General features: G+C 41.1%; 1 pseudogene across 1 annotated transcript; it reads right to left on the bottom strand.

The window, feature by feature from the left end:
* Window positions 1-34,479: 34,479 nt before the first annotated feature.
* Window positions 34,480-45,567, bottom strand: LOC147372603 (ubiquitin-conjugating enzyme E2 variant 1 pseudogene; annotated as a pseudogene). Its single transcript, XR_015164214.1, has one exon. The product of XR_015164214.1 is annotated as a ubiquitin-conjugating enzyme E2 variant 1 pseudogene (transcript).
* Between the last annotated feature and the right edge of the window lie 26,522 nt (window positions 45,568-72,089).

Raw genomic sequence — 72,089 nt, forward strand, 5'->3', positions numbered from 1 at the left:
ATCCGACTTCTGGGCATATATTCAGAGAAAAACATGGCCCCAAAAGATACATGCACCCCAATGTTCATTGCAGTGTTTACAATGTAACAGTATTACAACTGTTTACAATGGCCAAGACATAGAAGCAACCTAAATGTTCATCTAGAGCCAGACATCCTGGAATGTGAAGTCAAGTGGGCCTTAGAAAGCATCACTATGAACGAAGCTAGTGGAGGTGATGGAATTCCAGTTGAGCTATTTCAAATCCTGAAAGATGATGCTGTGAAAGTGCTGCACTCAATATGACAGCAAATTTGGAAAACTCAGCAGTGGCCACAGGACTGGAAAAGGTCAGTTTTCATTCCAATCCCAAAGAAAGGCAATGCCAAAGAATGCTCAAACTACCGCACAATTGCACTCATCTCACATGCTAGTAAAGTAATGCTCAAAATTCTCCAAGCCAGGCTTCAGCAATACATGAACCGTGAACTTCCAGATGTTCAAGCTGGTTTTAGAAAAGGCAGAGGAACCAGAGATCAAATTGCCAACATCTGCTGGATCATCGAAAAAGCAAGAGAGTTCCAGAAAAACATCTATTTCTGCTTTATTGACTATGCCAAAGCCTTTGACTGTGTGGATCACAATAAACTGTGGAAAATTCTGAAAGAGATGGGCATACCAGACCACCTGACCTGCCTCTTGAGAAACCTATATGCAGGTCAGGAAGCAACAGTTAGAACTGGACATAGAACAACAGACTGGTTCCAAATAGGAAAAGGAGTATGTCAAGGCTGTATATTGTCACCCTGCTTATTTAACTTCTATGCAGGGTACATCATGAGAAACACTGGGCTGAAAGAAGCACAAGCCAGAATGAAGATTGCTGGGAGAAATATCAATAACCTCAGATATGCAGATGACACCACCCTTATGGCAGAAAGTGAAGAGGAACTAAAAAGCGTCTTGATGAAAGTGAAAGAGGAGAGTGAAAAAGTTGGCTTAAAGCTCAACATTCAGAAAACGAAAATCATGGCATCTGGTCCCATCACTTCATGGGAAATAGATGGGGAAACAGTGGAAACAGTGGCAGACTTTATTTTTGGGGGCTCCAAAATCACTGCAGATGGTGATTGCAGCCATGAAATTAAAAGACACTTACTCCTTGGAAGGAAAGTTATGACCAACCTACATAGCATGTTCAAAAGCAGAGACATTACTTTGCCAACAAAGGTCCATCTAGTCAAGGCTATGGTTTTTCCAGTGGTCACGTATGGATGTGAGAGTTGGACTGTGAAGAAAGCTGAGTGCCGAAGAATTGATGCTTTTGAACTGTGGTGTTGGAGAAGACTCTTGAGAGTCCCTTGGTCTGCAAGGAGATCCAACTGGTCCATCCTAAAGGAGATCAGTCCTGGGTGTTCTTTGGAAGGACTGATGCTAAAGCTGTAACTCCAGTACTTTGGCCACCTCATGCGAAGGGTTGACTCTGATACTGGGAGGGATTGGGGGCAGGAGGAGAAGGGGATGACAGAGGATGAGATGTCTGGATGGCATCACCGACTCGATGGACGTGAGTTTGAGTGAACTCTGGGAGTTGGTGATGGACAGGGAGGCCTGGCGTGCTGCACTTCATGGGGTTGCAAAGAGTCGGACATGACTGAGTGACTGAACTGAAATGTTCATTGACAGACAAATGCATAAAGAAGATGTGGTACATATATGCAATGGGATATTACTCAGCCACTCAAAGAATGAAATAATGCCATTTGCAGAAACATGGATGGACCTAAAGAGTGTCATACTGAGTGAAATAAGTCAGAAAAGGAGAAGTATCATACGACATCCCTTATATGTGAAATCTAAAAATAAATAATACGAATGAACATACTTACAAAACAGAAAGAGGCTCACAGACTTAGGAAATGAATTTATGGCCACCAGGTGGAAGGCACAGTTAGGGACTTTGGGAAGGTAATGTACATACTGCTATATTAAAAAAGGAAAACCAACAAGCTCCTATGTTATAGCACATGGAACTCTGTTCAGTGCTATGTGCCAGCCTGGATGGGAGCGGGGTTTGGGGGAGAAATGGATCCATGTATGCATGGCTCAGTCCTTTTGCTCTTCACCTGAAACTACCACAACACTGTTAATCAGCTATACCCCAATACAAAACATTTTTGGTGTTAAAGGGGAAAAAAAAGGAATTTTAGGAGGTATAGGTAGCAGTTCAGAATACCGGGTCTTCTGGTTATTTTCTCATGGTTGACAAGATGCTCCACCAATGAGGAGCTCATGCCTGCAAGAGTTGGATGCAATGGTCCTTACCATTTGGAAGGCAGCCCACACTTCCCCTTCCTCCCAGAGCTTTGTTCAGAAGCAACAAAACAGACTACCTTTAGATACAGAAAATGCTCTCTGCCTTGTGCTGGGGCTCCCTATGCAGACTTTCCTTTCATCCGCCTTCAGAGCATTTTTCGGTCTGGCCTTAAAAATCCCTGGAGATACTTCATAAGACTCAACAGTCAGAGGCCAAAGGTGATACATTCCAACCTGACTGAAGGAAGAAACAGATGATGTGCACATTTCTTCAAGGCCACATGTGCTTTGCTTAAAGGATTCCCAATGAGGGAATGTTGGGCTTTTACTAAGAGTGGAGGGTTTCCATGAAGTCCTGCTAGGAGTCGTCTGATTCACTCCTACTTTAAAAGAAACTCAACACACTGCTACCTACATGATACTGACGCTCATTCTGTCATGAAGGGGGTGAGGGGGAGTAATCATTAAGGACAATTGTATTAGAGAAACACATTTCAAGGGATTATTCAGTAAAACCAAGAGATTTCTATACATTGAGTATGACATACAACATTTTACATTTTTGATCTGGGTCTATCATTTGCATATGAGGAAAATTCTCTCTGGTGCTCACAGTTGAGTAACTGAGTTCACCTCTTTCTCATGTCTACTGTAGGGTAAGGGAGTTAGAGAAGGCGAGGTTTGGAAAAAGAATGAGATTGCGCTTTACAGGAACAGATCACCTTTAATGAGACGAGAAGGGGCAGCAGTCAGATTAGTGAGCTGCTGCACTAACCCAAGAAAAGAGTAAGTATATATAGGTATATGTGGAAATCTACTGTCTTAAGGGGGCTTGTTATTCTCCAAGGTTGTTCGGAGTAGTTCTCTCTTAAACGGCTGGGGCAAGGAATTCTGGAGATGGGCCAGAGGCTGGGACTGACTGGGAGCTGGGCTAAATCAACCTTAATGTCCATTTTTTTTTCCTTCAGGTGAGAGAGTTCTTTGTTTTGCACAGAATGGTGGGGAGGACCCAGAGGGGAGTTTTAACTCCAGGCTATTTTGAGCCATGTAACTTTCCTTCATCTACCATCTCCTTAGGCAAGTGATACCTGATTGGGTACCAACTGCCCTGCAGATAGAAATTTGGGGTTGGGGAGGGTCTGGGAGGCCAGAAGGGAATTGGGCAGTTGGCTCCTTGCCGCGTTTTAAGAACTCAATAAACATTTTCTAAACCTATGTTCTGATACAGATTCAACAATATGATGGTAAGTGATCGTAATTATCATGGAATATCAAAGACCAGGACTTTTATTATTGTCAGATACTCATGCAGAATTTGATGTGACTATAAACATAAGATGTAAGATAACTTAATTACTGAGGCATCACCTTTTGACCTACATACTGCCCCAAGGTCCTGTGCCAAGGCTTTGGACACTGTCCTTTACAAGTCCCTGCTAATGTAGTCCAAATTACAAGTTGCAGCAAGACTGGCCCTTTATGCTAATTATCCAAACAAACAAACAAACAAAACACTACAGCCTCCTGGCTTAAACCTATAATTCAGAGATATTTATTTCTTCCTGTACTTCCCAAAACATAACAGGGCTATAGGGAGAAGAAAGGGTTATAGACCTCTGTACTGACCCTGTTACCTAGTATTCTACTCCAACAAGTATAGCAGAGAGACAGTTTCCACAAAGTACCCTTCTGCTGGTAAAGAGGGAAGTGCCTGAGGGTGTTATTTAGATGTTATTTACTCAAACTAGCAGTGATACATCACTAATCAAGGTGTGCTGACAACTCTCAAGTCCTCAGTTTTCTCTCTAGAGAAGTTCACCTAAGTTGCCTGAACTGCACCTCGTATAAAAGCTCAAACAGCCAGAAGAACTAAATGAAAGTGAACTTACCACTTGGATTTCCTTTCTTTCTCTAAGGCCACAAAGCATATCATCGAAGTTATTGATTCAGTACAATAACTTCAACGGACATCAGCTTTGCTTCTAACTGTTGGCAAAGTGATTTCTATTACAAATTCCATGGGGAGGTTAACTTGTCAAGGACTTTGATGAGCAAGGGACTCAAAGATGTTTCTGATGGTATATCAGTGTGATGTCACAGATCTATATTTAAAGATCATATAGACATCAATCTGCATGATGGGGAGGTGTATTTCCTATAAGGTTTTGGGGGAAGACCTAGAACATTCCATGCAGTGACTGTGAACAGAAACCCACCCCATGAACTGTAAACTAATGCCAGAGGAAACACAGAGGCAGAGATTTTTGAAACAAGTTTTCAGCAAGAAGCTCCATTTCCTCTTCCTTCCCCTCCTAGTAATTAAATATGGAGAAGAGAAGGATAAAGAGGGAGGGATGGAAGAAGGGAAGGGAGAGGAAAAAGAGGGGAGAGATGAGGAGAAGGGAAAAAGAAGGGAGAATGGAGGGAGAGGGCAAGAGAAAGAAAAAAAAAGAGGGAGGGTGGGAGAGAAGAGGAAAGAAAGGACAAGGGGAGAGAGGAAAGATAAACAGAAAGAGCAGAGGGAAAGAGTGGAACAGGAAGGAATCTCTACACTGCTAAAGAGCAGGGGAGCAGGCAGAATTCAGTGGCTATAGAACACCTTCCATGCTTGAAGGCTTGTTAGCAGAGGAGTAAACAGTGAAGTCTCCTTATGGAACTTGGTGGTAGAATTTGTATCCAGGGGGCTTCCCTGGTGGTCCAGTGGTTACCAATTCGCCTTGCAATGCAAGGGACACTGGTTTGATCCCTGGTCTGGGAAGATGCCATATGCCATGGAGCAACCAAGCCCATGAGCCACAGCTACTGAGCCAGTGCTCTAGAGCAGGCAAGCCGCAACTACTGAAGCCTGAACACCTAGAGCCTGTGCTCCACAACAAGAGAAGCCACTGCAACGAGAAGCCTGCACCCAACAACGAAGAATAGCCCCTGCTAGCCTCGGCCAGAGAAAGCCCGAGTGCAGCAACAACTGACCCCACCACACCAAAAATAAATAAATGAATCTTTAAAAAAAAAAAAGAGAGAGAGAGAGAGAAAGAAATTGTCTCTGGCACATACACGCCAGCACCACCACACTGGCTCCCCATCTTACTTAGCATGGTGTGCTCAACTGTGTGAATCTGTGATCTGGGAAACGAATGCAAGTGAGACACTTTACTTTCTCAACCAGCTGCCAGTGTCTCTGTGCAGAATGAGCTGGGGAGGCCTAGTTGTGCCATTGCTGCACTCTCGGAGCCCCTTTTTGACACGTGTGTATTATTTATTGCTACTGTTAATGGGCCTCTAGGCACTAGCTTAGGACCCTAATTTCTCATATCCATTCTATTTCTAAGAATATCTTCCTGCTTTATAATCTTAATACACAGTGTTTAAGGTTCCAAGTTCTCTTCAAAATAAAGAAGGACATTACACAGTTTGGTGGGTAGGAGAGAGAAGCCTGTAGTAAGTGTGCTTTTTCATTATTAGTACCAAAAAAGAGCTCCTTTATTGAGGACTTTGGGATAAATTCATTTATGCTCTTAAAAGCAAGAACATTTATATTTCTCTTGTAGGAACTAGATTGCTTTAATAGATATTTTCAATTGTTGATCAAATTTCCCTCTTCATTTTAATTTGATGAAAAGTGTAAAGTCTCAAGAGAATGAGAAGACAAATCACAGACTGGGAGAAAATCTTTATAGAAGACATATCTGATAAAGGATTGTTATCCAAAATATCCAAAGAAACTCTGAAAACTCAACCATAAATAAATGAACAATTCAATTTTAAAAAGAGCAAAAGACCTGAACAGACAACTCACCAAAGATAACAAACAGCAAATGAGCATCAGATGTCATTGCTGCTAAGTCACTTCAGTCATGTCTGACTCTGTGCGACCCCAGAGACGGCAGCCCACCAGGCTCCTCTGTCCCTGGGATTCTCCAGGCAAGAACACTGGAGTGGGTTGCCATTTCCTTCTCCAATGCAGGAAAGTGAAAAGTGAAAGTGAAGTCGCTCAGTCGCGTCCGACCCTCAGCGACTCCATGGACTGCAGCCTTCCAGGCTCCTCCATCCATGGGATTTTCCAGACAAGAGTACTAGGGAATTGAAATTTTAAACAATGAGATACCACCACACAACAACTAGAATGGTCAAACACTGAATTGACCTGAAACACTGAATTGTCTGAAACACTGACAACACCAAACACTGACAAGGATATAGAGGAATGCGGACTCTCATGGATTGCTGGTGGGAACACAAAATGGGACAGACACTTTGGAAGAGAGTTTGGCAGTTTCTTACAACACTAAACAGTCTTTTGACCTGATCCAGCAGTCATGCTCCTATTTACCCAAAGAAAGTGAAAACTTATATTCACCCAAACCTGCACATACATGTTTACAGCAGCTTTATTCATAACTGCCAAAACTGAGAAGCGATCAAGATACCCCTTAGTGACTGAGTGAATAAACCAACTGTGGTACATCCATATATCCATCCAAAAGAACATTATTCAGCATTAAAAAGCAGTGAGCAATCAGCCATGAAAAAGACTTGGAGGAAACTTGAATGCACATTGCTCAGTGCGTGCTCAGTCACTTCAGTCGTGTCTGACTCTTTGTGACCCTATGGACTGCAGCCCGCCAGGCTCCTCTGTCCATGGGATTCTCCAGGCAAGAATACTGGAGTGGGTTGCCATGCCCTCTTCCAGAGGATCTTCCTAACCCAGAGGTTGAACCTACATCTCTTATGTCTCCTGCATTGGCAGGGAGGTTCTTTACCACTAGCGCTACCTGAATGCACATTACTAGGGGTAAAAGCCAATCTGAAAAGGCCACAAAGTGTATGAATCCAACCATACAGTATCCAATGCTAGGAGACAATAAAAAGATCAGTGGTTGCCAGGGGTTAAGGGAGAAGCAAGGTCAATAAAGTTCAATTTATTAAATTAATTACAATTTTAGTTTAATGAACATTCTATTTATCATGAGAAAACCAAATACCAAGTAGAACACACCAGAAATTCCAAATTATACAGCAAGAAAACCCTTCCCTGGCTTTCTAAGATTTCTAACAGCTATTGACCTAGTACATCCTACTACATATCCTGTGGAGTGATCACTAAGCAATGTGATGGTCAGATCCTCCTACCTCAGTGTTTTCTGAAACAAGGGAGGATTTTACTTCCTCCTTGACTGACTACTGTCTTCTGCCCCAGGTTGCTGAGGGAGTAGTCCTCCACAACCATCCACTCTGCCCATCACCAGGGACAGCAAACGCCACAGGGCTCTTGTTACAAGCCTATCTACTGTCTTATGTACTCAGATCTGTGCCACAGTGTTTTTTGCTTTAATGTAATTTTTTTAAACTTCAACATACTGCAAGAAATTCCATATAAGGTTTGATCAGAGTCCACAGTTACTATAATTTGCTTCTTTGCTTTTCTCTCTATGTATGTATGTATGTATGTATACATTTCATAGATCATTTGAGAATAAGTTGAAACATCGTGCTCATTTACTCCTGAATACCTTATGATATTTCCTTAAAAATAGGAAAGTGATGAAAGTGAAAGAGGAGCGTGAAAAAGTTGGCTTAAAGCTCAACATTCAGAAAACTAAGATCATGACATCCAGTCCCATCATTTCATGGCAAATAGATGGGGAAACAATGTGAACAGTGAGAGACTTTATTTTGGGGGGCTCCAAAATCACTGCAGATGGTGATTGCAGCCATGAAATTTAAAGACGCTTGTTCCTTGGAAGAAAAGCTATGACCAACCTAGAAAGCATATTAAAAAGCAGAGACACTACTTTGCCAGCAAAGGTCTGTATAGTCAAAGCTATAGTTTTTCCAGTAGTCATGTATGGATGTGAGAGTCAGACTATAAAGAAAGCTGAGTGCCAAAGAATTGATGCTTTTGAATTGTGGTGCTGGAGAAGACTCTTGAGAGTCCCTTGGACTGCAAGGAGATCCAACCAGTCCATCCTAAAGGAAATCAGTCCTGAATATTCCTTGGAAGGACTGATGTTAAAGCTGAAAACTCCAATACTTTGGCCACCTGATGCAAAGAACTGATTCATTTGAAAAGACTCTGATGCTGGGAAAGATTGAAGGCAGGAGGAGAAGGGGATGACAGAAGATGAGATGGTTGGATGGCATCACTGACTCGATGGACATGAGTTTGAGCAAACTGGACAGCCAAGCCTGGCATGCTGCAATCCATGGTGTTGCAAAGAGTCAGACATGATTGGTTGACTGAACTGAACTCCTGAAAAAAAAAAAGACCCTGATGCTGGGAAAGACTGAGGACAGGAGGAGAAGGAGAAGGGGCTGACAGAAGATGAAACGGTTGGATGGCATCACCGACTCAAGGGACATGAGTTTGAGAAAACTCTGGGAGATAGTGAAGGACAGGAAGTACTGCAGTCCATGAGGTCACAAAGAGTCAGACACAACTTAGTGACTGAACAACAAAAATAAAGATTCTGTCTTTCATAACCTTGGTACAAACTTCAATGACTCAGTACTACTAATAGTAATATATGCTATGTGAATGATGTGAGCACAGGACAGAAAATGAGTGAGCCAGGATCAGAAACAGCCATCAGCTGTCATGACTCTAGTATTCTTTAATCTGGAGCAGATTATGTCTTTCATGAATTTCATACTATTGAAGAATACAGGCTACTTATTATGCAGAATGTCTGTTAATTTGGGTTTGTCTGGTGTTGCATTAATCATGGTATTTCTTCATGTTAGATTTGGGCTATGCAGTTCTCAAAGGAATATCACAGAGGTAATATTGGTCCTCCAAGGAGTATCATATCGGGAGCCACACATTATTTGTCCCAACACTGGGGATGTTAACTTTTATCAAGTTAATATAAGATGCTTCCCCAGTTTCTCCACTATAAGATTGCCACTTTGCCCTTTGTGATTAATTAGTAATTTTTAAGAACATACTTTGAGACTCCGTGAACAGGCAGTATCTCAAACTTTCAATGCATGCTGAAACCAATGATGATAGTTTTTACCTGAACCAATTATTACAGTGATGGTTATCATACTTCTTCATTTATTAATTGGCAAACTATTATGAGGAAAACATTTTCCTTCTTTTCCATTTAATTATACCAGTAGGACTTAGAGTTTTATCTCACTAATGGATTATATCTGACATTATCATTATTTTGATGCTCAAGATGTCCCAGCTTAGACCAGCGGGAGTCACTTAAGCTGGATTCTATGTCTTACTGACATGTATCCATCATTCTTGGAGTCCTTTGTTACTTTCTGGCATAAGCCAGACATCATAGAAGAAACGGATAAATTCCTAGAAGCATACAGGCTACCAAGACTGCATGAAGAAATAGAAAATCCAAACAGAACAATCACTAGTAAGGAGATTGAATCAGTAATCAAAAACCTCCCAACAAACTACAGTTCAAGACCAGATGATTTCACTGGTGAATTCTACCAAAAAGTTAAAGAAGAATTAATACCAATTCTTCTCAAACTCTCTTCCATTAAATGGAAGAGGGAGAAACATGTCCAAATTTATTTCCCAAAGCCAGCATTACCCTAATACCAAACTCAGACAATGACAAGAAGAGAAAATTACAGGCCAATATCCCTGATGAAAATAAATAAAAATCACCAAAAAAATTAGCCAATCAAATTCAACAATAGATTAAACAATCACACACCATCAAGTGAGATTAATTCCAGGGATGCAAGGATGCTTGAACATCTGCAAATCTATCAATGTGACACACCAAATTAACAAAATAAAGGATACAAATCCTATGATCAACTCAAAAGATGCTGAAAACCATTTGACAAAATTCAACATCCATTCATAATAAAAACTCTCAAAGTGTGTAGAAAGAGAAAGATACCTCAACATAATAAAGGCCATATATCATAAGCCTACAGCTAACATCATACTCAGCAGTGAAAAACTGAAAACTTTTCCTCTAAAATCATAAATATAACAGGATGCCCTCTCAACTTTCATTCATTGTATTGGAAGTCCTAGTCAGAGCAATTAGGAAAGAAAACAAAATAAAAGGCATCCAAATTGGAAAAGAAAAAGTAAAACTGGCATATCTTTCAGATGACATTATATATATATAAGACTCCACCAAAACACTGTTAGAACTGAAATAGATGAATTTAGTAAAGTTCCAGGATACAAAAACCAATATGCAAAAATCTGCTGCATTTCTATATACTAAAGAAATACCAGAAAGAGAAACTAAGAAAATGATTTCACTTACAATTTCATCAAAAATAATGAAATAACTAGGAACAAATTTAACCAAGGCAGTGAAAGATCTGTACACTGAAGACTGTAGGAAACTGATGAAAAAAAAACTGAAGATGATACAAATAAATGGAAAGATATTCCAAGCTCATGGATTAGAAGAATATTATCAAAATATCTATACAACCCAAAACAATCTACATATTCAATGCAATCTCTATCAAAATTCCAATGGCATTTTTCACAGAAATAAAACAAATGATCCTAAATTTTTTTTAGAATCACATAAGACCCTGAATAAATAAAATAATCTTAAGAAGACAAACCTTAGGAAGCATCATGCTTCCTAATTTCGAAGTATATTACAAAGCTATTATAATCAAAACAGACACATAGATCAATGGAACCATACAGAGAGCCCAGAAATAAACCCACATATATACAGTCAAATAATTTACAACAAAGGAGCAAAGAATGTGGGGGGCGGGGGACTCTCTCCATAAATGGGGAAAATGGCCAACTACCAGCAAAAGAATGAAACTGTATCTGTATCTCACATCATACACAAAGATCAACTCAAAATGGACTAAAAGCTTTAAGACCTGAAACCATAACACTCCTGGAAGAAAACATATGCAGTAAGTTCCTTGACATCTGTCTTGGTGATAATTTCTGGGATTTGACACCAAAAGCAAAAATTACGAAAGCAAAAATAAACAAGTGGGACTATATCCAACTAAAAATCTTCTGCACAGCAAAGGAAACCATCAACAAAATGAAGGCAACCTACCTAATGGGGAAAAAACTGCAAATCATGTATCTGATAAAAGGTTGGTATCTAAAACACAGAGAGAATTCATACAACTCAATAGCAAAATAACAAAAAACCAATAGGAAAGTGGCGAGAGGACCTGAATAGACACTTTCTCTAAGGAAGATATCCAGATGGCTAACAGGTACATGAAAAGGGAAAGGCAAATCAAAACCACAATGAGGTATCACCTCATACCTGTCAGAACGGCTGTCCAAAAGACAAGAAATAACAAATGCTAGCTAAAATGTGGAGAAAATGGAATGCTTGTACAGAGTTGGCAGGAGTGTAAACTGGTGCAGCCACTATGGAAAGCATTATGGAGGGTCCTGAAAAAATTAAAAGCATACCTACCATATGATCTTGCCATTCTGGGTATTTATCTGAACAGTGACTTCTCTGGGCAATAATTTGAAAAGATAATACACTCCCATGTTCACTGTAGCATTATTTTCAATAGCCAAAATACGGAAGCAATAAGTGTCCATCAATAAATGAATGGATAAAGAGGATACAGTATATATACACACAATGGAATATTACTCCGCCATAAAAAAGGAAATCTCACTATTCTGCAACAACATAAATGGAAACTGAGGGCATTATGCTAAGTAAAGTAAGTCACACAGAGAAAGATGAATATCATATGGTCTCACTTACATGTGGAATCTAAAAAAAAAATTAACTTTGCAAATACAGAGAACAGATTGATGATAGTGGTGGCGGGGGGACGGGGACAGTGTAACAAAATGGGTGAAAGAGGTCAAAAGTTAAAAACTTCCAGTGATAAAATAAGTAAGTCCTGGGGATGTAACATATAACATCGTGACCTTAGTTAATAATACTACACTGTATACTTGAACACTGAAGAGAGTAAATCCTAAAAATTCTCATGAGAAAAAAAAGCTTATACTCACATGTGATTGCGGATGTTAACTAGATGTACTGCAGTGATCATTTTGCAATACATAAAAATGTTGAATTACTATGTTCTATACCTGAAATAAATGTCATATGTCAATTCTATCTCAAAACTTAAATTAAAAATAATTTTTAAAGTAAAACTACAGTTTTGCTAAATAAAATCACTTCTTCAAAAGGAAGAATACCAGATACCACAGATTTCAATGTTGAGAGCAGCATTATTAACAATTGCCAAGTTACCGAAGCAACATAAGTGTCCATCAACAGAGGAACAGATAAATAATATGTGGCATATATATATATATATAAGGGAATACTACTTTGCCATAAAAAAGGATAAAATTTCACAATTTGCAACAACATGGGTGGACTTTGAGGGGAGTATTCTTCATGAAATAAGTCAGACAGAAATTTGCATGATATCACTTGTATGTGGAGATTAAAACACACACCTAGTGACTAGAACAAAGAAACAGACTCACACAGAACAAACTATTGGTTACTGGAGGGAGAGGGAGGGGGAGGGGCAAATAGGAGTAGGGGAGTAAGAGATATTAATACAAGTCATTGTGTATAAAATAGGCTATAAGGATATATATACAGCACAGGGAATATCTCTCGGTATTGTATAACAACAATAAATGGAGTATGACCTATAAAAATTGTGAGTCACTCTGTTGTACACCTGAAACTTAATATTTTAGTTCAACTATACCACAATAAAAAGTGCTTTTAATAAAATTTTTAAAAGGAAGGAACATCAGATGCAGTTGTATTCTTATTAGGCCAGTTTTGATTCTAACAAATGTATTTGTGTTTCATTTCGCTTCACTGTTGTCTCAATTTAAACTAGGTCTATGATTTTGCTATTCTTTGCCAGATCCTTAAAGATATAAAAAATCACTTTTAGAAACCACACAGAGCAAATGTTATTTTTTTAAAAGCTTTTTATTCTATATTGGAGTAAAGCTGATTAACTATGTTGTGATACTTTCAGGTGAACAGCAAAGGCACACAGCCATACACACACATACATGTATCCATTCTCCCCCAGACTCCCCTCCCATCCAGACTGCCTCATAACATTGAGCAGAGTTCCCTGTGCTATGCAATAGGTCCTTGTTGGTTATCCATTTTAAATATAGCAGTGTGTACATGTTGATCCCAAACTCCCTAACTATCCCTTCCCCCCAATCTCCCCATACCCTGTAGAACAAATTATAAGTAAAGTGGTATTGTTTTTATCTTTGTCCCATTTTTACTGTTATTTTTTTTAAATACCTTTTTTAAATTATTTATTTATTTATATTTTGTTGCACTGGGTCTTCATTGCTGTGCGTGGGCTTTCTCCAGGTCCCACACGTACTGTTACTTTTAAAAGAGTTTAATTCTTTGGTCCTTAGGACCACACTTTATGCTCTAGAACTAAAGGGACGCGCCATATTTGTCAACTAACTGGGGCATAGCATTCACTCCAGATTTTCAGCAAATCTTCACCCATCTTGCAAACCAGACGGCGAATTTAACTATTTTATAGCATCTAGCAGCTGTCTTCTTTTGGTCCATATGTCTAGAGCCAAACCTCACTGCCTGCTGTACGGCCATAGTGAAATAAGATGCTTAGAAATCATATTTTTCTGAGTTTTCATTTGTCTCCCTTCTAAGTAGTTAAAAAAAAAATTAACCATCTTGATAGTACATCAAATAAGTAAACAGAGGGAAATCCCATTCAAATGGTATCTAACACATGCTGCTGCTGCTGCTGCTGCTAAGTCGCTTCAGTCGTGTCCAACTCTGTGTGACCCCAGAGACGGCAGCCCATCAAGCTCCCCCGTCCCTGGGATTCTCCAGGCAAGAACACTGGAGTGGGTTGCCATTTCTCTCTCCAATGCATGAAAGTGAAAAGTGAAAGTGAAGTCACTCAGTCGTGTCCATCTTTTTGCGACCCCATGGACTGCAGCCTACCAGGCTACTCTGTCCATTGGATTTTCCAGGCAAGAGTACTGGAGTGGGTTGCCATTGTCTTCTCCGATCTACCACATAGGTAACTTCATTTTATCACATGGATATTCATAAATGTTTTACTATACAGTTTGTACACAAATTGGGACTAAAGACTGATGAATTGCCCCCCTACATAACTTACTGCTCAACAGAAGACCATCATAAGATATTTGGCAACTAAGCCAGAGAAAGACCTACATATGGTTTATCTCTTCCCTGCTCTCACTAAATCAGAGCCTTAAAGAGAATAGGAAAGCTCAATTTAACGTTCTCACTAGAGAAGACAAATAGTAAAACAGATGGTAGAATATAAAGCAGTTTCAGCTTTTTATCACTTGGGTTCTTCCAGAATTAAACATTTAGACCACGATAATTTAAAAACATATCCGTGAAAAAGCAGGAAAACAGAAAAGGCATGCAAATTTTCATGGCATGCAAGCCACAGTCATGGAAATGGAATTTTTATTTGGACCTCAATAAAATCAGAGTGTGTAAAGATTGATCTTTTAATACAAAATTGACACATGACCCAAAGCACTCTGGTGCCTTCTGGTACCCAAATGGAATATGTTTTCAAAACTATGGTATTTTTTTAAGGCTGACTGAACTCTCAGCTGGATGGCAATCTTAAAAAAATTAGTCATATAATTGACTACTTTTTTAATGTTCATTTGGATAGTAAGAGCCAAGGGCAGCTGTAAAATCAACACACTCCAAAACCCTCCAATTCAATTTCACTGTGAAATTTCACTGTGAAATGTAGTCAGAGATCCATTTGCAGCAAGTCATTAACCAGTGTGACTCCAGGCTCAGCCTAAAGACCCAACAAGGACAGTGGAGAGAACAATAGAGGATGAACGAGGGGAGACAGAGGAGCCAAGAAAAGCCTGGATCTTGGGTCCCCTAAATCATCCCTGGCTAACCTAAGGAGCCTGATAACACACTCATGGAGAAAAACAAACATTCTCTGAACACAAACTGTCCCAGACTGGCCTTCCCACATAATCACTGCTGCAATGTAACTAATAAAGTATAAAACTATTTCTTTTCTTAAGCAAGAGCAACACCAAGTGATTACAGTAGTGAACTGGTTTCAAATAAAATGGAAAATTCTGCCACAGTTCTGTTTTCAAGAAAATCAAACATAACTTGAAGGGCAAATTTAAGCCTTATGTACAAACACTGTCACTTGCAAGGGTGTCTCCTGCAGTGGCTTCAATCAGGAAAGAGCAGCAGCCCCACGTCTCTGCCAATGGCACAAATTTTGTTTCTTTTTATTGCTGAGTAATATTCCATTGTGTGTATATATATGTACCAGATCTTTTTCCTCCGTTCCTCTGTCGATGAACATTTAGGCTGCTTCCATATCCTGGTTATTATAAATAGTGCTGCAATACACATTGGGATTCATGAATCTTTTGGAATTGATTTTCACCAGGTATATTTAACACATATATGTGGAATCTAGAAAAATGGTACAGATGAACCTATTTGCAAAGTAGATATAGAGACACAGATGTAGAGAACAAATGTATGGACTCCAAGGGCGGGGGGGAGGTAGGGTGGGATGAATTGGGAGACTGAGAAGCGACCCCATGGACTGTAGCCTACCAGGCTCCTCTGTCCCTGGGATTTTCCAGGCAATAGTACTGGAGTGGATTGCCATTTCCTTCTCCAAGGGATCTTCCCAACCCAGGGATTGAACCCAGGTCTCCCACATCATAGACAGACGCTTTACCATCTGAGCCACCAGGGAAGTATGTATAGATTACTATATATAAAATAGGTAACTAATAAGAAGTTACTGAATAGCAGAGGGAACTCTGCTCAGCGCTCTGTGGTGACCTCAATGGGAAGGAAACCCAAAAGAGAGGGTATATATACACACACACACACACACACACACACACATATGGCTGATTCACTTTGTTGTACAGCAGAAACTAATACAACACTGTAAAGTAAATATATTTCAATTAAAAAAAAAACTTGAAAAAAAATAGCATTCCCTCTAGAGACTAAGCTGGACAGGAAGGTTCAGCCTGGCTGACCCTCTCCTATCTGATTCTACTAGTGTAAGGAGAGGAATACTCAATGAAACAAAGTTTTAGGCAATTGGAATGCTCTCCCTCCAGAGTTCCAGGGGAAAAAAATTAGATTCGAAGGAAATAAAAGTTTAGTTTTTATTACACACCGAGGGACAAGTTATGGAACAGGAAAAGCGTATCTCCTGGGCCCTGCCACTTTTGCTTCCTTCCTTTTAACAGGTTTGTTAAATCTGTTTTGTTAACCCTGCTCCGCAGTACTGAATACAGTGCTGGATTCAGAGACAGAAACACTAACCTCTGCCACTTCCTACCTGTGCATCATTCACAAAGTTACTCCATCTCCTTGCTAAGTCATCTCCAGAATTCAAGAAAGGACGTGAAAGTCTGAACCCGGACCTCTAAGCTGGGCCATAGTAGACACTGAGGTCCAAGAGACTGTCTCTGCTCTTGCGTTAGTGGTGGGATTTGGGATGAGTGCATGCAGGGGACCCAGGTTCAATCTCTAAACTGGGAAAATCCCCTGGAGAAGCAAATGGCAACCCCCTTCAGTATTCTTGCCTGGAAAATTCCCTGGACAGAGAAGCCTGGCTGGCTACAGTCCATGGGCTCACAAAGAGTCAGACGCGACTGAACGGGAATAACACTTTTTTTCCCTGCTTTGGGTTGAATACATACGTGCAAGTCTGAAACAAAAACATGTTTCTCTACAGAGCTAGGGAGCAATTATATGAAAATATGGAAACAGATGTGAAAAGAAAACAGCACATTTCCAAGTAAAATTTAAGAACGTTGGAGCTTGTGGAAGATACATTTAGGAGGTGTGAAGCCAAGGGTTTCAGGCTGGAAGGGGGTTATCCTCCATTCCAGAGAACCTTGCCTCTCTCCACGCTGCTTGGTCAGTCTCAGTCCTCAGGGAGTTGCTCTCAACCCACCAATTCAACACCCTCAGGGATCAGCAATGTCCTTAAGGTGTTCCTCTGGTTTTCACACACATGAGTCTTTACTTTTAATAGATCATTCATGAAGTCTAAAAAGCTATAACATCTCAAAGGAATGAATCTCTAACGGTAAAATTTCAGAAATGATAACAATGCTTTGAAATTTGGAGGGATGTGGTATCTGTGTGTTCAGAATACCTCTCATACCATACCCTGTAAACAATTACATTCTTTTACCAATCATAAGACCAGACCTGAAGGGACTGTTTTAGCCTGAAAATCTTCAAAGAAAGGGTGAATCTTCACCTAGGTAGGTATACATTTTTCATTCGCTCATGTCAAGTTGGCCTAAATTAAAAATTTTCTGTTTCCAAAAGGCTTGCACATAGCTATATGTTGGTAAAAAATTCATTAACGTGAGTTTTTAGCCCTGAGATTTTTAACTATTCAAGAAAACAATTTCTACTTCCAACTAATGAACTGAAAATGAAAGTGTTAATCACTCAGTTGTGTCTGACGTTTTGCGACCCCATGGACTGTAGCCCAACAGGCCCCTCTGTCCATGGGATTCTCCAAACCAGAATACCAGAGTGGGTTGCCATTTCCTTTTCCAGGAGATCTTCCTGACCCAGGGATTGAACCCAAGTCGCCTCCATTGCAGGCAGATTCTTGACTCTGACCCATCAGGGAACCCCAATGAACTGAGGGCTAAGGCATTAAGGATGTAGCTCTGAGCATCTGTGGAGTTCTCCCAAGTTTTGTGAAAGAAATATTTCCCCAAATATAGCTCAGTCCCTACCATTAATACTCTCAGCCCCACAGAACAGGAAGCAGTCTTAATGCACAAGGGCAGCAATTATACCATGGTGGTTTAAAATAAAGCTTTGAACTTGGAGTTGCATTCAAACCTTATCTCTCACTTAGCAGTCACATGATCTTGGTCAAGTTATCTAACTTTGCTAACATCTGTTCCTCTATCTATAAAACAGAATATCCACTCATTTTTATGTACACTAAGCTTATCCTTGTTTATCACACACAAACGTGCAGGTATTGGAGTTTCAGCTTCAGCATCAGTCCTTTCAATGAATAAATATTCAGGACTGATTTCCTTTAGGATTGACTGGTTTGATCTCCTTGCAGTCCAAGGGACTCTCAAGAGTCTTCTCCAACACCATAGTTCAAAAAGATCAATTCTTTGGTGCTCAGCTTTCTTTATAGTCCAATTCTCACATCCACACATGACTACTGGAAAAACCATAGCTTTAACTAGATGGACTTTTGTTGGCAAAGTAATGTCTCTGTTTTTTAATATGCTGTCTAGCTTGGTCATAACTTTTCTTCCAAGGAGCAAACGTCTTTTAATTTCATGGCTGCAGTCACCATCTGCAGTGATTTTGGAACCCGAAAACTGGGGATGGGGAAAAGCTTCTATGCATCCTTGGGATTCTCACCAACACTTTGCAACAAAGCCCAGACCCAATGGAGTCCTCTGCTATTTATAGCTTTCTTCCTCACCCCACTCTCTTACCAGCTCAAATTTCAAACTAATCCATTCATAATCAAACAGTCACCATTAGAGATTTTTTACTGAGGTCATCAAAAAGCTTATAAACAGTTACTTGAGATCAGTCTCTTGAAGAGTTTCCTAACTGGAGATGGAACATCTACAGGATTTTAAACTCATGGCAGATTAAGTAAAAATTCTGCATGAGTTTACATTTCCGCAACTGTGTACACTTTCTAAAATGATGGTGTGCTTCTAAAAGAACAGACTACATGTTACTGGGGCCTGAGCATCAGCAAATAAGGAGGGAAGGAACGAATAGAACCAATCTGACCAATGGAGCCATAATAAACAGCCCATATAGTTAGGCCTTCCTTTCATTTTTATTTCCTCTTATTTGAAAGGATATTTTCTAATAGAAGCAGAGTTTCTTTGTCTGAAAGATCTGAATGCTGGGACCATGGTCACTCAACCTGAAGTCATCAAGTGCCTGGGTATTCTTAAAAATTCTGAAACCCGAGACCTGGGACTCAAAGAGGATTTTGAAAGAAGTATAGTGAACAGTTCTTTGTCAATTTCCATTTACTGAAGAATTTCGTATTGAACAGGAATTGGGTTTCTATCTTTGTACTAACAGCTAACAGAGCTGAAAAAACCAAAAGCATTAAGGTAATTATTTTCCTTAAAAAGCAGAAGTGAAACACCAACCCTGGAACTTCAGAGCAAAAAGTCTGCTTACTATCAAAAAACAAAAGTTCACCCAAAGGTAAACCAGAATAGACTGCTGGTCTTTTCAGGCAAAAACAAAGAACAAATGCATAAGTCGCTGGCTTTGTTACAGCATAATGTTTATAAAACATTTAATGCAGTGTTCTTTGCCAATTAGGAGAGAGTACAGGATTTACCTTTCAGTTTTAATATCTTTGCCTGACTTTCAAACTAGTAACATGAGCCAAAAGGATTAAGGAAACCCTTTCATACATATTTCTACACAACTGTCTTCCTTGGAAATTATCTTCAGGGTAAAAGGGAATGATATTAGGCCCCTGTAGCAGGGACAAGCTAGATTTCCTTTAGATATAATTGGTACAATGTGAAATTTACTTGTATTTTCATGTCAAAGCCTGATTATCTGACCATCCCCAAGATTCGGTGAGCTACCTAATACTTTTTATATACCCTTTTTTATATACCTTTAATAAAGCCTTTTCTGTTAAAACTAGCAAGAGAGGATTCAAAGTTAAAATAAACCACAGAGTCAGTGGTGCCAAAGAGTTTACAGTCAACAGACCCCCAAAGAAACAGAAATCTGAATGATTTTCTCCCTGAACTGGGTTTGAAAGTAGCAAAGATCCTAAGACTTTTAAAGGACCAGTAGTTCATTTTACACTGGGCAAAAGTGTGACCTACATGACTACCTGTTGTGAGCCACAATGCGGCACCTACTATTAGCAAAAGACTACATGATCCCTGCTGCCTCCCAGGAAAGCTTAAAGAGAGAAAATGGCAAGCTCAGTATTTAAAATTCTTAGCTTGGGACTTCCCTGGGGGTCCAGGGGTCAAGACTCTATGCTTCCCGATGCATGGGCTATGGGTTTGATCCCTGGTTGGGGAACTAAGATCCCATATGCTGTTTGGCCAAAAAATAAATAAAATTCTTAGCTCTGGGTACAATCATCAAATAAGGGGTTTCTATGACTACCAGCCTAAGAACGAGTCTCTTCTATGTTGCAAGGCTGAGATCACTGAAGTCAGACACAGAAGATGACCTTAATTTGCACCACGGCAATGCAGGTTGATTTCACAGTCCTTCTCTTGAGTACAAGTGAGGGAACTGATCAAGAAAGAATGCGATCCTAAGAGCTCCAATGGAGTCCATTGGTATCCCAAAAATTAATTTAAAACCACTCATTTTCCCTTGCCAGATAAAGCTGTTCACTCTTCCATTAAGACCAGTCTGTTACTAACTTGGTATAGGAGTGCATGAGTGCTCAGTCCTGTCTGAATCTTTTGCGATCCCATGTACTGTAGCCCACCAGGCTCCTCTGTCCATGGGTATTTTCCAGGCAAGAATACTGGAGTGGACTGCCATTTCCTCCTCCAGGGGATCTTCCCAACCCAGGGATCAAACTCGCATCTCCTGCACTGGCAGGCAGGTTCTTTACCACTGAGCCACCATAGGTGGCTTGGTTGTAAACACCTCACCTAGGCAAGGTCCTTCTCAAGGGGTGCCAATTCTCTCTATGTCCCATTCTAAATTGCTTCTATACCTAAAACCGGATATATACTCCAGCATGTCCTTTGACGTACATTACAAAATCAAACCATGAGTATATAACAACAAAAAAGGAAAAATCACAAGAGTTGGTTAAATTCTATTACAAAAAACACCGAGAATAGATGTGAAAACAGATTCTGGGGATGATAGATTAGAGGGAGAAGAACATCATTTTAGATTTACTCAAGTCAAAAATACAGAGACAAATAGCAAAAATGCTGGTGCCAATATACTAATTCTGGGTGACCCAGGTTGCTTCTGTTTTCTTGGTGGTTTAACTCAAATCTGGACTCAATCATGGCCTCCTAAATGAGGCTGAGATACAAGATTATATGTAGTAGAAAAAACATAGCAATCTGGAGAGACAGCTATCACATGCACCATAATTATATCTGTTCCCAATTAGGTCTCCCAAGAAGGCCCCATGTCTTTACCACAGCACTGAGAAATAAATGTTGAGGTCTTCAGAAAGCAGTATAATGGTTGCACTCTGTGGATCAAGATAAATGTGAAAGCTGTCTGTGTAATGGGTCCTACTCTTTCAATAGCGATTATGGGATCCAGAGTGGAACAGGCCAACAGAGTCACTTTATCACAAGAGATAAGGCTGGCTTACTAACCATAATAAGCAGCAAGGCTAGAGTGGATACAAATTTAATTTGCTTAAAAGAGTTCACTCCAAAAACTACTTTATTGATGAAATTAGTGAAAGGTCATCGATATCTATACAAGACTCATTAAAATGCACATATTCATTTAAGCAAGGTCAAAACATCTACAGGGTGAAAACCGCTGTGGGATTAGAACACTGAGATCAAAGAGAAGTCAGTGGTCATGAACCTGGGAGACAATGCAAGGGATCATTTCTCCAAAGAAGGTCAGGGTTATGTCCACTGACCCAGAACAGGATTAGGGTTATGTCAAGTACTTTTAGTAAAGTATCATTATTATGAATTATCTTTAGAGGATCCTAGGGGAAAGTTTGATTCAAGAGTCGCAGGAAGGCCTATAAATACACCCAAATCTTTCTAAAGAAACTAAATGGTGCCACTGTTTGGGTCAGAAATTGTTAGAGGGACCTTGTTAATTTCAAAATTATAATTGCAAATTGTCTCAAAAGTAACAAAAAGGAGACTACTGATGCTAAAACCAATGGACCATAGGTAACACCATGACGCCAAATCAAAATTATACCATTATTTTAAGGTTTTAATTATTTTAATGTTTAATGCTTTAATGTTTCCTAATATTAATAAGCTCTAAATGTAAGAAACTTAAAATATAACATCAACTGCCAAGCTAAAATAAGGAAATCAGATAATTTTTTAGAAAGCAATAAGGAATATATAAAATATATAGAAATTGTTTCTCTGCAAGTATTTTTTAAATGCATATACCCCTGGCAAACTTGATTAATGGAAAAAGAAAAAGCAAAAATATACAATATTAAGATAAAAAAGGCAGGGGAAGGGGAGGTGGGAAGGGCTTACCAGGTGGTGCTAGTGGTAAAGAACCTGCCTATCAATGCTGGGGACCTAAGTGACTCAGGTTCGATCCCTGGATCAGGAAGATCCTCTGAAGGAGGAAATGGCAACCCACTCCAGTACCCTTGCCTGGAGAATCCCATGAACAGAGGAGCCTGGCAGACTACAGTTCATGGGGTCACAAAGAGTTGAACACGACTGAAGCAACTTAGCATACACACACAAAACAGAAAGTAATAACTGCAGGGTTTTATTTTTAATTATGATAAATCAGATTTTAATGATTTTAAAATCATATGAGTATAGATGCAAGTCTATGGAAATGTTGCAAATATAATTTGTGGGTCCCCTCAGATTCACAAGACTGAACCAGCCACTGCAGCTGTCACTGACACCACCCCATCAGCAGGCATCTCAGATCACTCCATCATCTCCTGAGGCCAGTGCCAGGCTCTGGAAATATGACCTTCCTCACATCTTCCCATCATGCCAGAAGCCCTGGAAGCTCTAGTCCTCTTAACACTACTCAATCAGACCCACGTAGGCTCTGATTCCTCCTACGACTGACTCCAATGAATATTCCCCAAAATTGCATCCCACACAGTGGGATCTGGCTTCTGCAGCAAGAGCCAAAGAGGCCAGGTGGTGCAATCTGGACAGCAGAGGGTGAGCTCCCCATATAGCAAATACTGACCAACAAGAGCAATGAGATGAGAAGGAATTGGCAGATAAATCCACCTCCCTTCCTCCCTGCAACAAACTATTCCTATACTTACTTTCTGGATAGCCTGTCTGGAGTTGCCCTGAGTGACACAGCCTTCATCTTTCAGGAGGCGGTGAGCACAAACCCGCATTTCCTAACTCACCTCTTTCACTGTCCCAGGATTGCACCTCCCAATAAACCATTAGCACTCAACCCTGGCTTCAGCCTCTATTTTCCAGGGACTTCAAGCTAAAAATGCAGAGAAAATGGTTGACTTTACCAAAATAAAAACTACTGTATTTGACCAAATAGGAAGTAGCAAGCTTGAAAGGATTAACAATCACAAAAGACGTTGGAAAGCCAAGGTCTACTACCACTTTTCAAAAAATACCAGGCCCAAATGATATAGCAGCTGGATTATCTCTACTTTTTAAAGTACAAATAATTCCTAATTTATGTTATTTATTCTCAACCGCAGAATTCATTTTATGCATTATCATGTTCTTATTAACATAACATAATGAAGAAAAAACTCTAGGCAAATTTCACTGATGAATAGGATGCCAACATTTTAAACGCTATCAGATAAATTTTGGCAGTGCAGTAAAAGAACAATTCATCATAAAGATTTTTTATAACAAGAGTTTTTTATTTTTTATTTATTATTTTGGTTGTGCTGGGTCTTTGTTGCTGCATAAGGGCTTTCTCTAGTTATGGCAAGCAGGGGCTACTCGTCATTGTGGTGCGTGGGCTTCTTATTGAGGTGACTTCTCTTATTCCAAAGCAAAAGCTCTGCATGCATGGGCTTCAGTAGTTGTCACTCAAAGGCTTAGTTGGTCCACAGCATGTGGAAGCTTCCTGGACCAGGGATCGAACTCATGTTCCTTGCATTAGTAGGTGGGTTCTTATCCAATGTACCACCAGGGAAGTCCAATCATAAGGATTTTTAAATCATTAGTGGGTCATATCCATATCAACATGTATGACAGAATTCAGTAATTTTCTCTGTATAGCACAAGATCCTTGAAGACAATCTCTAGATCCATCCATGATGCTACAAACGGCATTATTTCATTCTTTAATGGCTGAGTAATATAACACTATATATATATATATATATATACACACACCACACCTTCTTTATCCATTCATTTATCAATGGATATTTAGGTTGCTTAGGCACTAAATAGCACTGTTATAAACACTAGGGTGCGTGTATCTTTTCTCAAGATACATGCCCAGAAGTGGGTTTGCAGGATCATACAGTACTTATTTTTAGTTTTTAAAGGAAGCTCCATTCTGTTCTCTATAGTGGGTGATATTTTTCTATTGTTCTTATTCTTTAGGACAGCAATTTGCAATGTGGGTAGCACATACTCCAAGGAATAAGCCAACAGATGCACTGGAAGAAGAAATATGCCATTTATGGGGGATTTTGCCTTGTTCTTTGAAATTTCCATTTTGCGTGTAGCACTAATAAGGTACTACCATATATATTATTCAAAAACACCTAGAAACTGTTATGATTATTATTATAATCAATAGAGAAGAATCATTCCATTCAGTTAGCTGTGTTTTTCAGGACTGAAGTCATGATTTTCTTGACTTATTACAGTGGCCAGTATTTTCTATCAAGAGTCCTCCTTAAGAGAATAGTAAAGACAAATAAGATTTTTCAACCCACAAGTCAGAAGAATGCTTGTGAAACTGGAGTATAACACTGGGATTTTTTTTTTTGTGGCAAGTAGCATGCTCCTCTTGGAGATGAGCAAAACCACTTGACTAAAAGGTCCAGTGTCACTAAGAAGTAGAACTCTTAGGGTAACCTTGAGCCCCCATCTTCTCATTCCCAAATCTGTTGCATCATTTTCATTTATGCTATAGCTGTATCTTTCTGGGTCCCTTAAAACTCTGTTGCAGTGGAGGAGGCGGGGAAGAGTGGTTAGAGTTAATATGGTTTAACTTAAAATGCAAAGTACATCCTGTGAAATGCCAGACTAGGACGAATCACAAGCTGGAATCAAGACTGCCAGGAGAAATATCAACAATCTCAGATATGCAGATGATACCACTCCAATGGCAGAAAGCAAAAAGGAACTAAAGAGACTCTTGATGAGGGTGAAAGAGGAGAGTGAAAAGGCTGGCTTAAAACTCAACATTCAAAAAACTAAGATCATGGCATCCAGTTCCATCACTTCATGGCAAATACATGGGGAAAAAGTGGAAAAAGTGACAGACTATTTTCTTGGGTTCCAAAATTGCTACAGATGGTGACTGCAGTCACAAAATTAAAGAATGCTTGCTCCTTGGAAGGAAAGCTATGACAAACCTAGACTGCGTATTAAAAACATCATTTAAAAGAAACATCATTTTGCCAACAAAGGTCCATATAGTCAAAGCTATGGTTTTTCCAGTAAGTCATGTATGGATGTGAGAGTCAGACCATGAAGAAGACTGAGCACTGAAGAATTGATGCTTTCAAACTGTGGTGCTAGAGAAGATCCTGAGAGTCCCTTGGACAGCAAGGAGATCAAACCAGTCAATTCTAAAGGAAATCAACCCTGAATACTCATTGGAAAGAATGATGCTGAAGCTCCAATACTTTGGCCACCTGATACAAAGAGCCAACTCATTGGAAAAGATCCTGATGCTGGGAAAGATCAAAGAGGAAGAGAAGGGGCAACAGAGGATGAGATGGTTGGATGGCAACACAGACTCAATGGACATGAGTTTGAGCAAATCCTGGGAGACAGTGAAGGATAGGGAGGCCTGGTATGCTGCAGTCCATGGGGTCACAAAAGGTCAGACGTGACTTAGTAACTGAACAACAATGGGATGGGGGTACCTAGAACAGCTTCAGTAGCTTGAGTTTTAGATCTCCTGCTTCTACTACTTCCTGGATGAGTGACCTTAGGAATTATTTTCATCTCTCCAAACCTCAATTTCTTCTCTTCATAAAGAGAACACAGTAATCTCTACCATGCTTACCTCAAAGGGTTGTCAAGATGCAATTATATAAAGTATGTCACTATACCTTACAAGTTGTAAAGGCTTTACAAAGTCAGGCACTGTTTTTATCCTTAACATTCAGAGGAGGGGCCTTGGGCAGGCATGGAGCCCAATATAATCCTGGACCTTTTCTATTTATACAGTGAAGGCACTGATACTCAGCTTCTCCATTTACAGACTGTTTAATATGGAAAACCAAAGAAACTGCAGATTCCCTAGCCAGGAGCTGCAAACAGTGAATCCCTTTTCCAAAGCGGCTTAAAACTGAACCAAGGCAAGAACGTAAGGATACTAAAGAAAAGGAGACGGTTTTTACCCATCTGTGGTTATGGAAAGCAAATGATTGTATGCCCCCAAATCAGAAGGAAAATAAGGGGAAAAGATGTTCAGTTTGGGCATTCTTGGAGAAGCAACTGTGTACACAATTCCAAAGGAAAAATAAATGTCCCTGTTTCAAAAATCTTTTGGAAAGAAAAACAATCAGAGCCACACTGCTTCTTTCTAGCCAAGCTCAGAAACTCTTCCTTAAGTCTTCTTCCTGGGAAGTTAATGGAACAAAAGAACTCCTGGAGGAATATTAAGAACTAATACTTTCCTTAGACTCACTTAATTCTATAATATGCAGATAGAATTTTTATTTTAATAGCCATCTAGGGACTATTTAATACTTTAACATTTTCCCCTAACCATTTCTGCAGCTTATGGTTTGCTACTCAGAGGAGTGGGGGGAAAATATGACTGGTAATGCTGTCAGGCGAAAAAGGGAAACTTTTTCCATCACTCGTCTCCCACTACCTTGTTATATGGCTCCTGAAGGGTTGTTGCCTGAAGGGTTTAATAGCCAAGGAATTAATTAGGTCTGTTCTGGTAAAAACATTGCTGCTATGGCTGTGGTTAGTGATTTCTTTAGCATAATTTTTAAAAGCTAAATTATCACCAGGTAGTGAAATGTTCTCTGTTGGTTGAGTCCTCCTCTTCATTATTCTTGTAAGTTAATTGCAGTTTCAGGGTTTGGTGTCATGTTTCCATTATGTTGAGTAGGTAAGTGATCCAAAAGAGTTCTTAACATTTCTGAAAGTCCCACCAAGTCATCCGGTCCAAATCTGAGACCACCCACTAAGACAGATATAAAGATTGCTTGGTTTGAAGACTAAGATGATAAATAAGCCAAGTAAAATAAGATGAAGGGACCACTTCTAGGCTACTTCCATCCATAAAAGGCTTTCAGACAATCACTGTATTGTCTCATAGAGGTGTTTAATGCTCGCTCCCCAGACAGTGACCCTGCGTTTCTTAGAAGAAAACCACTTCAGGTTGATAGCTATAGGGGAAAGCATAGGTGGTCCAAGGAATCAATAAGCACAAAGAAAAAAGTCAACAACAATGAACATAGTGACTGAGGACACCAACCAAAATCAGAACTTTAATCAAGTGTCCCCAAAAGAGTCTATTGTGAGATTTTGCTTTTTCAGAAGATGAACGGCACAATTTAGGGACACGATAACAATCAAATAGGCAAATCTAGGCAGTCTGCTTATGACCAACCTAGACAGCATATTAAAAAGCAGAGACATTACTTTGCCAACAAAGGTCCGTCTAGTCCAGGCTATGGTTTTTCCAGTGGTCATGTATGGATGTGAGAGTTGGACTTTAAAGAAAGCTGAGCACCAAAGAACTGATGCTTTTGAACTGTGATGATGGAGAAGACTCTTGAGAGTCCCTTGGACTGCAAGGAGATCCAACCAGTCCATCCTAAAGGAAATCAGTCCTGAATATTCATTGGAAGGACTGATGCTGAAGCTGAAACTCCAATACTTTGACCAGCTGATGCGAAGAACTGACTCATTGGAAAAGACCCTGATGCTGGGAAAGACTGAAGGCAGGAGGAGAAAGGGAAGACAGAGGATGAGATGGTTGGATGGCATCACCGACTCAATAGACATAAGTTTGAGTAAACTCTGGGAGTTGGTGATGGAGAGGGAGGCCTGGCATGTTGCGGTACATGGGGTTGCAAGGAGTCAGACACAACTGAGCGGCTAAACTGAACGGAACTGAGACAGTCTGCAATTTTATTGGATTATTTTTCTGTAAAAGCTTAATTTCTAATCCTTGGTCTTAAAGACTAGAGAAGGCTGCCTGTATTTCTAAATGGCAAAGTACAGGCTTCTAACACAGATCATGATCGGGAAGGTCTCTTGAGCAAGAAGAGCCGGACATTGCTTTCACGGCCTTCAGCATCATAACATATATATCAGAACTTCCCTAGTGGCTATGTGGTAGAGAATCCTCCTGCCAGTCCAGGGAACATGGTTTGATCCCTGGATCAGGAAGATCCCACATGTCAGGGGGCAACCAAGCCCACAACTACTGAAGCCTGTGTGCCTAGAGCCCTAAGATGCACAAGAGAAGCCTGCACACTACAACTAGAGAGTAGCCCTTGCCCAATGCAGCTACACAAAGCCCACACACACCAACGAAGGTCCCATGCAGCCAAAATTAAATTACATATATATATACATACACACACACATACATATTGAGAATTTAAATACATTTCAGTGACATTAAAACATGTCACATAAGAAACGCTGTATAGAAGTACCTCAAACATGATTTTCATCTCTAGTTACTAAAATAAGAAACCTGGGAAAAATAAAAAGTAATAACAACACATGATTCTGGACCTCATTATCAGCCAATAACATAGAGAACTAGAAGGCTGAATGCCCATCGATTTATTGTTATGAATCAGAATCAAACTGCACCGAAATCTGTTTCTTCTTCAAAACAAGCTTGCATTCCCCTTTTTTGTTGCATCCCTTTTTAAAAGTACATTATTGTGTGCTACTAATAACTTTTATTGCCCTTCCTAGATGGCAAACCAGTATCTCCTCACTCTTTGATGTCTATCACTGCAAGAATGCAAAAAAAAAAAAAAAGATACATGGAAAAAGACATGCTGGCATTAGTTTGGAGTTCTAAGAGAAACAGTAAATAGGAGCAATGAAGCAAGGATAAAGCTTCTCACTTGAATAGTACTGCGGAATTTCATTCATAATGAAAGGCATCTGGCATCAACTGGAGAGTCTTAAGACCTGTTATAAGATCAGCCACTGAAAACTGGATGGCTAACAACGCCTAAGCTTTTATCTTCGGTCTGCTCATCTACTTGGACATACCTAATAAAGCTCAACATTCAGAAAACAAAGATCATGGCATCCGGTCCCATCACTTCATGGGAAATAGATGGAGAAACAGTGGAAACAGTGTCAGACTTTATTTTTCTGGGCTCCAAAATCACTGCAGATGGTGACTGAAGCCATGAAATTAAAAGACACTTACTCCTTGGAAGGAAAGTTATGACCAACCTAGATAGCATATTCAAAAGCAGAGACATTCCTTTGCCAACAAAGGTCTGTCTAGCCAAGGCTATGGTTTTTCCTGTGGTAATGTATGGATGTGAGAGTTGGACTGTGAAGAAGGCTGAGCACCAAAGAATTGATGCTTTTAAACTGTGGTGTTGGAGAAGACTCCTGAGAGTCCCTTGGACTGCAAGGAGATCCAACCAGTCCATTCTGAAGGAGATCAGTCCTGGGATTTCTTTGGAAGGAATGATGCTAAAGCTGAAACTCCAGTACTTTGGCCACCTCATGCGAAGAGTTGACTCATTGGAAAAGACTCTGATGCTGGGAGGGACTGGGGGCAGGAGGAGAAGGGGACGACAGAGGATGAGATGGCTGGATGGCATCACTGACTCAATGGACGTGAGTCTGAGTGAACTCCGGGAGTTGGTGATGGACAGGGAGGCCTGGTGTGCTGCGATTCACGGGGTCGCAAAGAGTCAGACACGACTGAGTGACTGAACTGAACTGAACTGAACTGAATTAGCTTCTTGAAAGTAGTCAAAGTGTTAGTCGTTCAGTTGTGTCCGACTCTTTGCGACTCCATGGACTGTAGCCCACTAGGCTTCTCTGTCCATAGAATTCTCCAAGCAAGAATACTGGAGTGGGTAGCCATTCCCTTCTTTGGAGGATCTTCTGGACCCAGGAATCGAACCCAAGTCTCCTGCATTGGCAGGCAAATTCTTTACTGTCTGAGCCACCAGGGAAGCCCAATTACTTTCTTGCCCTACCCCAAACCCACCACACCTCACTCCTTTCCCATCCTCCTGAGTAACGAATTGGTATGATAATTTCTGACATGTTTCTAAGATAGCAATTTAGCCCTGAAAACTTGAATAAACTTAAGGAGGTTAAAATTCTTAATCGGAAACTTTTTTAATAGGAAATTCTTATATGGCATGTGTCTGAGATCATTACATATATTCATCCATTGAATCCTCATAACCCCATGAAGTAGATAGTCATCCACATTTTTACAGTTGACACAATTAAGGCACAGAGAGGTTAAGCAGCTGGCTCAAGAACACACAGCTAGAATTGGTGGAGTTGGAATTTTAACCCAAGCAGTCTAGTTCTAGAACCCTTATCCTAAACTCCCATCCTAGGATGGGAGAGTTAGAAACGCAAGATTCTAACTTGGTCTCTCATCTCCTTTTAACCTCATACCTACTTTACACTGAGAGTCCCTTGGACTGCAAGGAGATGAAACCAGTCAATCCTAAAGGAAATTAACTCTGAATATTCATTGGAAGGACTGATGCTGAAGCTCCAATACTTTGGCCACCTGATGTGAAGAGCTGACTCATTGGAAAAGACCCTGATGCTGGGACAGATTGAGGGCAGGAGGAGAAGCGGGAGACAAAGGATGAGATGGTTGGATGGCATCACCAATTCACTGGACATGAGTTTGAGCAAACTCCAGGAGATGGTGAAGGACAGGGAAGCCTGATGTGAGGCAGTCCATGGGGTCACAAAAGTCAGACATGACTTAGCAACTGAACAACAACTACTTTACATTGATTATCTTTGGAATTTTTAATCATTTCCAGTTTGGTCTCAAGCTCTCAAAGATGCACGAAAAAGATGAGCAGAAAAATGAAAGATATACTAGGACTTCCTACTTTCTCAGGGCCATCTGTTAAGGTAGCTTATCTGAATCCAGCAAGCCTAGCACTTTCCTGCTACTCTCCTTGCTCTGAGCACAGGTTTCCTATGGATTTATGTCTCAGCACTGGCTGCATTGAACCTGGAGGTAATCTGGCATTTGTCTTTCCTCGGGTCTGTTCCTCTCTCCATCTGCTCTTCAGAGCCTGCATTCTCTGCATATTCTTTAAGGAAGCCATCCTGGCTTCTGCTTTTCATAAAATTTTGGTGAAATATTTTAGGCATGTAAAACTGTGGCAAACGGCACTCAGCTAAAGAAAGAAAAAATGAGAGCAAGTGCATCAACTGAAGCCCCTGTGAACCCTGCACGATTCTTTTTTTCTTCTCTTCTCCCTGAATTAACCACTATCCTGCACTGGGATACATTTTTACACTTCTAATAGGACTCCAGAATACAAACAATATAGAGTTCTACGTGATTTTAAACTGTATAGAAAACGTATCTCATTGAACATATGTTATTCCCTCAACATTATAGGCTATTTTAAAATTTTTTAAAGTCTTTATTGAATTTGTTACAATATTGCTTTGGTTTCTGGTCACAAGGCATGGGGCATCTTAGTTCCCCAACCAGGGATTGAACCAGCACCCTCTGCATTGGAAGGTGTAGTCTTAACCACTGAACCACCAAGGGAGCCCCCTAGATTATTTTAATAATAATAAGTACTAAGGGTGTAATATACAACATGATAAATATAATTAACTAACACTGCTGCACAGTACCTGTGAAAGTTAAGAGAGTAAATCCCAAGAGCTCTCACAAGCACACAAAATTTTTTTCTATGTCTTTTTTATCTATGAGATGACAGATATTTACTAAACTTACTCTGCTCATTATTTAATGAATTATGTAAGTCAAATTGTAATGCTGTAAACCTTAGAATTACACAATGCTATAGGTCAATTACACATCCAAAAAACTGGCAGGAAAAAAAAAAGTCATCATCATAATATTTAAAGTGAACAACTTAACCCCACAGCTTAAGAAAATGAATGTTACTATTACCATAGGAGCCCATTTGATCCCACTCTCCTCTCCCTTGACTCCAAGAAGTTAACTATTACCTTGACTTTAGCATTAATTTTTTTTTAAATAGCTGCTACCACTTTTGTCTGTATACCTAGAGCAAGTATTACTCAGTTTTGCCTGTTTATCATCTTATATAATGTTTGCCTACATTCTTCTAATGACTTGCTTTCTCCACTCAATACATTGGAAATTCTTCCATGCCAGTTCACATAGCAGTAATTCCTTGATTTTCACCATGGCATAGTACTACATAATACTTCGCCGATGCTGGGAAAGATTGAAGGCAGAAGGAGAAGACGGCATCAGAGGATGAGATGGCTGGATGGCATCACCAATGCAATGGACATGAACTTGGGCAAACTTCAGGAGATTGTGAGGGACAGGAGGCCTGGCATGCTGCAGTCCATGGGGTCGCAAAGAGTTAGACACGACTGGGCGACTGAACAACAACAAAAGTACTGACCTAGTCTCCTGTTGATGAGGTTTGATTTTGTTGTTTGTGTTGTTGTTTTAATCATTTGGGACGGGGGTTATAAATATGCTTGACCATGCCCATGGCAATCACATGAAAGCATTACTCCACGATTGTTCTGTAACTCGGGTTTTGGTGGGGAGTAACTTTAGTCACTACTGTATTTTCTCAATTTAGATTTAAGCTCAGCCAATTCAGGACTTTCCTGATTCTTTCATCAGAAAGGTAGTCCAGGGGGCCTTATGGAAAGTCAATTTTGTACAGCAAGGAAGCTTCTGGTCCATTGGCATACTCTATCTTCCACTGACATCCTCCATGATCTATCTCATCCTACTCTGGTTACTTTTGTTTGTGATTTTGGTCTTCATCCTTCTCTGGTGGCTAGCTTAGAGATGTCACAAATTCTCCCTCTTAGCTTTTCTGTACTTTTCTCAAGAGGAAAATAAGGTTTCCCACAGCACTCTGTGGCAACAAACCACTGGAGCACCAATGAGACCTCTCTTCCTAGACTCACACTGGCCAAGAACTTTTCCACAGGTTGTCTGTATTCTCTGACTTTATCAGGAAAAGAGGCTTAGAATCTACCTGGGGCCTTGGGGACATGAACAAGAGAATTCTCTAAAGTCCGAAAGAAAGTGAAAGTCATTCAGTCTCCGACTCTCTGCAACCCCATGGACTGTAGTCCATAGAATTTTCCAGGCCAGAATACTGGAGTGGGTAGCCTTTCCCTTTTCCAGGGGATCTTCCCAACCCAAGGATCAAACCCAGGTCTCCCACATTAGAGGCAGATTCTTTACCAGCTGAGCCACAAGGGAAGCCCAAGAAGACTGGAGTGGGTAGCCTATCCTTTCTCCAGCAGATCTTCCCGACCCAGAAATTGAACTGGGGTCTCCTGCATTGCAGGCGGGTTCTTTATCAACTGAGCTATCAGGGAAGCCCTAAAGTCTGAGACTGCAGTCAAATGTTAGTCCCTCTTGAGGGTCTGAGCTAATTAGCCTAGTCCCCGGGATGACTTGAATGCAAAGGAAAGACTCTTGTGGAATAAACCAGTGAGATTATCTGAAGGCTCAGCCTCAGTACCATAAAGACACTCTCCAACATGGCAGCCACTTGCCACATACGGGGATTCAAGTTTAAATGGTGAACAATTAAGATTAAAAAGAACTTAAAATTCAGATCCTCAGCTACATCATCCACTTCTGAAGTTCTTTCCCTCACCACAGAAAATTCTATTGGACAGCACTGTCTCAGAGGATGCTTGCACAAGAGAGAGCCAAGTGGGTACTCCAAAGAAAAGCATCAGAGTCCCTAATAGCAGAACTGATTTTGGCATCAGGTATCCAGATTCACCCTGGTTTCACCTCAGCATTTTGGAGAATGGCTGATGGGCTCTCACCAAAGGTAATGGTCAGTTTTTGAAAGACCTCAAAAATCACTCCTTCCCCCTTTGGCTAGAGGGAGAGGATGCAGGAAGGGGCTGTGATCATAGGTCATTAGACTGACCTGAGCTAGAGGGGAATAAGACACTGTCTTATGGCTACTCCCCCACATGGCTGGTACCTGTGACAAAGCAAAGTAATTTCTCCACTGCAAATAGTGCACTGCTTAATAACACCAGCCCATTTCAGCAAGTCTCACTCATATAAATTGAAAAGTTGCATGTTTGTTTTTTTTAAATTTTATTGGTGTGCAGTTGCTTTACAATGTTGTATTAGTTTACACTGTACAGCAAAGCGAATCATCTATACATATATTCCGTCTTTTTTGGATTTCCTTCTCATTTAGGTCACCACAGAGCACTAAGTAGACAGTAGGTTCTCATTAGTAATTATTTCATGCTGTTATTGAGTCGTTAATTTGTGTCTGACTCTTCTGCAGCTCTATGAAATGCAGCCCACCTGGCTCCTCTGTCCATGGGATTTTCCAGGCAAGGATATTGGAGTGGGTTGCCATTTTCTTCTCCAGGGGATCTTTCTGAGCCAGGGTCCAACTGGAGGCTCCTGTTTGGCAGGCGGATTCTTTAGCACTGAGTCACCTGGGAAGCCCCTATTTTATAGTATCAATAGTGTGTATATGTCAATCCCAATTCATCCCACTCTCCTTTTCCCTTTGGTATCCACATGATTGTTCTCTACATCTGTCCCTATTTCTGCTTTGTAAATTAGATCATCTATACCAATTCTTAACACGTTTCAGTTTTAAATGTCATTCTCTGTACTTCGACATGTAGACTTGTCAGTCACTGTATATTGATCTATTTTAACTGCCAAGCTAAACCCTCCTTCCTCTATGTGCCTTCTTTCTCAACAACTTTATAAAAAGAACTTTGTAGCTCTCTTGGTTATGCAGTATTTCAAGTTTTCTTCTCTCCCACTGTTCCAAGCCTGAGCCAGGTACCCAGGTGGAATCCTTCTCCCTCCCCTGGACTGCTCTGGACAGCAGGGAGGCGGCCCTGCACGCTGCACATCCAGGGACCTCTGTCCTTGGAGGATCTGAAATCAGTCAGGGAGGGGAAAGGAGAGGGAGACTGGATACATGGAAGAAAGGAGAACCCAAGCTATTCCTCCTCCTCAGTTCCCTCTGGGGTGTGGCTCATATGACCCACGCTACAGTGACCTCACTCATCATGGGGGACAGACTCTAGTCTCTGGGCTCTAGGAGCATCAACTCCTTCCTCTGTCCCTCCTGCCAAGGAGTGACACTAGCTTCCTGCCATCCAGTATCAGGCTTGGCTCCCCATCTCCTGCCTGACTTCTCAGCAATTCCATCATTGGCCTGACCAACATTAATGACTCACAGTGTGAACTTTGAAACAACCCTACAAAATCCATTCCAGCTCTCATGGGAAAGCTGCCAAGTGTCTTCCCCAGTAATTGCAAAGCACTCCCATCCCTCCCAGAAGAATATGAGTCTGTCTCTGTAAGCCAAGTTCACAAAATTAAACTCTTTCCCTAAATTGCATGTATATATGGGTGCAAGCACTGTATCCTGGTCTGATTCTTTTTTTTAATTGTAATCTTCCAAAGCAAGAAATACAAAAACCCACCCCTGGGCTTCGCTGGTGGCACAGTGGGTAAAGAATCCATCTGTCAATGCAGGAGATATGCATTCGATCCCTGGGGAGGGAAGATCCCCTGGAGAAGGAAATGGTAACCCACTGCAGTATTCTTGCCTGGAAAATCCTATGGACAGAGGAGCCTAGCAGACTGCAGTCCATGGGATCGCAAGATAGTCAGACATGACTTGGCAACTAAACAACTTCATCCTAGATGTGGCCCAATACCTGTGTCTTGTATTTTTCTATCCAGATATACACAGTGTTATAGACCTGATGTCTTTTACTCAATTGTGTAAACTTCTGATGAGGAACTCTCGCAGTCCAGGGATCTCACATTAAGAGGTCCCTCAATTATCTACAAATCCACAGCATTTTTATGTTCTAGATCACAGTGCATTATGACTACGGGTGAATCCACTATGAGTGGATTACCGTTTCCTCCTCCAGGGGATCTTTCTACCCAGGGGATTGAACCCAGGTCTTCTGCGTTGCAGGCAGACTTTTTACCATCTGAGCCACCAGGAAAGCCCGAGGGCAGCACTATTTTTATCCATATCACAATGAAACAGCTATTTTATATTAGCTATTTCTTTACCTGTCATCTTCAAATGTTTTAGCAACACAATTTTGAATAGATCTACAGCCTTCCCTGGTGACTCAGACAGTAAAGGATCTGCCTGCAATGCAGGAGACACAGGAGACCCAGGTTCAATCTCTGGGTCGGGAAGATCCCCTGGAGAAAGCAATGGCTACCCACTCCAGTATTCTTGCCTGGAGAATTCCATGGACAGAAGAGCCTGGTGGGCTACAGTCAATGGGGTCTCAAAGAGTCGGACACAACTGAGTGACGAGCACAGTTTATTTGCCCTAAATCTTCCATCTTGTTTGAAAAGGTACATTTCTGCTTTATCTCTGTTGTTTTGTTTTGCTTTTTAATAAGTCATGCCATAGCTACTTCTAACAGAGATGGAAGCACACTGTACTTGATCAGCTATCAGCTTCCCTTAAATTTCTGTATTTTGTTTTTAATTCTTGTATTTTCAAATAATGGATGTACTGGACTTAACCATTTGAAAGACAAGCCTAATCAATACAGCACACTGTATGCCACCAGCCAAGCCTGCACTGTTCATGTTTCAGGATTATTTAACAGATGTCAGAAACTGCCGTTCCAGGCCCATGAAAATGGTGGAGCCTCTCTTGATATTAAACCCACAAACACACACACAAAGCAATTCTGCAAAAAAAAAAAAAAAAAAAAGAAAGAAAGAAATTTTTTTAACTTTCTTTGGTCTTCTGAACTTCAAAAGACAACCACAACTTCATTCCCTGTTTTACATTTTTTTCCCCTTCTCCTTTACAATATCAATTGAGGTCTCTTTTTCTACATCTTTTTAGGGAATTGTTACAGATGCTTCTGGGATTTATAAAATAATTTCCAGCACATTAATGCAAAAATTCTGTGACTTCCCTATTCAATAGAAACAAAAGTGATGATTCCAATTTGAATGCTCTCTCTTCTCTTTCTGATCTTTACCTCCTGTTCCTTTTATCTCATCTTTTCCATTTCTGAGCCTCCAGATCAAACTTTTCCTCTGTTGCTCCATTCTACCCTCTGACCCTTGCACAAAACAGGAATTCAATCAAACACATTCATGCTCAGTCGTCTTTTCCTTGGACCTTCTGTTAGTCACTGACTCTCACTATGCACTCTTTTCACAGTTAAGACTAGTCTCGAAGAATTACCCACCACCAACACTTTTTTATCCATTAAAGGATATAACCTTGACATTGATCTGGTAAGATCTGTACATGTTTTTATTTGCATTTATTTATTTAAATTGTTTTGGCCGCACCACACAGCCTATGGGAGTTTAGTTCCCCAACCAAGGATCAAACCTGAGCTCCCAGCATTGGAAGTATACGGTCTTAATCTCTGGACTGCCAGCAAAGTGCCAGATTTGTGTATTTTTTAAAAACCAACCTAGTCATCAGTAAAAGGAGAAAGATAAGATGGCAGCTGGAAGATCAATTGGGAGGTAATTACAGTGTCCACGGAAAATATCATAAGGCCCTGTGGAGGCAACGGAAGCAGCCTGGGAGAGAAGACGGAGTTAAAGGACACTGAGAAATAAAACTGACAAGACTCAGTGTCTGGGATGTAGGGTCTGGGGGAGAACAGGTGGTAGAGAGAGACTCCTAAGTTGGTCTTTGGTGGCAGCACAATGCTTTCTTTCAGGAGATACGAAGAACAACAAGTTTTGGTCAAAACCTGATTCTTTCAGTTTAGGTTTCTTCTGGGAAACAGTCCTTGACTTCTGTTTCATTGAATTCAAAGTAAACTCTCTCATTAGTTTTTGGATATCCTTCTAAAGTGTTCATGACAACATAAGAAAATCTGCATAACGCATTTTCACTAAAATTAGGGTATCACGCACAGTGATCAGTTTATTACATCTTCAATATTAACCATTTGGGCAGGTATGTAGTAGTATCACATGGCAGTGTTCATTTGTACCCCCCTTATGATTAATGGTGTTGAGTATCTTTTCAAGTACTTTTTTGCCATTTGTACCAGGCTCCTATGGCTGCTGTAATATATTATCATAAACTTGGTGGCTTAAAATAAGAATTGTATTTATTCAGAGTTCTGCTGCTGCTGCTGCTAAGTTGCTTCAGTCGTGTCCGACTCTGTGCGACCCCAGAGACGACAGCCCACCAGGCTCCCCTGTCCTTGGGATTCTCCAGGCAAGAACACTGGAGTGGGTTGCCATTTCCTTCTCCAATGCATAAAAGTGAAAAGTGAAAGTGAAGTCGCTCAGTCGTGTCCGACTCCTAGCAACCCCATGGACTGCAGCCTACCAGGCTCCTCCACCCATGGGATTTTCCAGGCAAGAGGACTGAAGTGGGGTGCCATTGCCTTCTCCATTCAGAGTTCTAGAGACAGGAAATCTGAAAATCAGTATCACTGGAATAAACTTAAGGTTCATCATGGCTGTGCTTCCTTGGAAGTCTCTACAAGAGAATCCTTTCCTTACCTTTTTGTTGTTGTCGTTATAGCACAACTCATATACCTCAACTGGACAGAAAAAAATGAGTATCATTTACAGTATCTTAAGATAAACTGTTTTTGAATGAGAGTTGTCTTTATAGTACATTGAGGTCTACAAGATGTAGAAAGTTACTATTCTAGAAAGTTTACTACTGCACAAAATGAAGACTGCTGAAATCGAACAGCGGGTAGGGGAGGGCCTGTGGTTTCTCCTTTTTCATTAGCTGCTATAACACTGTCCTTCAGGTGGCTGAGGGAGTTTCAGATTTTCTTTAGACATCATTAGGTGTTGAAGCTCTTGCAGGACAACTTTGATGCTATTATTAATTCTGCCATTTTGGTAGCATTGATATGGCTCTAATGGGGCTCCACCACCCCATTAGAACTATTAACTTCTTTCATATTAATTTTTGTTACAAATTTCACAAAGGGGGGGTGCTTCTGGGTATTTGGGTCCATATTCTATTTTAAGGCAGTATATTCAGTTTTCATAAATTGTTCTTGGAGGCCCAATCATCCCTGCCCATCTTGTAAGTGCCATGTCTTCATCATCTTCTAGACTTAGGCTAACTGTGCTATCTCCTACACCTTTCTGGCCTTCTTCCAACAGTTGGAAATTGCAAGGAACTTTTACTCCCGAGCCCGTGGTGGCTGCCACTTTGCATCACTGTCATTCCTTTCCTTACAGCGCTTTTAGTTTCCAGAGCTATATTCCTCGAATTCCTTGGCTCCAGGCCCCTTCTTCCAACTTCAGTGCTGTGGGCAGTCTCTTCTGTTTCTGCACCTATACCCTTCCATCACGTATGAACAAGGCAGAAGTCCTGGACATTTTTATGGTCTGGCCTTGAAAGTCACATAATATCCCTTCCATAATAGTCTATTGATGAAGTCAGTCAAAAAAACCCACCCCAAAGAAGACTACAAATGACCAGTAGGTACACGAAAAGGCACATAGCATCACTAATTAGAGAAATGCAAATAAAAGCCACAGTGAGATATCGCCTCCCACTCTTAGGATGAAAGTGAAAGTTGCTCAGTTGTGTCCAACTCTTTGCAATCCCATAGACTATACAGTCCATGGAATTCTCCAGGCCAGAATACTGGAGTGGGCAGCCTTTCCCTTCTCCAAGGGGTCTTCCCGACTCAGGGATCGAACCCAGGTCTCCCGCATTGCAGGTGGATCCTTTACCAGCTGAATCACAAGGGAAGCCCAAGAATACTGGAGTGGGTAGTCTATCCCTTCTCCAGCAGATCTTTCCGACCCAGGAATCGAACTAGGGTCTCCTGCATTGCAGGTGGGTTTTTTTTTTTTTTTTTAAACCAACTGAGTTATCAGGGAAGCCCACACACTGTTAGGATGACTATTATTAAAAGGACAAGAGATAAGTGTTGGTGAGGATGTAGAGAAAAGAGAACACTTGTGAACCATTAGTGGGAAGGCAAACTGCTACAACCATTATGGCAAGATTTTTTATTAAAGTTCCTCAAAAAAATTACAAATGGAACTATCATATAATCCAGCAATTCCATCTGGGGACTTATAAGCAAAGGAAATAAAATCAAGTTCTCAAAGGGATATCTGCACTCCCATGTTCACTGCGCCATTAATCACAATACCCAAGATATGAAACAACCTAAGTGTTCATCAAGGGATGAATGGATGAAAAATGATGTGGTATAAACTATCATGGAACAGAACATGGAAGAAAATAACTGAGTCACTTCACTGTACAGCAGTAGTTAATGCAACATCGCAATTCAACTATACTTCAACAGAAAATAACTTTAGAAAACCATTTAAAAAAAGATGGGGTGATGGATTCATGGATATGTATGGCTGAGTCCCTTCACTGTTTACCTGAGACTATCACAACACTGTTAATCGGCTATCCCAGTACAAAATAAAAAGTTAACACACACACACACAGCTGTGGTGAACAATACAATGAGATTATTCAGACATGGGAAAGAAGAAAATACTGCTATTTGTGACATGAGTGGATCGTGAGTGCATTATGCTACAGGAAACAAGTCAGCCAGAGAGAGACAAAATGCTATCTGTTCTCCCTAATCTGTGACATCGTAAAAAGCTGAACTCATAGAAGCAAAGTAAATAGTAGTTGCCAACAGCTGAGGGGTAGGGGAGATGGGGAGATATCCAAGAGTGCAAATTTCCAGTTATAAATAAATACTGGCGATATAATGTACAGCATGGTGACTATAGTTAATTGTATTGTATTATATACTTGAAAGTTGCTAGCAGAGTAGGTCTTACATGTCTCACCCCAAAATATAAAGGATAATTATGTGAAGTGACGGAGATGTTCACGAACACAATTATGGTCACCATTTTGCAATACTCACAGGTATCAAATCATCACATTATACAGCTTAAACTTATACAATGTTACATGTTAATCATATCTCAAATCTGGGGGAGAAATGAAAATTTTGCATATACTATAGGACCTAGTAATTCACTACATACCCAACAGAACTGTGTACATATGTACCAAAATTATATACCAGCGAATGCTCATTGCTGCACTATTTCTAATAGCCAAAAACTACAAACAACTGCAAATTTTTCCATCAGTAGGAAAGCTACTTGTATGTATCTCATAAGTAGGAAAGTTACTTGTATGTATCATGACACATGCATGCAGCTGTATGCAGGGGTAAAAAAAAAATGAGTCAATTACAACTATATGACTCAACATGGATTAATCTCACACACATACTGTACAATTGCATTTACATAAAGTTCAAAAAACAGGCAAATCTAATGATAGGAAGAAATGATGCTTTTGAACAACAGTGCTGAAGAAGACTCTTGAGAGTCCCTTGGATAGCAAGGAGATTAAACCAGTCAATCCTAAAGGAAATCAACCCTGAATATTCATTGGAAGGACTGATGCTGAAGCTCCAATACTTTGGCCACCGGATGCCAAGAGACTATTCATTGGAAAAGACGCTGATGCTGGGAAAGATAGAGGGCAAGAGGAGAAGAGGGTGACAGAGGATGAGATATTGGATGGCATCACTGACACAATGGACATGAATTTGAGCAAACTCTGGGAGACAGTGTAGGACAGGGAAGCCTGGCGTGCAGCAGTCCATGGGGTTCAAAAGAGTTGGACTCGACTTAGCGAGTGAACAAAAACAAATGATACTAGAATAAACATTTATGTTTTCTCATGTAGGAGTTTCCAAAAGGCTATAAAACTGAATAAACTATGGTGTTAGACAACAAGGACCTACCGTATAGCACATGCAAATCTGCTCAATGTTATGTGGCAGCATGAAGGGGAAAGGAGTTCAGGGGAGAATGGCTCAGATCAGATCAGTTGCTCAGTCGTGTCCGACTCTTTGTGACCCCATGAATCGCAGCATGCCAGACCTCCCTGTCCATCACCAACTCCCGGAGTTCACTCAGATTCACGTCCATCGACTCAGTGATGCCATCCAGCCATCTCATCCTCTGTCATCCCCTTCTCCTCTTGCCCCCAATTCCTCACAGCATCAGAGTCTTTTCCAATGAGTCAACTCTTCGCATGAGGTGGCCAAAGTACTGGAGTTCCAGCTTTAGCATCATTCGTTCCACAGAAATCCGAGGGCTGATCTCCTTGCAGTCCAAGGGACTCTCAAGAGTCTTCTCCAACACCACAGTTCAAAAGCATCAATTCTTTGGCGCTCAGCCTTCTTCACAGTCCAACTCTCACATCCATACATGACCACAGGAAAAACCATAGCCTTGACTAGACGAACCTTTGTTGGCAAAGGAATGCCTCTGCTTTTGAATATGCTATCTAGGTTGGTCATAACTTTCCTTCCAAGGAGTAAGCGTCTTTTAATTTCATGGCTGCAGTCACCATCTGCAGTGATTTTGGAGCCCAGAAAAATAAAGTCTGACACTGTTTCCCCATCCATTTCCCATGAAGTGATGGGACCGGATTTCATGATCTTAGTTTTCTGAATGTTGAGCTTTAAGCCCACTTTTTCACTCTCCACTTTCACTTTCATCAAGAGGCTTTTGAGTGCCTCTTCACTTTCTGCCATAAGGGTGGTGTCATCTGCATATCTGAGGTTATTGATATTTCTCCCAGCAATCTTGATTCGAGCTTGCATTTCTTCCAGCCCAGTGTTTCTCATGATGTACTCTGCATATAAGTTAAATAAACAGGGTGACAATATACAGCCTTGATGAACCCCTTTTCCTATTTGGAACCAGTCTGTTGTTCCATGTCCAGTTCTGACTGTTGCTTCCTGACCTGCATACAAATTTCTCAAGAGGCAGATCAGGTGGTCTGGTATTCCCATCTCTTTCAGAATTTTCCACAGTTTATTGTGATCCACACAGTCAAAGGCTTTGGCATAGTCAATAAAGCAGAAATAGATGCTTTTCTGGACCTCTCTTGCTTTTTCGATGATACAGCGGATGTTGGCAATTTGATCTCTGGTTCCTCTGCCTTTTCTAAAACCAGCTTGAACATCAGGAGAATGGCTATATTTGTATATTCAGCTGAGTCCTTTCAAGTTCTCCTGAAACTATCACAATATTGCTAATCAGCTATACTCCAATATCAAATAAAAAGTTTAAAAAAAAACAAACAACTACAGTGTTGTAAATTAGGATGGTGTTTATCTTTGGAAGAAAAGGGGGTAGTGACTGCAGGGAGCTCTGGGAAGTCTCCTGGGTTACGGATAATGTTCTATTTTGTGATCTGAATTGTGGTCACCACTTTGGGGTAACTCGTTGAGGCACTGTCTACTTTTCCTCATATAGATCAACAAGCAATTATTTGTGTGTATAAGACTGTCACCACGTCCTCCTCCTCTTCACCCCCTTGCTAGCATCACTCCATGGGGTATCCCATCATTACCCACTTGAGGGACAGCACAGCTTATGAGGGCAGCCAGGATCAGCAAGTCCCCTCTGAGAGTGGAAGGTCAGCCCCATCAGGCTTATCAGCACAGGGGTTTAATCAGTTTGATTGGCAGAGTGCCCTTTGTGTATATTAGTTTCCCAGCCATGTCTGACTCTTTGTGACTCCATGGAGTGTAGCCTGCCAGGCTCCTCTGTACATGGGATTTCCCAGGAAGAATATTGGAGTGGGTTGCCATGCCCTTCTCCAGGGGATCTTCCCAACCCAGGAATCAAACCCAGTTCTCCCACACTGCAGGCAGATTCTTCACTGTCTGAGCACATCAGGAAGTTTTGGAGTCCGCATTAGTACTTCCCAGTTCAGGACAACTTCCCCATGCTGTATTTAAATTTCCAAAGATACCTGCACTACTGACGGCCATGAGGCTTCTGCCCCAAAGAGGCTCTCCTAGATCCGGATATCTGGCTCTGCCATCTGGAAGCGATGGTAGGGAGCTAGAGGAAGAGCCTGCAACAACCCCAGGATGCTTGAGTGAGAGAGATGTGGGTCAAGTCTGAACAATGTACTCTGGCTACATACTAACTACATGACTACTTATTTTCTCAGCTATAAAGCTGGGCTGCAGTGACCTTAACATACTATTTTGGGTTATGAAGATCACTACCATAAGAACTAAATACAGAATTTATTTAATGAATTAAAATGTTCTAAGTAAAAAACAAACAAACTGTATATACAATCATTTACCATTGCCAGAAATGTAAGTCTTCCTCAAAGAATTTAATCAAAGTTCTGAACATCTACCCTTGTGGTATGATACCTGAAATTACATGCATGCGTGCTCCATTGTGTCTGATTCTTGCAACCACATGGACTGTAGTCTACCAGGCTCCTCTGTCAATGGGATTTTCTAGGCAAGAATACTGGAGTGGGTTGCATTTTCTCCTCCAGGGGATATTCCTGACCCAGGGATCAAACCTGCATCTCCTGCATTGGCAGGAGGATTCCTTAATGAGCTACCTGGGAAGCTGGGTATGAATATGGCCAATAAAGTTTCCCAAAAAAACATTTTTTAAAAAATGGTTAACCCTGGGCCAAGAGGGTGGGACTGGAACTGGGTGGGGTCTGTGGCTTTTTATCGATCAGTTCAGTTGCTCAGTCATGTCCAACTCTTTGCAACCCCATGAACTGCAGCACGCCAGGCCTCCCTGTCCATTACCAACTCCCGGAGTTCACCCAGACTCACGTCCATAGAGTCGCTGATGCCATCCAGCCATCTCATCCTCTGTCATCCCCTTTTCCTCCTGCCCCCAATCCCTCCCAACATCAGTCTTTTCCAATGAGTCAACTCTTCGCATGAGGTGACCAAAGTACTGGAGTTTCAGCTTTAGCATCATTCCTTCCAAAGAACACCCAGGAGCTGATCTCCTTTAGAATTTTATCTATAGCCTTCTGCAATATATTTTTTAATCAATTGCATGTATTAGTTTGATCAGTTCTTTTAAGATTATACCCAGAAAAATATTAACATAACTAAGATCCCAGCTGTTCTGACCTTCACAATTACTGACACTCCTGGTCTCACATTAGCCAGGATTTAGAACCCAGATTCTTCATGGGTTTTCCTAAGAAAAATAATCATTGCAGATTTAATGATTTTTTTTAACAATTCTTTATGATGATTTCTAAGACCATGGGAGAGGATCACAGCAAATACAATCAATTGTTACATTCATGTTTTCCTAATTATAATTTATCAAAGTAATTTGATTTTGAAAAATTAAAGACGATAGGAGGCTTATGGTGAAAAGCAACTGCACCCCCCCCCGCCCCCGCCAACCCACTCTCCACCCTTCTATGCCATCCCTGAGGGCCAACCTCTTCTCATTACTTTCAATTAAGTCTATGTTCAGTTCTTTTTATGGTTTTTGTATGAAAAACCCTCCATTTGAAATGTCTCCCTTTCAAGCCTCCTCTATCTTCAAAGATGCATCCTCTTTGGAAGAAAAGCTATGACCAACCTAGACAGTATATTAAAAAGCAGAGACATCACTTTGCCAACAAAGGTCTGTATAGTCACAGCTATGGTTTTTCCAGTAGTCATGCATGGATGTTGAGAGTTGGACCATAAAGAAGGCAGAGCACAAAAGATTTGATGCTTTAGAATTGTGGTGCTGGAGAAGATTCTTGAGAGTCTCTTGGACTGCAAGATCAAACCAGTCAGTCCTAAAGGAAATCAACCCTGAATATTCATTGAAAGGACTGATGCTAAGGCTGAAGCTCTAATACTTTGGCCACCTGATGTGAAGAACCTACTCATTGGAAAAAACCTTGATGCTGGGAAAGACTGAGGACCGGAGAAGAAGGGGGTGACAGGATGAGATGGTTGGATGGCATCATGGACTCAATGAACACAAGTTTGCACAAACTCCAGGAGATAGTGAAGGACAGGGAAGCCTGGTGTGCTGCAGTCTATAGAGTTGCAAAGACTAGGAGATGACTGTATGACTGAACAACATCTTCTCAACTTTACCCCCAGCTGCACTGCAAGGACCTGAAGCCCTCTTCCCAAAGAGGAATCTGAACAGAAATTCAGTGGGTCCTCTGAGCCCGGGGGGCTCACCTACAGGTCCTGAGCAAGCTCCTCGTCTGCAGAGCCTTGCATCTCCCTTCAAGGAATTTTATACGTGCTGCTCATAAGAGTTTCTCCTGACTTTATATTACTCTGTATTTTACTTATTTATGTAATCAGTAATGGAAGTATGCTCAGATGCTCCAAAAAAATACCAAGAAGAATGGTTCACTCTAAGAAAAACAGAAGGAAAATATAAATTTGGTAAGTGGGCAGACTGGAAATAGCAATATAACACAGTGTCTTGGGGGAAAACCTGTATTTTTGGAGTAGAAAGCTCCAGAAGAGAAAATAAATGTGAGAAGTGAGCCTTAAAAAGTTAATAGGAGTCAGATGGTCCTTACGTGTGAGGCCAAAGAGCTGGACTTCAGCCCATGGTCCAGGAGTTGACCATTTAAATGCCTATAAATGCCAAACTGATCATGCAAATAAGAGAAGTGAAATCATGTAAATGAGGAAAAAGACAGGAAGTATGGGTCCTCTGGGAAACTGGCGAGATAGTGCCCTTCCAGATGGAACAGTTTGATTATTTTTATACAAAGTGTAAGACTAGTGTTGCCAGGCATACCACTTTAATAACAGCAGACTATCCAGATTTTTCTATCAAATTCTCTGGTTTTTAAACGTTGGCAACTATTACCTGTTTTTTCAGGCTCACAGTATGTGGTCAAAAAAAAGTATTACATATTCTTGAAAGCTGGTTTCAGCCAACAGATCATTTTTACCTCCCCTAGAAGCAAAAAGGAACAACCATTATGAAACTTAAGACAGGGAGGACCCATGGTCAGTCTGCAGTTTTAAAGATTGCTCTGGTGGAAGAATACAGGATGGATTGATTAGGGGAAGGAGAAATTGAAATCAAATGTGGAGAAACCTATCTGAAGGCACCTGCAGATCAGTCTTTGGAAATAGATGTACTGAGAGTCAAACCTAAGGCACAACACTTTTATCATCGATGATTAATTTTTCAGTGCAGGTAGGTGAAATGGCTCTGAGCATTTCCACCAGAATTTGACCCCCAATGATCCCTGAGAACTTTCTATTTCGTATAAATCTTGGGTGTGACAATCAAAGACAGAATGGATTTATCTCTTTGTTACTTTCCATAACTTCAAATTTTTTCTTATAGATGTACTTGTTAGTATTAATAAGAGGATAGAGTATACATCTGGCTTTAGAAGGGCAGCTTGTTGAACCTCTACCCCCTGCTTCTGTATTATATCAATCATAGAAGCAAACAAAGGTATTTTCTGCAAATGGTTCCCATGTGCCCACATCTCCGAATGTAAAATAAACAGTGTAGACCATGAAAACAGAGTATTTTAAACAGAGCACTGCAGCTGCGGAAACTGTCTAAACATGAACCTTATTTTTACAGTCGCTTAACAGTGTCCTTTATCTATTAAATTAACTTTTAAAAAGGAGAAAATGGGGAGATGGAGGGGAGGGTACAAAAGGGGGACAGAGAGAGAGGTTATCCATCTGTTTTCCCGAAACACTTAATACTTCCATTTCTTTGAGTTTAGATACCAGTATATGTTTCCATCACAAAGTTACTGTGTCTAGGCAACACATAAAGAGAAGATATTAGCCACTTTCAGTGCATTTTTAAGAACTGTTCTTTACTCACTAAGTTGTGTACAATTCTTTGGGACTCCATGGACTGTAGGCTGTCAGGCTCCTCTGTCCTGGGACTTCCCAGGCAAGTAAACTGGAGTGAGTTGCCATTTCCTTCTCTAGGAGATCTTCCTGACTCAGGGATTGAACCCACATCTCCTGCATCAGCAGGTGGATTCTTTACTGCTGAGCCACCTGGGAAGCCCATAATTTTAAGAATATTTTGGACCAAATCTGTGCAAACCTGATCAAATCTCATCTTTGTCTCATGCTCAAACCAATGAAGTCAGAGAGAAACAATGTTTCCCAGCTCTACAGACAGAATCAGACAGGTGCTGGCCATGCTTAGTCCCGTCCCAGTCCCCACATTCACAGGCTATGCCCAGGCATCTGGTCCATCCCACTGGTCCCCAAAACAAAAAAGGAAAGAGATACAACAGTGATGTGGCATTTTATATCAGATTGGCTTTGAAGAGAGTTCAGTGAGTCTCAGCCATTTGCAAGTCAACCAGCACATGAAGAAATCAAGGACTCACAAGCAAGAAAGGGGGAACCCTGGCCTGGTTTCCCACTGAATTCTGAATTCTGGGCTCTGTTCCCACTTTTCACTTAAAGATACGTACGTATGACTAGGATCTGGGCACCAGAGGCCTGACTCTCCCTGCTGTAAAATTGCTTTTCTCTACAGAGATGAAAGTCAACATTTCCACCTGCCATGTACATTTGGGGCAACCTTGTTCCTACTTCTATATGTAGAGGGTCAGCTTGCACAGGGTACAGTTCCCATGTCTGAGGTCAGAGTGAAGAAAAAACAAAATTCATGTGAATCTTTCTGGAGTAGTGATGAAGGGAGCTGTGCTCCACATAGCCTGAGTTGAGAATCAGTCAGCAGCTTCTCAGGGCAAGTTCAACAAAATTGGTTTTAACCCACAACGTTCTCAGAATATTCCAGAAGGTTCTAAGTAACCCACCTGCACTGTTCCCATTTTCCCCCAGCTTGTGCTTCTTCTTCTTTTTTTTTTTTTTTTTTAACATTCTAGCCCTTTTTATTTTTATTTTACAGTATTGTATTGGTTTACCCATGGCGGATTCACGTTGTGCTTCTTTTTTAACTGAAGTCGTGTAGATATAGTACTGCTTTGCCAAATTCTCCAACTTTCTCCACTCAAATTTATAAAGTTCCATTTGTACAGTCCCCCAGATAGTAAAGACGTATGCAGGCGCCACTGATTAGTTTTGCAGTTTCAATGCTGCCTGCCTGCCGCCTCAGGCCATTGACAGAGTGTGGGTATGTTCACAGCTCTTTCCTTCTATCCTTCAGCTTTTATGGAAAATGCAGGAAGTTTGAGGCCTCTTATTTTAAATGGCGACCTGCCAGAGACAGGCCTATTTATATATGTAAGTGTTACATATGGTATCAATTGAGTAATGGGAAAAGAATAGATTGTTTATTAGAGGGGGTTGAGAAAATCGCTCATTGTACAGGGGAAAAAAACAAATCATTCTTATGGATGTTGAGATTCCTCCCTGCCATGTCATTGGAGAAAAGAGGTAAAAGCTGGAACCGAAGTACAACTGACTCATTAAATATACAGCATGTGTGTGTGTGACTCTTTGTGACTCCATGGACTGTAGTCTGCCAGGCTCTTCTTCAGGCATGAATACAGGAGTGAGTTCCTATTACCTCTACAGGGGATCTTCCCCACCCAGGGACCAAATCTGCTACTCCTGCATCTCCTGCATTGGCAGGCGGATTCTTTACCACTGAGCCACCTAGGAAGCCCTGAAATATACAGACTGGACTTCAATAGAGTTTATCAAAGTCAACCCACACACAGCACATGGTGCTCTCTTGAAGGATGATAAGTTACAGCCATCAGCAGGGCTCCCACTGACCGCCTCAAGACAGCCACCAGTGAAACTCATCAGGCTCCAAATCTTGATCCAACTCCTCTTCACCTGGAGCATGTGAGGACCTCTCACTCCAACTCCCATCTCCTATAAGCAATGCCCCGTCTCCCCTAACCCAGCTGCCCTCCTCTGGTCTCAAGGGTACAGATGAGGCCAATCTCATTCTTCAGGTTTCTCGCTAATTGTGTATGTTAGAATCTAAATTCTAAGTCTTAATTCCTTCAGGACCTCTCCTGTGACTCTCAAAACCCTGTTTATTGGAAGAAAAAGAGAAAAATGCTGAGATTCAGTTTTATTGCTCTCTTCCTTAAGGCAACAAGAACACCTTAGAACAACACAAGGAATATCAATATTGTGGAATTATTCAATAGCATGTGGAATAATGCTATTGTGGAGAATCAAGAACATAAAGACGATTGCTTCTAGAGGTTATAAGACTGCATATAAGTAACTCAGCAACATCCTTAAAGAACCACAGAGGAAAGCGCACATGACCTTCTCATTAAAAAAAAAAAAAAGCTGGAGGAGGTCTCTGATTGGTCCATCTAACTTCTCCCATCTCTGATCAAGCAGTTCTCCTGCTTGGGAAATGAAGTAGTGTGAGAGCCCCATCCTATGGTAGAGACAGCCTCACCAAAACCATGTGTTTGGACTAAGAAAGCATCAACAATTCTCCAAAAGAAGATGGAAGCACTTTTCCAAGAAAGGATAAGATTAAGTGGAGGTGAACTTGGACAAACTCCAGGAGATAGTGAGGGACAGGGAGGCCTGGCATGCTGCAGTCCATGGGGTTGCAAAGAGTCGGAAAGGACTTAGTGACTGAACAACAATAAGACTGTATTTATTACACAAGAAACTATTCTAGAAGTCATCCCAGGAAGATTTTCTGAAAGTGTTTAACAAATGATTAGATACTCACAGAATACACCTTTTTACAACTGGAGAGAAAAGAAACCACCCAGGTTCATATACAAATATTTGGATATATATCCTGTGCTCTGAGTGAGGTCAGTCCTGAGAACATTTCTCAAAGGTTATGTGAGCTGGCAGGGCACTCGAGGGTCCCGGGTACCCCGTGTTTGCACACAGCAGACCCAAGGCCTGTAGCTTCTTTCAGCCTCCAACCACCTCCTGGTTCAGCAGCAACATTCGGGACCTTTCTGCCCTCCATCCTCTACCTTCAAGACCAGCCAACATGGCTTTTTGTGCTTAGCACCTCACTGCCCACCAACCAGGAGCTCCCAGATCCATTAGATAAAGTCCGCCCGTCAACCCTCGGGTCAACTGAATCTGTGGACTTCCCACACTTACCTCTCCTGGGGCTTCTACTTCCACCTAAAGAAGTGGGTCTGCAGGGCCTACGCTGCTTCTTCTGCGAATGGGCTGAGAAGCATCAGGGTGCCAAGCCTCTCTTGAAGATGCAAAACCATGGTGTCAGACACACCCTTTCTAGGACAGGCAGAAACCGTCCCCCATGAGTGGGCTGAAACCCTGGACGACATGGAAGCCGCCATGGTCTGGGAGGAGAACCTGAACCAAGCGGTTTGAGCTCTGCGGGCAGACTCCATCCAACTTCCTGGAAGCCACCTCCTTAACTAGATGAGCAGGTGAAACTCATCTAGAAGATAGAGCCCACCTGCCTGCCCTCTGCGGCCTGCAGGCTGGGCAAATACCCCTCACCCTCACACGCATTAACTAGGAGCCTCGGGAGCCCAGCTGCCCCGCAGGGCCTCTCTGGCAGTCCCCCAGCATCAGGTTTTCTGCCAAGCCTCTCCCTGCAGCCACTAGGCAGCTTTTTAACCATCTTGGAGTTCTAATCCAAGCCATGGAGCAGATGGAAACAATAAAGCTTTTCGCAAGGGAAAACAAAAAATTCTAGGCTTGCAAACTATTTGCATCAAGAGGTTTCTTTCTACACATTGTATAATCCAAAAATCCAATAATTTCAAGTTTGGTAACTCAATGACCACATGTAGACCATTTGTTGCCCTCAATCAGAGAATGTACCAGGCTCAAAGGACAGAATCAATTGCACCCCTCACTCCAGGTCTTAAAATTCCTCAAAATGGAGGGCAGCTTTACAGATAACCAGGGAGGCCTCAATTATCCCGGAGTTAAAAGGAAGAGGAGTCTTGGAACTGAACTTATGTGGCAGAAATAACAGCCATGCCCTACCCATACAATACAGACGATGGCATTCTAGAATTCTGCAGTATTATATTGAAATGCCGCTAGTAAAACAACAACAAAAAAAAAACCAGCTGATTTTCTTTTTTGTCATACCATGTGGCTTGTGGAATCCCCAACCAGGGATCAAACCCTGGGCCTTCAGCAGTAAAAGCACAGTCTTAACCACTGATCTAAGGAAAATTCCCCTGATTTTCTTAGTAAAGAAAACCAAAAGACCTTTTATATTGTCTATAAAATCGGACAGTATATCAGTTTTAGGAGTTTCAGAACGTTCATGATTCTTTACCAGTGAAACCAGCATCCAATTCCCATGATTAAACAACAACAAAAGATGAATGATTCTTTAGAAGCTTATTCTAAGTCCCTCCTACCAGTCCCCGAACAAACAAGATCAAGCAGGTAGCTGCAACATTAGTGCCATGTAAAAAGAGAGTTTGAGGACATGCTTACAGTAACATTAGTAACTACATTCAGCATCTAGTAACACTTGAAAGGACTGACATAGCTCTGTGACTATTCAACACAGGTAGTTCAGCTTAGACTTCAGATGGTCTTATTCTGTAAGTAACATAAAAGATGTGGAAAATTGCAAAAATTGCCTCAAATTCTATCCCCCTGCCAATGTAGATTTACTCTTGAATCTATGTAGGTCATGTGACTCCCTTTGGCCTAATGTAATGCAAGCAGAAGCTTAATACATGCTTTCACACTGGACTTCATCCTCGGCTGTTCTTGGAACTCTCCCACCATGTAAACAAACCTGGACTATTTTGCTGGAGCATAAAAGACAAGTGACCCACCCAGTCACCCTGGCTCAACAGTCAGCTCACCAGCTGATTTTCTGATGAATTTCTCAAGCTGCAACTAAACATTTGTGTTTCAACCATCACTGTCTACGCTGATGGGAAAAGTCTTCATTGTCTTGCTCAAAGGTAAGTTTCATGATATTGATTCATTTGGCATACAAAATAGGATTTTTTTTTTATTATTATAAGATCTTACTATTGAGTACAATTTCATTAAACAGTATATTAGTCTGCTAGGGCTTGCATAATGAAATACCACAAACTAGCTGGCTTAAACAACCAAAATTTATTTTCTCATGGTTCTGGAGGCTAGAAGTCCAAGATCAAGGTGCTATTAGGTTGGTTTTGGAGGAGGCTTGTTTCTGGTGGATAAATGGCTACTTTCTCACTATGCCCTCATACAACCTTTCTTCTGTATACAGGTGCAGAAAAAGAGTTTCTTGTATCTCTTCTCCTTGTAAGGACACCAGTCCCATCGGATGGAGCTCCAAACTTTCTGCCCTCATTTACCCTTGTGCATGTGTTCCAAGTCACTCAGTCGTGTCTGACTCTTTGCGAGCCTATGGACTGTAACCCACCAGGCTCCTCTGTCCATGGGATTCTCCATGCAAGAATACTGGAGTGGGCTGCCATGCCCTCCTCCAGGGAATCTTCCTGACCCAGGGATCAAACCCACATCTCCTGTGGCTCCTGTATTGCAGGCAGATTCTTTACTGCTGAGCCACCGGGAAAGGCCCATTTAACCTTAATTATCTACTTAAAAGCTTGTTCTTGATATAAAGTCACATTGGGGGTTAGGACTTCTACATATGAATTGGGGGGGAGACACAATAACTCTAAGAGTGATTTTTAAATTTCAATAACTATTTATAACAATATTTACTGATAATTTCCCATGTGCCCTAATCTATACTATGTAGTTTATACACACTTTCTCATTTGATATTCACAGCAACCTTCCAAGATAGGTATTCCCACGGAAGGTGAGGTAACTGAGGCTTAAGTTAAGTTGCTTGCCTCAAAAGACACAAATGGTGGGTGGTAGAGTGAGTTGCGGAGAAGGCAATGGCACCCCACTCCAGTACTCTTGCCTGGAAAATCCCAGGGACGGAGGAGCCTGGAAGGCTGCAGTCCATGGAGTCGCTGAGGGTCAGATGCGACTGAGCGACTTCACTTTCAGTTTTCACTTTCATGCATTGGAGAAGGAAATGGCAACCCACTCCAGTGTTCTTGCCTGGAGAATCCGAGGGACGGGGGAGCCTGGTGGGCTGCCGTCTATGGGGTTGCACAGAGTCAGACACGACTGAAGTGACTTAGCAGCAGCAGCAGAGTTTAGTTGGTCTTAATCTAGGTCTTCCCGACTCTAGAATCCAAGATCTCAGTTCCTGTGCCATGCTGCTTTCATTTTCAACTGTTTTCATATATATGATTCAGATTGAAATACAATAAGAACAATCATTTCCCGGAGAATTAAAATACAAAGATGAAATATTAAAAAAAATAAAGCAGACATGGTGAATATGGGATCTGGGTGGCCTTTTCTATATGGATTTTTTTCATTAAAGATAGTTTTAATGTTTATTCATGTTGTAACATGTATGAATCCTGCATTCTTTCTTTCCCCCATAGTAATTAAAAACAAATAACATGCCATTTACCATTAAAAAAAAATACAAAGATGTGTAAGTGATTATGCAGACCAGTAGAATGTGCAAATCATGCTGAAAAAGCCTGTATTCTTATTCAATTAAATCGAAACTCTTAGGTCTAGGAGTCCAAGTCTTCCAAAATGTACCCAGCCCTTCATTTCCAGTGATATCTCTCATTACAGTTCACTATGGATATCACCACCATCCACTCCAGAAGGGTACCCTACAAGCCAATAATAACATAAAGAAAATGAAGTCACGTCATATGACTGGAAACGCTGCAAAGGTAATGTATTTTAGACCAACCTGTTCTTTACCCCAGGAGAAAAAAAAAAACAACCGGCCATACAGAGTTCAGAAGGAGAAAATCTAGGACCCATCTCTCCTACTTTACCAGTCCCTCCAGTCCTTAAAGCAAAATTCTCGAACAGATCTGCAGTCTCTAAAATCACATTACATTTCAGAATTACTCTTGAACATGATATCAAAATCTTGTTTTATTCTTTTGAAAAAGAGCAGGAGTAGCAATTTCTTAGAGGTCAATATAGACTTTCTGAGAAGATATTTCTATGACTGTGTGGTATGTATGAAGCAACATTTGACCAGTTTATTCAGATGAATGATTTAGAGAATGTCTCTCTTCATACGAAACTTCAGAAGAGGAAAGGCTGATGGAGAAAAAAAAATGTTCATCTAAGAAAATTTCTATGAAGAACAGAAGAGATCTGGCTGTTGTTCAGAGTCATTTGTCAGGTGGCAAAGACATCTGCAGACCACATGTTGCTCTTCAAGGTCAGGAGAATGCTCTGGAAAGTGAAGTCTTAGAATAGCTATCCTGTGGATGGCAATTCAAACTAAAGATATCTAAGTCTCTAGGAAATCAGTCTTACCCTTTGAAGGACCATGAAAACTATTTTCCTCCAACTTTTTGATGATTTTCAAGCAGGTTTACAAGCATAACTCCATCTGCTCATCTTTGATTTCTCTGACAACTATCCTATAGTTTGGAAGCATCAACCATAGGATTTGCAGTCTTGTCAACTGAACTGTTTCCTTTTTAAATGAAAATACATTATAAAGCTTTGGAGGAAAAACATTTGGCAACAAAAGTTTGGTTTTATTTACATGTTGAACAAATGAGACCCAAGAGGGAAAAAATACAACCTTTTCACTGTCATACTGTGACAAGTTCTTAAACAAATTTCCTGGGATTTCCACTGGCAGTTCAGTGGTTAAGACTGCACTTGTGCACTGCAGAGGGCATGGGTTTGATCCCTGGTTGAGGGATTAAGATCCTATATGCCAAGAGGCCAAAAAAAGGAAAGAAGGGAAAAAAAAAAGGATGTGGTTAAACAAATGAAAAAATTCAGTATCTTCAGTTTAAATAACACCACATGACATATTAGTATCCAACTGACACTGCCAGTCAGTGTCAAAATCTAGAGGGAAAATCTAAATATTTAAAAGGATGTGTAGGTCTATTTACTGGTAATTATAATTATTTGCACCAGAGTAAAAGAATTATAGGATTTGAACAAATTGCGTATTTTGCCTTGGACCTTTGCCTTGGGAAAGAAGTAAATAATCATTGCTAGTTGATAGCTAAGTCAAAATTAAGTCTCAATTCATCAATTTAAATGGCCTTGAAAGACATTCTCTTCATTCTTCACAAGCTTCCATGCACTGTATTTCAGAATTTTAATTTTTTTGGACTCTGGATTTAGAATCTCTTTTCATATAAGATCTTTTATAACCCTCTCTCTGTCCCTTTTTTCCACGTAAAAATGCCATAAACTTGTAACAAGGACGTTGAACCTTTACAATGTGTCACAATATTTTGTCACTGTGAAAGGAGGCACGGTTTCCCAACTATAACCATCGTAAGTTTAATTATGATTTCTCTCAGCAAAACTCATGAACACTGAGCATCTAATAAACAAGATACTTGGAAACAGAACACTAACATCTTCCAAATCAGCATTCTTACTAATTAAAAGATTAATCTGATGTTTGGATGAATTTTTCTCTGAAATGCGTATGGATTAAACAAAAGGGAAAATAATTAAATCAAAGCATTTTAGGTTTTGTTAGCTATTAGAACAGCTATTTAAGATACTATTATATCTATTACATTATAATATCTATTGGTTCTTCTCAGGAAGGAAATATCTCCTTCAGTTTTCTTTTTAAAAACATGCATTAATATCAAAATAATAAATCTTTTCAATGATAGTTTTAGTTTCATTGTATCAAGTATTAAAATTTTTCAAAGGCTGATAACCAACTTACATAAGGCTGTTCATGTTTTTACGATCTTTTTGAAATTTAAATATTATTTTTATAGAAACCAGCTTTATTGATAAACTATCTTTTTCTTTTTTATTTGAAATTTATATGTGTCTGTATGTTTGTGTGTGTATATATATATTTATATAATGTTTAGTCTTTCCTCACTTACTCTGCCTTGATCTCCTTTATTTGACCTTTGACAACTACAGAAATATCTCATGAGTTTTCTATTCCAAACGAGTTTGTCCTTGCTTCCTCCACGCTCCCAAAGCAGAGGGCTCAGGTTCTATCCCTTGTAGGGGCACTAGATCCCATATAATGTAACTAAGAGTTCACAACCCACAACTAAAAAAAAAAGTAACACCTAGGGCCCACAGGTCATTGTCTTTTCCCTCTGTGTTATATTGAAGCTACATCCACCTATCAGGTCAAGTTCATCTCACCTAATACAGGTGTGACATAACAAGAATATACATTTGATCTCTACTTCAGATTCCTGACACAGAGTTCCTAAATCCCTTGGGATTTCCCCAGTCATTGTTCTAATGAGGTGATCCTTGGTGGCTCCTGGATACCTTCAGGATGGTGGCTGCTCACCAAATGATTAAGCCATGATAGCTTAGTTTGGGATTTTTTTTTCTAGCCCCATAAACAATTTTCCAGGGAGGGGAGAGGGGCTGGAGAATGAATTAATAACCAATCATGCCTATGTGATGAAATTTCCATGAAAATCCCAAAACCATAGGGTTCAGAGAGCTTCTGGGTCGATGAACACATCTACATCCTGGGAAGATGGTACTCCTGACCTCCAAGGAGCTTCTTTTCCCTTGAGCTCTTGCACTCAAGACCCTTCTAGATTTTGCCCTCTGTACCCTATCATCTCGCTGTTCTTCTGTATCCTTTATTATATCCTTCATCAGATCAGATCAGATCAGATCAGTTGCTCAGTCGTGTCCGACTCTGCAACCCCATGAATCACAGCACACCAGGCCTCCCTGTCCATCACCAACTCCTGGAGTTTACTGAGACTCACGTCCATCGAGTCAGTGATGACATCCAGCCATCTCATCCTCTGTCATAATAAACCATAAATGTAAGTAATGTTTCTCTGACTTATGTAAGCCATCTAGCAAATTACTGAAGTGGAGTAAAAAGTTCTGGGAATCCTTGACTTATAGCCAGTTGGTCAGAAGTACAGAGAAGACATCCTGAGATCTGCTATTGGCATCGGAAGTGGGGGCAGTCTTGTGGGATTGAGCCCTCAACCTATTTGGGATCTCTGCTAATTCAGAATAGTTAGTGTCAGAGTTGGACTGCAGCACCCAAATGGTATTGAGACAGATGAAGAATTTTTTGGTTTGAGGGGAAAAAAAAAAAAGCTATACACATTTGGTGTCAGAAGTGGTCCACGGGTAGGGAAAAATGTTTTTTCTTTTTAATAGGGATTCTGGCTTTCCTTATTCTAAGGATCCTGTAATTCTCTTCTTCCTCCTTCAGGCCACTAACTGGCATTTTCTCTACAGAGAAAAATCTCCTTGATACTGCTCTTGTTTAAGGGGATGACCAGCTATTGTTTCGCTGTGTTAATCTTTGAGAAATCAAAGTATAATTGTCATCATCACTTAGCAAATGAAACTGGAGGGTTTCTCTGAAGGAACTTTTGACATCTTCTAGCCAAACCACTTTCAAGGAAGGAAATTTCAAGGAAGTAGAATTGACTGATTTTAAGGTGCTAATTTTTTTTTCATTGTGTGTGCTTCATTTATGTGGCATGATGATACTTCAAAGCATTAATGATGCACTCCTTCGCACATGCTCAGTAAAACGACTGATCCTCCTAGGACTTGTCAGTGTATCTGTGACTGTAACACAGGGAGAAAAAAAGATGTCATGATCTTAATCTCTAAGTCAAAGGAAAGTGCACTCCTCACTCCTACCCAGATAAGACAACAAAACATTACAAAAAGCAGACACACACTGGAAGCACAGATTTTCCTTGTTCTCCCTTATTCCTCACTCCAAATAGATAAAAACATCTCAGCAGAAGGAAAAAGGAGAGCTTCAAGAAGGAAGTAGCATGGTGGCCAGACACCAGAAGAGAGAAGGCAGTATGGAAAACCTTTCATTGGGGAAGCCCAAAGTAAAGAACACGTGTTCAGCTCCAACTTCGAAAGCCCCAGACACACAGAAACACTCTGCATTGTAAGGGGACAAGACTGTGGAGAATGCAACCAGGAAAAGTTAGAAATAGCCCCCTGGGTTTCCTTGCGGCTCCTAAGGGGATGGTGAAGACCCAGAAGTTTCCATGGGCCCCCCCAGGCATAGCCACAGCGTCCACCGGCCAGGAGACCATCTGCAGAGCAAAGGTACAACACATTACTTGGGCCTCCTGACATGAAGAAAAGAGGACACTGAAGATCAATTTCAGAGCCATAATTTTTGCCAGGTTGTTTGAAAGAAGAAAGTGCAAGTGTTAATCACTCAGTTCAGTTCAGTAGCTCAGTCATGTCCAATTCTTTGCAACCCATGGACTCTAGCCCACCAGGTTCCTCTTGTTCATGGAGCTTTCCAAGGAAGTATACAGGAGTAGGTTTCCATTTCCTTCTCCAGGGGATCCTCCCAACCAAGGGATCTAACCCTGGTCTCCTGCATTGCAGATTCTTTGCTGTCTGATCCAGCAGGAAAGCCAGATTGTTTGGTGTGAATTAAAAAAATACAAGCAGACCTGGCATTTACTCCCCGGGGGAAACAAGCCAAGAAAAGACCAAGAAGTGAAGTGTCCCTTTCTCAGTTATCTGGGGTAGCCCTTGCGAGTTTGGAACTGGGGACCTAGGTAAGGGAAAAGGCACCTGGAGGACAGCATGGCAACCCACTCTAGCACTCCTGCCTGGAGAATCCCATGAACCGAGGAGCCTGGTGGGTCCATAGGGCCCATAGGGTCACAAAGAGTTGGACACAACTGAACGACTGAGCACACATACACAAGGGAAAAGGACAAAAATCTTGAGACGGGCTCCTGTCTACACTGGAATCACTTACACTGAAGTTGACATGGAAATGAGGAGACTGGACTGAGATAAAGAAAAGGAAGAAATGGACCAGACCAAGCTGAACACGACTAAGGACCTGAGAGCTTAGGGTGGTGGGGAACCAGCTGTTAGATTTTAACCAAGTTTTTAAAAAATGTCACTAAAAACACCAACTTTGAATACACAGTTAACTCCCATTCAGTTTTCTTCATTTTTATGCAGACCTTAAATTATAGCTTTTTCAGCCACTGGTGGCTCAGATGGTAAAGAACTGACCTGGGTTCAACCCCTGGGTCAGAAAGATCCCCTGGAGAAAGGCAAGGCAACCCACTCCAGTATTGTTGCCTGGAGAATTCCATGGACAGGCTGCAGTTCAAAGGATCACAAAGAGTCGGACACTACTGAGCAATTAACACTTTACTTAGCATGTATAATATACACCGAAAAGGTAGTAACTCTGCAAGTCCTTTTTTTTTTTTTAAATTCAGGCTTGCTTGTGGCCTCTCCTGTAAAATTAGGCAGGAGAGTAGACTTACCCTAACAGACATTAATCAGATTCATCAAATGCCAGGTGAGGCTCAGATGCTTCTACTCAGTGCTTGCTCATGTCAGAAAGCCACAGAAAGCTGTGTGGCCAAGTCACATCAGATCAGATCAGATCAGATCAGTCGCTCAGTCATGTCTGACTCTTTGCAACCCCATGAATCACAGCACACCAGGCCTCCCTGTCCATCACCAACTCCCGGAGTTCACTCAGACTCACGTCCATCGAGTCAGTGATGCAGTGATGCCATCCAGCCATCTCATCCTCTGTCGTCCCCTTCTCCTCTTGCCCCCAATCCCTCCCAGCATCAGAGTCTTTTCCAATGAGTCAACTCTTCGCATGAGGTGGCCAAAGAACTGGAGTTTCAGCTTTAGCATCATTCCTTCCAAAGAAATTCCAGGGCTGATCTCTTTCAGAATGGACTGGTTGGATCTCCTTGCATTCCAAGGGACTCTCAAGAGTCTTCTCCAACACCACAGTTCAAAAGCATCAATTCTTCGGTGCTCAGCCTTCTTCACAGTCCAACTCTCACATCCATACATGACCACAGGAAAAACCATAGCCTTGACTAGACAAACCTTTGTTGGCAAAGGAATGTCTCTGCTTTTGAATATGCTATCTAGGTTGGTCATAAATTTCCTTCCAAGGAGTAAGCGTCTTTTAATTTCATGGCTGCAGTCACCATCTGCAGTGATTTTGGAGCCCAGAAAAATAAAGTCTAACACTGTTTCCACTGTTTCCCCATCTATTTCCCATGTTGTGATTATTGTCTAAGCTTAAGGCTTATGGTAAATTTTGGATATTTAAAATTTTTTTTCTCATGAGACAAAGTAATTATCTTTAAAAGTAGAAGTGAATCACTGGTTAAAGAATTAAATCTAATGAGAAAATAAGATTGTAAGTAAAATAAGATTGTCTCATGAGGAAAGTGCCAATTTGGCACAAAGTGATAATCAAGAATCAACCACTGTAACAACACTGTATGAAATGAAAGCAAATGTCTGTAAGTTTCACAGGCGAGCTTTTGAAGTCAACAAAGTAACAATGAGAATATCCATCACTGAAAGTCATTTCAGTGTATCTAACACTGCTCAACTTCTTGTATTTCATTCAGTGAAGTTGTACCATCTCTAACCTTGCACAGTTATAGGATTTGGAAACAAAACACAGAAGTTCAAAAGGTAAGGAACTCAGATGTTCCTGCCTGGTGTCAACAGCACAAATTTTTTTGTGAACCGAATGTAAATCTGATAATGAAAACTAACTCCTTAACAGGAGAATCCAAAGCTGTAAGTAAGGAAAAGACAAATTCTATCAGAAAGAGGTTGTTCAAGGTTCAGCTGTGTTAAATAAACAGACATTTTTGCGTTGTTTAGTGGACAAGTCGTATCTGATTTTGTAACCCCATAGACTGTAGCCCACCAGGCTCCAATGTTCATGGATGTCCAGGCAAGAATACTGGAGTGGGTTGCCATTTCCTTCTGCAGGGGGTCTTCCTGACCCAGGGGTCAAACCTGCATTTCCCACAATGGCAGGTGGATTCTTTACCACTGAGCCATCAGAAAGCCCAAGCTGACATGTACAGAAACATCATTACCCTCATTTTCTGCTAGCATTTCAGATGAGACAAGTACAAGTTACTTGGCAACCTTCGTTCAAGGAACCTTAGTGTCAAGCAAAATGCCCCCACAGATTTGCAAATAAATATCCTTGAGGACCCATACCACGGTGGGTAGCACCATTCTTACCCGAAAATACACATCAAAATACATCTGGTGAATTCCCTTAAAGCTTTTATAATTCAGCTGAATGAAAATATGAATTGGCCGATCTCTGCATTTTGCTTGTGTTTTATATGAAGTAATCCAAATGAACCCAAGGAAGACGTATTAGATAAAACACAACAGGGGGAGAAAATGCTTTTAGATTAGGATATTGAACAACTTATCAAAAATGAACCATGTATATACTGAAGCTATAGAAAGAACTGTTCAGATAAAAGCAGTTACTGAAACCTGCTGGTGGTCACTGCACTCATGCTGAAAGGTTGTGCAGCAATTCTGGAAGAAGTTGGATAAAGCCATAAAAACTGTCAAATTTATTACAGGTCTTAAAATGTCCCCAGTCTGAAAACTGGGGACATTTCAGAGTTACTTTCATGATAAAGATGGTAAGTTCCAGAATGCATGTTTTAACACTGAACATTTTAGTAGTTTCAAAACAAGGTTCTGGCACAGATATTTCCAATAAAAATATAAATTACTTATGTATTAGAAAAGTGTTCATTGTTAGTCACACAGTCGTGTCTGACCCTTTGTGACCCCACGGACTGTAGCTTGCCAGGCTCCTCTGTCCGTGGGGATTCTCCAGGCAAGATTACTGGAGTGGGTTGCCATTCTCTTCTCCAGGGGATCTTCTGACCCAGGGATTGAACCCGGGGCTCCTGCTTTGCAGGCAGATTCTTTACTGTCTGAAACACCAGGGAAGCCCTACACCTCCATTAATGAAACATCTCCTGAATATGACTTAGTTGGACCAGCTGGAGTAGCTGGACACTGTTTTCAACCAGTTGAAAGGGTTCCTTTGGATTTCATGCTCCCCCCATTATGGCTCACAATAGCAGTAACAACACTATTTTTACTCTTTTGAAATTCTGAAGGAATGTGACAGGACACGTCACTAGTGAGATGTTTTCAAACAGTGCCATTAAACTTGGGGTATGATGATGTTGGAAAACAATGTCAGCCAAATATAATGATGATTTAAGCCTCCTCCAGAGTCCATTTATCAACTCCTTTAAAAAAGTGAACCCTCTCCAATAAGGAAGGTGAGTGTTATTCAAGAAATTGTCAGTAATTTAATGTTGATGCATACATTTCCCCACATGGCTCTTTCAGACCTTGGGATCAGTTTAACTGAAGGGATCGAGACTGCAAAATGACATGTTTATATTAAAAAAAAAAAAAGACCATCATTTATATTTACTGATTAGTGTGCACCAGTATTTTTCTCCATATGGTATTACCAAAAAAAACATAGGAGTGAATTGGTTACTAGTGTTAATACAACCCTGCAAGTGTCATCTGTCACTCTTATTACTGTTGAATTGACCCCCCCATATGATAGGTTGAAATCCTAAACCCCAATTCCTATTAATGTGACCTCATTTGTAAATAGGGTCTTTATATTTAAAAAAAAAAATAGGGTCTTTGCAAATATAATTAAAGTGAGGTCAAGTTCAGTTGGAATGGGCCCTCAACCCAATGTGGGGTCCCCTGTTGGCTCAGATAGTAAAGAATCTGCCTGCAATGCAGGGGACTCAGGCTGGATCCCTGGGTCAGGAAGATCCCCCGGAGAAGGGATTGACTACCCACTTCAGTTTTCTTGCCTAGAGAATTCCATGGATAGAAGAGCCTGGCGGGCTACAGTCTATGGGGTTGCAGAGAGTCGGACATGATTTAGTGACTAACACTTGCACTCAACCCAATAACTGATGTTCTTAGAAAACAGACACAGAAAAAAGTTCTCCATGTAAAGACACAGAGACACAAATACAGAGGAAGAACGGCCATGGGAAGATGAGCAGAAATTGGAATTATGTTGGTGGGAGTTGAGGAATGCTGGGGTGGCCAGAGGTGGAAGACGCAAGGGAGCATCCTTCTCCAGACTTTGCTAGGAGCATGGCCCTGACCACACCTTGATTTTGGACTTCAGCCTCCAGAACTGTGAGGTAATAAAATTTCTGTTGTTTAAAACCGTAAGTTTGGGACTTTCCTGGTGGTTCAGTAGTAAAGAATCCACCTTACAATGCAGGGGACAGAGGTTTGATCCCTGGTCAGGGAACTAAGATCCCACATGCCTCAGAGCAAGTAAGACCCCTGCCACAACTAATAAGCCCACGTTTCTAGAGTTTGTGTGCCACAAGGAAGATTCTACAAGTTGCAGCTAAGACCAGATGCAGCCCAATAAATAAATATTAAAAAAAAAAAAAGATACCAGCACTTTGTGGTAATTTGTTACAGCAGCCTTAGGAAATTAATATGACTCCCATTTCAACTGTTAAGGCTCAAACAGCCTGTTTTCATGGCTTAACTCTCTAATGAAGATTAACTTAGAATTCATGTATTATCTTTTATCTAAATGATGTACTAGAGTTTATGTAAGTTTACAATTTGATAAGAGGACACTGCAGTGGAAAAAAGAACAACAAAATTAAATCAAGTTTAAACTGATTTAAGCAGGCTCAGTTTTAACCATATCTTCATACTGATCAGTTCACCACGGGGTAAAGAGAAAGGAAAAGATTTGCCCAGGAAGACAAAACAAATTTGCAGTAGGTATTGAGGTCAGCTTTTACATCTCTTGATTTCTAATCCAGAGTTTCTCCTCTGCCCTTCTGCGATGAGGCTTCACTCCCCAAGGCAGGAAGCCAAAAGTGGTTTGGGAAAGCACAGAAATATTTAAATAGCATGGTTCCCACAAAATGCTCTCAAGAGATTGCCTTTCATATCTCAGCAAGTGTACATTCTTTACCCTAGACCCATCTGAGATGTGTCATAAATTTTAAAAATAATTCTCATGTATTTGAGTAGAGAGCTAAATTCTGATTTTTATGACAACAAAAGCAAACTGAAAACAAACAAAAAATGCATCTATTGAGAGTGGGGCAAAAACAGCGGGGGGACTTATGATGGCTACCATTTCCAATATGAAGGAAAGAATTATCTTTTTTCACCCTAGGATATTACTGATTAAAAAGAAAAAAAAAGTAGTAATAGCCTCATTTTTTTTATTACATTTGTGTTGCCGAGAGACATGGTTTTCAGGGGTTATTCGGGTCCTTACTTGGGATGATAGAAGCCCTGACACTGTGTTTTGGACGCTGTTCAGAAGTTTGATCCGGTTAAATTTCTTGGCTGAGGTCGTGCCTTTGTTGAATTCTTGCCAAAGGCTGAGGTCATAGGGCCCTCACTAACAGCACGCAGCCATCTCTCCAAACAGAGGAAAGACTCAAATTGGGAAAAGAATGCAGAGGCAGCGATGCCTATTTGATTTCTACAAATCATCAGTGATACAGAGGGTCAAGCTAGCAGGGCAGAGCTGGAAACAGTGTGTTTCCATTTAAAGAGGAATGTTAACAGCATGGGAAAAACTCGCAAATATGAAGGTGGGCGGACTTTTACTGAGACTCCAGGATTGAAGGCGGAAAGCTCCCAGCAGCGTAAGATATTGATACCCTAAGCAAAATGGAACTTGTAAACGGGGCTGCTGCTTCAGGAAAATGTGAAAGAAAGTGAAAGTGTTAAGTCACTCAGTCACGTCCAACTCTTTGCCATCCTTTGGACTGTCGCCCACCAGGCTCCTCTGTCCATGGAATTCTCCAGGCAAGAATACTGGAGTGGGCTGCCATTTCTTTCTCTAGGGGATCTTCCCCACCCAGCAATCAAACCTGGGTCTCCTGCATTGCAGGCAGGTTCTTTACCACTGAGCCACCAGGGAAGCAAGGTACGGAGGAAAAGGTATGGAGCCCAATGTGATAAAGGGAAAATAGTTCAGTCCTTGGTTAGAAGGAAAAAAACCAAAATTCCCAAAACCTGCAAAGTAGCTTGTTTCCCTTGTTTTTGAACTGCCGACACTCACAGTTCTGAACTTGAACATGACCCTGAGAGGCTGGTGGGTCACCCCCACTCTGGGAGTCCTAACACCTCGTTTTTTGAATCACGCTGTCTTTCAGCAGATCTAGATCTTGCTGTAGATCTAAACATCGCCCACTGCCACCTGGAAACTGGAAAAGTTGCCCAGAGAAGCAGGCTTTCCACACCGTTTGGCTGTATAAGGGCTGCCGGAGCTGAATCTGAGTTTTCAGGCAGGCTTCACGCACTCCGAATGAAAGGCTGAGGGGGATGGCCATCAACACAGGTTAACATTATTTCATCCTGGGCTTCCTCTGTGACTCAGTGGTAAAGAACTTGCCTGCCAATGCAGGAGAGGGGGTTCAATCCCTGATCCAGGAAGATCCTACATGCCTCAGGGCAGCTAAGCTTGTGGATCACAACTACTGAGCCTGTCCTCCAGGGCCTGGGAGCTGCAACAACTGAGCCCACATGCCACGACTACTGAAGTCTACATGCTCTAGAGCCCATGCTCTGCAACGAGAAGCCACCACAATGAGAAGCCACAACTAGAGTGGCCCTTGCTCATCGCAACCAGAGAAAAGCCTGCACAGCAATGCAGGCCCAGCACAGCCAAAAATAAATAACTTTTTTTTTTTTATTAACACAAAAGATTATCTCATCTTTCTTTCAAGCTTTCAGAAAAAAGCTTGTCACCAGATTTGTTGAAAGAGATTCCATCTCACGTGAGGGATTCCTTGGCATGAAGAACCTTTTCTTTCATGTTCTATTAAGAGTGTGTGTGCCACATTTCTTCAAAGGGCAAGTTTTTCCTCTCAAATAGAAAGCAAGCTCACAGAACATATAATGATCCTAAGCAAAGCTACATTTGGGCATCCCAGTCCCCTAGCTTTAGAAAAACCTGAATTATTAATACATTTACATCAAACATCAAGGCTTCACCTGAATATGTCCATACTTTTTTTTTTTTTTTTTGGCTAATAAGAAACAGTCTTTGCTTTTTTCTTTTTCAGTCTTTGCTTGTTTTCACCTGAAGTCATCATTGGGCTTCTGAGGTAAAACCAAAGATGTGATGTAAAAAAACAGACACGCAGCTCCTGGGGAAAATTTTCAGATTTTTGTTTTGAAATTAATTTTACTCCTCCACAAAAAGACTGTGAGGAAAATGGGAATATCATTCTACTATAACTGGTGCAGACACAGAAGCCAAACATTTTATTTAGCAATTCCATGATCCAGGACTAGACCATTTCTTTAGATACTCACGTAACACCAAAATATATTCTATCCAAATAAAAACTAAACACCAGTTGGACACAACCAGTTTTTCCCACCACAGCAGCTAATACTGGATTCCTAACAGTACTGTCATCCTTGCTCAAGTGACCCAGGAAAGTGAAAAGTGTAAGTGTTAGTTGCTCAGTTGTGTCCGACTCTCTTGTGACCCTATGGGATTTTCCTGGAAAGAATACTGGAGTGGGTAACCATTTCCCTTCTCCAGGGAATCTTCCCAACCCAGAGACTGAACCAGGTTCTCTTACATTGCAGGCAGATTCTTTACTGTTTGAGCCACCAGGGAAGCCCAGTGATCAAGGAGTACAGCACCAGATACCTCATCAATGAACTGATCACATGCCATAAGCTCAGACTCAAACTGCAGCCCATGCCTTCCCTGATGAGCTGCGCCACACCTCTCTCCAGCTTTGTCTTGGGAGTCAGGAAATAGCCACCATTATTCATGGCAACTAGAAACTGAGTTTTAAATGTCTCCAATAACAAAAGCCAAGAATACACATGCCAATAACATTTTTTGCAACTCCAGTTTGTTGTGTGCCCATCAGGTGCCAGACAACATAAACACCAGAAGGGGAGTGGGGAGGACAAGAGAAATAAAGCTCTTAGCTCCGTCGGACTTCTACTCCAGAGAAGACTGGAGCACGGATACAAAGGAGGACACAAATATGATCGGTATTTTGGCGCTGATCCCAACACAAGGCAGTCTCACCGAGAGAAGGGCACCAGAGAAGGTTGTGCTGAGGAAGTGGTGCTCAAGCCAAGATGAGAAGGATGGATGTATGATCAAGGCCAGGTAACCAGGAGGAAATGTATAGAAATGTCCCAGGAAGACGGAACAGCATGTTTACAGACACAGAAGCAGAAGATGGCAGGGAGTGCTGGAAGAACAGAATTAAGTGCAATAGGGCTTCTCTCCATGAGCCAGATACTCACCTCGAAAGGACAAGAGAGCAAAGAATCCCCATGTAATCCATATGCCAAGATTCAACATATTTATTGAGCTTCTATTTATAAGGCTTAACTAGCTTTAGTCTCCCAGGGCCAGACATTCTAGAGTGCAAAGTCAAGTGGGCCTTAAGAAGCACTGCAGTTAATAAAGCTAGAGGATGCGATTAAATTCCAGCAGAACTATTTGAATCCTTTAGGGATGATGCCATCAAAGTTTTGCATTCATTATGCCAGCAAATCTGGAAGACCCAGCAGTGGCCACAGGACTGGAAAAGGTCAATCCTCATCCCAATTCCCAAGAAGGGTAGTACCAAAGAGTGTGCTAAACATCAGGCAATTGTACTCATCTCCCATGATAGTAAGGTCATGCTTAAAATCTTGCATGCTAAGGTTCAGCATTATGCCAACCAAGAACTTCAAGCTTGGTTTAGAAAAGGAAGATGAACTAGAGATGTTCAACCAAGATGTCCAAGCTCGGTTTAGAAAAGGAAGAGGAACTAGAGATCAAATTGCCAATATTTGCTGGATTTTAGAGAAAGCAAGGGAATTTCAGGAAAACATCTCTGTTCCATCAACTATACTAAAGCCTTTGACTGTGTGTATCATGACAAACAGTGGAAAACTCTTAGATGGGAATACCAGACCATCTTACCTGTCTCCTGAGAAACCTGTATGCAGGTCAAGAAGCAACAGATAGAACCCTGTATGGAACAGCTGATTGGTTCAAGATTGAAAAAGGAGTACAACTAGGCTGTCTGCTGTCACCCTGTTTGTTTAACCTATGCACTGAACACATAATGAGAAATGCCGGGCTGGGTGAGTTACAAGCTGGAATCAAGACAGGCAGGAGAAATATCAACAACCTCAGATATGCAGATGATACCACTCTAACAGCAGAAAGCGAAGAGGAAGAACTATAGAGCCTCTTGATGAGGGTGAAGGAGGAGAGTGAAAGAACCAGCTTAAGACTAAATACCAAAAAAAAAACTATGATCAAGGCATCTGCCCCTATTTCATCATGGCAAATGGAAGGGGAGAAGGTGAAAGTAGGGACAGATTTCCTTTTCTTGGGCTCCAAAATCACGGCAGATGGTGACCGCAGCCATGAAATCAGAAGACGATTGCTTCTCCGCAGGAAAGCTATGATAAACCTAGACAGTGTGTTCTCCAACAAAGGTCCCTATAGGCAAGGCCATGGTCTTCCCAGCTGTCACGTGTAATCGTGACAGCTGGATCTTAAAGAAGACACAACGCCTTCAAACTGTGGTGCTAGAGAAGACTCCTGAAAGTCCCTTGGACAGAACGGAGATCAAACCAGTCAATCATAAGGGAGATCAACCCTGAATACTCACTGGAAGGACTGATGCTGAAGCTGAAGCTCCAGTATTTGGTCAGCTGATGAAAAGAGCCGACACATTGGAAAGGTCCCTGATCTGGGAAACATCAAGGGCAGAAGAGGGTGTCAGAGGATGAGATGGCTGGATGGCATCACTGATGCAATGACCATGAACTTGGGCAAACTTCAGGAGATGCTGAAGGACAGGGAGGCCTGGGCAGTCTATGGGGTCAGACATGACTGAGCAACAACTAGTTTTACGGGCTTCCCAGGTGGCATAGTGGTAAAGAATATGCCTGCCAATGCTGCCATCTATGGGGTCGCACAGAGTCGGACACGACTGAAGCGACTTAGCAGCAGCAGCAGGAGACTTAAGAGACACGGGTTCGATCTCTGAGTCGGGAAAATCCCCTGGAGAAGGACATGGCAACCCACTCCAGTAGTCCTCCTTGGAGAATCTCCTGGACAGAGGAGACTGGTGGGCTACAGTCCACAGGGTCGCAAAGAGTCAGACACGACTGGGCGACTAAGCACACACATATACACAACTAGCTTTACGTAGCACATAGTAAGTGCTGTGAACGTAAGTGCTATGAAAGTAAGTAAATAAATACCTAAATCCATAAATGCATCACTGGTCAGCACCTCAATGTAGACTATTCATTCACAGAAGACTTTTTAGGAACTGCTTAAAGCAAAGAATATCCTTATCTGACACTATGACATCCTTGAGAAAGTAAAAATCAAATTGCAAACCTTAGTGCAAATAGATTCATTTTCCTGCTTCCTTCTGACCTAATTTAAATAATTCCTGCTGCTGCTGCTAAGTCGCTTCAGTTGTGTCCAACTCTGTGCGACTCCATAGACTGCAGCCCACCAGGCTCCCCTGTCCCTGGGTTTCTCCAGGCAAGAACACTGGAGTGGGTTGCCATTGCCTTCTCCTAAATAACTCCTATCTTATCATAAATATACTTTGGCTACTGAGACACACTGGTTGCTCAATACTACACATTTCAGAATCCTTGTTAATAGAAAGACTTTATACCCTTTAAAATTATTTACATACAAAAACTAGTAAATGTCTCAAATGTTAAGCAAAATATGCAGAAGTATAACGACTACTTTCTAATTTTTCATCATGCTGTACTGGCAAAAAGGGTGAAAACAGCTTCTTAAAAACTGTTAATTTTAGGAAGTCTCTTATCTTCATTCATTAACAATTTATTAAAGACACTGTAACATGTAAAAATACATTATGGTAGAGACTGAGAAATAGAGACATGAGATAAAAAGTCAGTTGTAATCACTGAAAAGTATTTTGACTTTAGATTTTGGTGACAAATGTGTGGTTGTATCACTGACAAACACTCTGGATCAATGAATTCATTAACTGATGCTTCAAGGAAATAATGCTCAAAGACATTACTGCATTAAAAGGGAAATTCCATTCTTTACCTTTCCAGCCCTTTCTTGCTTCTCCCAACATGTATGATAATTGAGGTTTTCATGTTTATAAAAATGCTTCTACGAGAGTAGAGGTTAGCAGTTGTAACAGAGACCATGATGTCAACATTAAAAAAAAAAAATACTATTTTTATACAAAAGAAGTTGCCTGATCCTTGTCCTTCATTACGCGCCCTTAGTCTCCCCTCACTTGCTGTATTACACTAGTACAAACAGAAGGGAACAGGTACCTAAGAGGTTAACTGACTGGCCAGAAGTCACAGAGCTGATTAAAATCAGCAATTAACCACCACCTTCCACTCACTCGTCATCATTCATGTTCACTGAAGAGTCTCACTGGCTTCCAAGCTTACTGCCTTGGTCTCCTTGATGATTCTGATGATCATTCTGACTCCAAAATGCACATGATAATGGCTCGCTCCAGCCTCTCAGTTCCTGGACTCCCTGACACCCAATCGCCACATCCTTAGTCATATCCGTTACTCACTCTCATGGCCATGTGCTGGATCTCAGTGGTAGCAATTAATGCCTCAAGAGCAAAATCTGACCAAACGCCTGCTTTTCTATTTCACTTCCTCCAGTAACAAGGAGTCCAACAATTCAACTCCACCAGGACTTATGACCTACTCATTTTTCACTCCCCACCCCAACTGGAGTCCACAGACCACGTACTTTCCTAGGACTCACTCCCTTCATTCTACCTGCTTAACAAAATCCAAGTTCAAGTTCAAGCCAACCCTCCAGTAACTCCACACCTGCACCCACCCAGCTCATCATGGCTGGGGAAAGACATACATGGTAATGGCATCTACTCTCGCTACACGCCTTGTGCTATTTCGGGGCTGTCTAGTATTTCTCTTTCCTTATTCCATTCAGTCTCCCAGATGATTTGCACACCTCCTCCTCTCCCTGGAAGAGCTAAGAGTGGAATA

The sequence above is a fragment of the Bos grunniens genome, chromosome 5 (genome assembly GCF_055505025.1).
Source record: "Bos grunniens cultivar Pamir isolate PY7600 chromosome 5, Bosgru_T2T1.0, whole genome shotgun sequence".
NCBI classification, from domain to species: Eukaryota; Metazoa; Chordata; class Mammalia; order Artiodactyla; family Bovidae; genus Bos; species Bos grunniens.